Here is a 71,126-nt window from a genome sequence, read left to right as displayed (position 1 = left end):
TGCTACATAGGTTATTTTGGGTCCTGATAAGTAGATCAAAATGGTGATTTTTGTGTTTTATTTTAGGCAAGGCTTTTTGTGTAAAACAACAAGCAAATGTAACACCCCTAAAATTCATCCTGAGAAATAAGCATTACATTTCATGGAGCCTCAGGTTGGGGGACAACCCTGGGCTTGACTGTGAGGCAGGCAGAGGCCACGGCCAACATTCTTCCCGCCTCTCCTGTCCTTGCCCTGGCCTGGTTACTCAGGCCTGCCTTTCCCCCAGCCCGCTCTCTCACCTCAGCTCCTGGGTATCACTTCCACAGGCCACTGCTCCACTGACTCCCCAGGACCACGAAATGCAATCCAGATCCCTTAAGCTGACCCACCACAGCCTCTGTGGTCTGACCACTGACCACCTTCCCACCCCCCTCTGGCCACTCTCCCCCACAATGTGCTCAGCGCGCCAACCACTCTGGGATTCTCACAACCCTGAACACCCACTCACTCCCTCAGCCCTGCCTCCTCGCCTACTGTTCTTTGTCCTTTTCCTGCCCTTCCCTCTGTCCACTCAGCCCCATCTGCCTGGCAAAGCACTGCTCAGCCCCAGGCCCCATTACCCCCTCTGTTGTTTTCTCTGACACCCACCACCCACTCCGGGTTCCCTTTGTCTTCTGGCTATTCCTCCATCGTAACAGATTTGCGCATTAGAGCCTATTGATTTTTCATTCTGGACACTTCCGCCAATTGTGAGTTCCTGAAGAGTAGGAACTGTATCTAGTTCACCTTTGTGTCACCAGCCCTGTCTCAGTGCCTGACATATAGTCAGCATGTAGGAAGTTGAATAAATGGATTCCCTGCCCCACCCCCATGCACATGCTCCAACTCTACTAAAAGAACTGGTTATGTCCTATTTTGTTTACTTACTTTGATGTCTTTCCTTCTGGTCAAAGCATCCCCAACAAATGGGAGAAGTCCAAAGAGTGCTTTCCAGACAAATCATGCCAACCACAACGCTCAGCATCTGTAAGTAAGTAGTACGACCTCACTGAAATAAGGAATAGAGCCCTACTAACTGGCAATACTCTGCCTTTCCTTTCTAACCCATTAGCAGCAATTTCAAGAGAGTGAGAAGAGACATGGGGGAGGGAAAAATGGGTCTCTCAATGCCCGCAAGTCACAGCATGTGGGGAGGGGGCAGTCTAAATGTCGGTACCCCACCCCCCAAATTCCTATGTTGAAATCTAACAGGCAAAAGTGATGGTATTCGGAGGTGGGGCCTTTAGGAGGTGCTCAAGTCATGAGAGTGGAATCCTCAGACACAGGAGTAGTGCCTTATAAAAGAGCCTCCAGAGAGCCTCCTAGCATCTTCCGTCATGTGGGGATACAACCAGAAGTCTGCAACCCAGAAGATGGCCCTCACCCAACCATGCTATCACCCTGATCTGACTTCCAGCTCAGACAGTGAGCAATAATGTCTACTGTTTGTCAGTCACCCAGTCTGTGGTATGTTGTTATAGCAGCCTGAACGGACCAAATCAGGGGGCCTCCTGCTTATAGACCTGGCTAAGTATGACTCCCAGAGGATAAAAAAGGGATGATCTCAGCTCTTTGCCCAGCTAAAGCATGTCCAAGGGTATCCATATAGGACACTAAAAGGTAGAAGGAAACCCTGGGAAGGCGGGGTCGAGTGCTGGTATGAGCTGAAGTTGGTAGAGTTTCCCTCACCTGCAGGTTTCACAGGTATGATTGATGTCTGAATTGTCCAGGGGGGCTGCAGGGCGGGCCCAAGGGGAAGCCTTCCACTAGGACTGGGAAACACAAGAGGTGTGGGAAAATGTGTCTGAGAAGCTCATCAGGCACAAATGTATTCGCTGCCAGCCTAGGAAATTGTTAAATTCATACCGCAAGCGCCTGTTATTGAAAACATCCTGGTGAAATTGCCTGCTGAAGCAGAAAAACGAGCTTGGCGCAGCTCTTGAGGAAGACCATGTACTCATGTGTGAGCCACCGCCACCCCCTCTCCTCAGCATTTAGCATCTGTGCTTCCCGAGGCCCTGTGCCACTCTGCTCTGCCTGCTGGGTTTCAGCTAGGGTATGAGCTCCTGACAACAAGGTCTTCACTGTCGCCTCCATCTCTTGTGTTGGGCACATAGGCGCTGCTCATTAGATGAGTGTCTAGTTGGATGGGAAGACTGAAGCTGATGCCCCCCCATGCAGCAGCATGGGGAGTCCGGCAAGAGCCAGACATACATGTTACCTCTTCTTACCCTCAACACAACCCTCTAGGGTGAGTGCTCTTATTATCCCCAGTTTACGGATGTGCACACTGAGGCTTGGGGAAGTGAAAGAAGCTAGTCTGAGGTCACAGAGCTAGAAATTGGTGAAGCTGAAACTTAAACTCAAGAATTTGCACTTCTGGTATTGCCTGAGAAAGACTCTACCAGACCACCCCCCGCCCTTGCAGATGGTAACTGAAAACTCTGAACAGAATACAAACGACTCCAAACTAAAGTAAAATACAACTATCTGAAGGCACTGGTGAGTGATCAGAAGCAGGCAGATCATGGTGAGGAGGCCATGCCTGTGGGAGGGGAGTTGTGTGGAAAGAGGGTCCATTTCCACAGCTTCCTGGCCCTCGACTGGCATGGGGCGCTGGGGGTGCTGGGGTCCCTCAGCATGGCATATGGGGTGCTGGTAGATGAAGTGCTGTCTTTCCGGGATGTGGAAGCCTGGGGAAGCACACATGCTGGGGGAGGATCCTCAGATTCTGCCTGCCTCCCTCTCTACCGACCCCTGCATCACACATGTGTGGAGCAAAGCCAAGCAGCCCTGCAGAGGACAGAGGAGCTCAACTGATCTCAGAAGTGCTGGCCAGGAAAGAGTCGGTTGCAGCTGGAGTCCAACAAAGATACGTGTCCGCTTTAAAAGAGAAAAAGAAGAAAGGAAGGAAAAAAAATTTTTAAAGAAAAAAGACTCATCAGGATAAAATAACATAATCCAGAATCCAGAGTCTCTATACTTTACCCTTGATAATGTCCAGGAATCTAAAAGTACCCAATGTACCAAGAACCAAGAATATGGAACACATTCTCAAGAGAAACGAATATTAATAGCAAAAAAACAAAAAACAAAAAACCCTGAGCTGAACTGGATGTGGAATTAGCAGACAAGAACTTTAAAGCAGTTATCATTGTAACTATCCTCAAAGAAGTAAAAGAAAATATGCTCACAATGAATCAAGACAGGAAATTTCAGCAGGTAAATAGAAACAAAAATAGATACTCCTCGATCTACTGGATAGAAAAATCTACTGGATAAATTTAACAGCAGAATGGAGACAGAGAGAAAAGTAAGAGAACCTGAAGATAGATCAATAGAAATTTCCAATAGGAAACAGTTTTGTTTTTTTTTAAAGATTGACAACATAAATGGAGCCTCAGAGATCTCTCAGATAATATCAGCCTAAAATACATGTTGTTGAAATTCCAAAAGGAAAGGAGAGAGAAAATAGGACAGAAAAAAAATACTTGAAGAACTAATGACTGGAAATTTCCCAAATTTGATGAAAGCATAAATTTATAGCTTCAAAGTATTCAGAGAACATCAAGCAGGCTGTGCTAAAGCATATTAGGGTCAAACTATCGGAAGCCAAACATAAAGGACAAACCTTGCAGAGGTAGCAAGAAAAGAACAACATTTTACGTACAGGGAACAACACTTCAATAAGGAGCTGACTTCTCATTAGAAACTATGAAGGCCAGGAGAGAGGAGAACAAGAGTTCCGAAGAGCTAAAAGGAAATCTATCAGCCCAAACATTTATAGTGGGCCAAAATATCCCTCATGAATGTAGGCAACATTAAGGACATTTTCGATGAAAGAAAACTAAGAGATTTTGACACCAGCACAAAGAAATGCTAAAGGCAGTTGGTTTTTTTTTGTTTTGTTTGTGTTTTTTGTTTTTTTTTTTTCCCAGACAGAAGGAAATGATATCAGAATGAAACTCAAATCACCAGAAAGGAATGAAGCAGAAAGAGTAGCTAAGCGGCCTGAGAGCCCGCTTCCTCTGGGGGCCCAAGTTGGCCTCAGAAGTCAGAGACAAGACTGCTAGCTTCCCAAACGGCCAACGTCTATCTGTTAAAACTAAATGCCGCTTACAATAGAATTTTAAAAAGCATCAGGTACCTAGGAATAAATCTAACCAAAACTGCTCAAGGAAAACTGAAACCACTGCTAGGGAGAAGAAAAGGAAAGAGTGGACGAGGCCATTGGAGCGAGTTTGGAGGACCCCCTTGGCAGAGCCTGCGTGGGCTCTGTGCCCCAGGGTCGGGTCCAGGACGGGGTAGAAAACGTTGGCCCCTCTTGCCACTCTCCAGCTCTTGAGTTTATGTTACCCGTCCAGCCACCTAGAGACAGTCCAACTGCTCTCTTGCTAAGTTCATACTCTAAATTTCTAGGTGGTTAGCCCACCCCTGAAACAATTAACCATAACCATAACCACAACTGTGAGTTATTGCACAGAGTAGCTACCAGGGCTGATTGCTGTTACCAAATGAGTTGGTGGGAGGCAGTTTCCACAAAGTGAGGGGGAAGGCATCTCATTTGGTATCTAGTACAACAAAAGGAGAAAGGAGATCCTGCTAGACTTTTTTGCAGGCAAATGCTGTGGGTAATAAAATATGGCCTCCAGGTTAAATATCTTTCCAGTAGGTGCTACCATTACATTTTTTCAGTGCCTGGCTATTTGCACAGCTCTTCCGTTTTGCATTGATCTAATAGTCTGGTGCAGTGAGCAAGGCAAGGGGGGGGGGGTCGTATTCCCATTTCTGAGATGCTGGCTCATGTGCCCGAGGTGACCCAACTGTAGGAGGCAGCACCCTACCAGAGTGGATGGGGAGCTCCCCCAGAGGCTGGCATGTGGCTTCGCTCAGCATTCCTACGGCATGCTGGAATCTGGGAGGTCTGCCGGACCCCATGCATGTGGCCCCTCAGCTGGGGCCAGTCTGAACTATTTCAACAGTGGACAGTGCTGTCCCCCCGGGGTGCAGCGATCAAGCACCTAGATGCAGCAATCTGAGGCCCGAGGCAGTCCTGCCCACCCTGATTCCACGGCCCCCCACTACAGCTGGCCAGATTTCTACTGTCAAGCTCTCTTTACCAAGCTTATTTCCAAGTCCAAGTTCTTGCAAGTGGTTCTGGGGATGGCGACATTTGGATAGAACACTGGAACTTGCCTGGTGTCTTAGCAAGGACAACCACAGTGTCTGGCCTTGCTGAGACAGGACAACCTGGTGACGTGGGGCAGAGTTCAGGATCGAGTGCGACAGGTCCCAAGGCAATTTGAACATCTTAAAGCTCGGACCAAGTGGCCAACTCTGTAGGTTTTGTGTTTTTCTAGCCTGCTACAGCTTCCAAATATGTGATTTAGGATGTTGAAAACACTTGTTATTCCTGTGTTAATATGATGAAAGCAGGAATAAGAAAGTGTGGTCACTTGGAGGCTGTGTTGAGCAGGGCTGGGCTTCCTGCTCTCCCGACCCCGGGTTTGGTGGGCTGCTCTGGGGCCATGTCAGCTTCGGCTCTGGCAGAATTCTGTGACCTTTCCAGCAGTTCTGACGCCCTCCTCAGAGCTTATAGCCTGTTGGTTCCCAGGGGTGGTCCCAGGCCAGGGAGCAGCTCCAAGCCATCCTGGCAGGGCTGTCTGTGGTGCTGGAAGCAGGGGCCCTGCCCCAACTCCGCTGACTCCAGATCCCTCTGGGCCTGGCCCTGCTCCTCAGCCCCCAGGGGAGCAGGGCCTGCCCTATGGATGGGAGAACTCAGAGTCCCGGAGGTGGCCTGGGCCCTCCTCATTGGGGGTGGGGAGGTTGCTCAATGTTCTTTCTACTCGAACACCTGCCAGTTTGTCATGTCCAACACCTGCAGGGAATTGCAAGGAATCTTGACCAGCATTTCACTCTAAACTTCTGTCCCCTCCCCCCAGGAAGGTGAGGATTTAACCAAGCAAATTATAAGACTCCTCTGCTGGAATCAGACATGAAGGAGGATCTTGAATAAGAGAGTCAGTTATGGATGCTTTGCTGTTATGCCCAGTTCTCCAAGAGGGCAAGGAGGACAATGGGAACTGAGGTTCTTTTAGCTCCTGTTCAGGCCTTCAAGGTCTGAGTCTGGCTATTGCCACATGGAAACTTTTTTCTGTGAATTCTATAATATAAGGCCGATCTTATTCACTATCCAGTAGCCCACTCCCATGAGAATTTGCCCCTCCTCCCATTTCAGGTACAGTTACCTACCAGCATGGGCTTCTGACCTGAGGTTACCTCTCCTGAGCTGTGGCCTGATTAAAAAGATGATCCGGGCCATTCTAAGATTTCAGGATGTAAGTATGGGAAACTGAGAGGCCACTGACATTTGGAAATGGGAACCAAAGCAGAAGGTTGTGGTGCAGAAAGGGGAGAGAAGCACGTGCTTACCATGATGGTCACATGTGGGCTGAGGACCTGAAAGAGCCAGGGGAGCAGACACTCAGGCAACCACAACAGCTAGAGGCCCTAGTTCCTGGAAAAAATGGAGTATGGCCTTAGCTCGGGATAGATTGCCCGTCTCAGGTCCCAGCTCCCACAAGAGCCAGTTGAGTCAAGCCTCCCGTTCTAGTGGTCACCATCCCTTCTGCATAGATCCTTGCACTAAACCCCCTTTCCTGAGCCACCTCAAGGGGAGGGAGTCTGTTTCTGAAACCTATCTGCTCATCAAGAGAAAGTTTAGATCATTTACATTTAATGTAAGTATTGATAATCAGGTTTATATCTGCCATCTTGCTACTTATTTTCTATTTGTCCCATCTGTTCTTTGTTCCCTTTTTATTCTTTTTGTCTTCTTTTGCATTATTGTGCAATTTTTAGTATTCCACTTTATCTCCATTATTGACTTGCTAACTGTATCACTTTGTTTTATTTTTTTAGTAGTTTCTCTAGGGCTTAAAATAAATGTATCACAACCTACCTTCAAATAATATTATACTACTTCACGTATAATATCAGAACCTCCCAACCTCGCATACTTGCATTTTCCCTCTGTTCTTTGTACTATTGTTGTCATACATTTTACTGCTGCATGTGTTATTAACACCAGAGTACATTCTTTTGCTTTAAATCATTATTTTTTTTTGCAAAAATTTTAAATGAGGGGAAAAAAAGATCTTTTATTTTTATCCACATATTTACCATTTCCTGGTCTCTCCAGTCCTTTGTGTTGATCCAAGTTTCCATTTGGCACCATTTTCCTACTGCCTGAAGAACTGTAATATTTTTTAAGTTCAGGCCTACTGGCAACAAATGCCCTCATCTTTTCATCTGTCTGAAAAAGTCATCATTTCACCTTCATTTTTGAATTATATTTTTGCTAGATTTAAAATTCTGGGTTGACATTTTTTTTTCTTTCAACACTTTAAGATGCATTCCACTGTCTTCTGGAGTGCATAGTTTCTAATAATAAGTCTGTGCTTAATTTTCTCTGTTCCTTTGTACAAAATGTGTCTGTTTTCTCTGGGTGCTTTAAAGATGTTCTCTTTGTCACTGTTTTTCAGAAATTCAATCATATTGTATAACACATTTGGATTTGTACATTTATAGTTCTCATCAAATTTGGAGGGAAAATATGGCCATAATTTCTTCAAACATTTTTTTTTTCTGTTTCCTCCTCTCTTCTTTCTGGAATTCCAATTTCATGGACACAAACCTGTTTGATATTATTGCACAGGTCACTGAGGCTATGCTGTACACTTAAAATGTATGCATTTTCTTACACGTAAATTAAAACTAAATATAATTGACTTAAATAAATGAGCTAATACATATAAGCCCCCCAGCACAGTTCGTGGCACACAATCAGTGCCTAATACATCTAATTTCTCATCTCCCCAGTCCTACTGCTTTAATCCCCTTCTGTGCTGATGCCTTTTTACACACTCTCAGCCTCTTATACTTTTCACACCCTTCTCCCTCTCCCAAATTCCTCCTGTCCTTCAAGATGTGGCTTAAATCCCTCCACCTGGAATGCTTCCTACATTACTCTAGGTCACAGTTCGGAACTCTTAAAGCACTCACTTTAAGTGCTTCCCCCAAAAGCAGAGTGAAGCGTGGTTGTGTATTGAAATGTGCCATTCACAACATACAGATGCACCTGTGTCTTGCCTCACTGTTGGTTTTGAATTCCTCAGGGCTGACTTCTTTTTAACCCCTGTGTCCTTATCACTGCCTGCCCCAACACTGCCAGGCACTGTTGGATTTCCCATTGTCTGTTACCTGGGATGGAGCCTCCCCAGCTTGCTGGAGCCCTGCAGGTCTCCCACCCCTCGCCAGTGCACTCCTGGGGGCGAGAGACTGGTCTAGAGAGATGATGTGGTGGTCTGAGGAAAATGGACCTTGGAGTCCAGTCATCCTGCTGTGAATCTCAGCCCTGCCTGCTGCCTACCTATGTGACTCTGGCCAAGTTACTGAGCCAGACTGACCTGCATTTTCCTCATCAGTTTCATGGTTGTGTGCGTTGGATTGAGATGAGAGAGAACTGTGTCAGGCACCTGGCTATTATCTGCTATCACGGAGAGCTAGGTGGACGAATGCAGGACCAGGCCCCCTGCCTGGCCAGGGGTATGTACATGAAGCTGGTACTCATTTGGAGAGCACTCAGACCTGTGCATTTTTTGCCAGTCATGAACTCATTTCCCCAGAGACGAGACGAGAGAAACAGGCCACATCTAAGGGCTCTGCATACCTCACAAAAGTTTGCTGTGTTTCTTCAGCCCCATCCACACATCTGGTTGTACTTACTGATCTAAAAATGTATCCATCCTGCTTGCCATGTTCACATTTCAGAATATGGTGTGGCCCCGGGGGGAAAAAAACTCATAAATACCATGCATTAAAAAAAATTAATGCCATGCATTTATGTACTTCCAAAAGATGAAGGTCTAGGACAAGGAGCATAGCCCTCTGCAAGCAGCAGGCACCTGGACAGCTCTGCACACCAGGGGCTGACCCACCAGGGTCCCCAGGCCTTAAGCCTAGAGGTCCTGGGCAAGGGAAAGCCCTCCAAAGCATGGAGGAGGACTTCCCAGGCAAGGAATCCAAGAAATCAAAGGCCTTATGAGTGTCTGGTAAAAGTTCACTTCCAAAGATGGGGGAAATAGCAAGGAGAGGGCAAGAGTCAGGACACCTGGTTCTTCCTTTAGACATCCTAAGTGACCAAGAGCATGCCCCTCAGTGTCTTTGGGCCTCTCTCACTCATCTGTACCAATTAGTTATATCTCCATTGCAGCTGTGATTCTGTGAATGTCTCTGAAATGGGTGAGGCAGAGATATTTGTCTGTATTTGTATTTGTCCATGTTCTCAATGCCTACAACAGTGCCCGGCATGTAGTAGATACTCCACAAATGTTTTCTTTAATTCATGAATATTATAAGGTTGAAATCATAAGCCTTTACTTAGATACAAGCTTTGCCCTCGACTACTATGACATCAGGCAAGTGATTTCATCTCTGAGGCTCTAGTTTCCTCATTTGTAGGATAGCTAATGAAGCCTCCATGTGATGCTCAAATGGGATGGTTGTAAAGTCCATAAAAGGTGCCTACACAGAGGGAGTGCTCAATAAACAGTAGTGATCAGTTACTGTAGCATCTACCACAATTCCTCTTGTTTTGAAATGGCTGTAGGAATTTCCCCTCTTCTTTTGTTTCTTTTTCCTGGCCATCCCGCTCCCAGTATAATGGTGCAGAGCCTGGAGTTTCTTCCTCAATGGGCAGTCTCTGAGGATCAGACCAAAAGAACTGGCTTATATTGTAGAAGGAGATTAAATTCAGGTTAGAGCTGATCAAGGGATATCAAACCTTGAGAGAAGTTATGAAAAAGACAAGGCAACTTTCCCCAAGAAATCTGTTGGAATACAATAGATATTTTCATCAGTGACTGTCTCCTGTGTTGACCCATGAGGAGCAATGTGGGACTATCTGACTTTTCACTTGATGGCCTCTATAGGGCATGAACAACAACAGCTCAAGGACATTTTGATAAGGCCAGTGGGCTCAGCCAGAGATGCATGTGATCTGCTCCACAGCGACCCACAGGTCTTTGAGGTTAAAGAGTTGTTAAAATGCATTAGCGCTGCTCAAGAACAAAATGAAAGGATGTAGAGCCCTGCCTACTGCCCAACCAGCCCTGATGCCTGGCTCTGAGTGAAGGAATAGAGAAGTACCCCACCAAAACTGCTTTCCCATGCAACTCACATGTTGCATGGGAAAGCAGGAACCTTCTTATAACATTTAAAGCCAACCTAGGGACACTCTGGAGCCTCACTAGGGTTCCAGCACAACCTCAATGTGCTGGACCTCAGGTCAGGTGGGGTCACTATAAGCCAATGACTTTCTGTCCTCCTGCCCATTTCACCATGGGCTCCATTTGCAAGGGTAGAAGAGGAGTCACACTCTTAGCTGGACTGTGTCCTCCAGGGGCTTTCCATAATGGCTGGGCACTGCCAGCCACCCCCAGGGCCCACATTTACCAAAGGAGCTGGGCTCTTGCTTCTTATTAGGAGAGCTTGGGAGGGGAGAAGGGAGGGGTAAAAGGGCATGATGTGTCATGATTGAGGTTGGGACAGAAAAGAGAAAGAAATTTTCTCTATTTGTGTGTCTTACCCACATTACCAGTTTTGTCTGTGGCAGCTGAAGATAGAAAGTGCTGACCTATGACTGGCAAGTAATGTGAAGAGAGAGGTTAAACTGAACTGGGCTAAGCTGAGCTGAACTGAGTGGAGCTGAGTTGAGTGGAATTGAGCTGAGCTAAGCTGAGCTGAGTTGACCTGAGTTGAGCTGAACTGAGCTGAGTGGAGTTGAGTTGGGCTGAGTTGAGTGGAGCTGAGCTGAGTTGAGCTGAATTGAGTGGAGTTGAGCTGGGTTGAGCTGAATTAAGTGGAGCTGAGTTGAGTGGAGCTGAGCTGAGCTGAGTTGAGTTGAGCTGAGCTGAATTGAGTGGAGCTGAGTTAAGTGGAGTTGAGGTGAGTTGAGCTGAGTTGAGTTGAGCTGAGTTGAATTGAGTAGAGCTGAGTTGAGTAGAGTTGAACTGAGCTGAGCTGAGCTAAGTAGAATTAGAAGATAGATACTGCCCTCTTAGAATCCCCTGGAACAAGGCATCTATTCTGTGTAGAGATTGAGTTAGTTTTCCTTAAAACTGCTTCTGGCAACTGAAGCAGCGAAATGCTCGTGGAAAGGACATCCAGGAAAATCATCTCAAGATTCTCTTCTGGTTCCCAGAAGCAACACTCCCACAGGTGTCCCCATGAAGCTCCTCGTTCCAGCCAGTCCCTGGGCTGCCCTTATTTCCACTGTGCCTTTCTGTCCCTGCTCTTCATTCCACTCTTCCTCTCCACTCTCACTCCTCACCTCTCATGGGAATGACCTCCTAGAGCCTTCTCCAAGGGCCTTTCTGGAATAACCTGATGTTATCCAGAGATTCTGTACTTATCTGATTGTGTATCACCTTATACTGACTCCCATCCTCAATTTGTTGTGTCACTCTGGGTCCTTTCCCCTGAACAATTGTAAATGCTATGAAGGAGAGACTTGTAATTCCTTGGTGTCTCCCAGAGTACAGAGCCCAGTATACAATAGGTGCTCAATAAATGCTTCTTGCATGAATGCTTGAGAGGCTGTATTAGCTCATATCTTAAGATGCACTTTTTAAAAAGTTTGTATCATAACTGGGCTGCACTGTGTACATTCAACCAGTATTTCAATGTTTGTCATGAGAAATTTTCGGTTTCTCTGGCTCCAGGCTTTGGGTGCTCTGAGGCTGCTGAAGAGCTCTGGACTAGGGGTAAGGACATCAGGCCTGGGTCCCAGCCCTGCCACCAATTTGTGTGTGATCTAGAGTTAGTCAGATAACTTTTCTCCACTTCCCTACCTGTGCTGTGGGTCATCACCTGCTCTTATAGAGTGTTGTGAGCAGAGAATGGGACAGTTTTGAAAGAGCTTTGGTAAATGCTGAATAAATGAGGGAGGTTATTATTCTAAGGGCCTCATGAGGTATTCATTCAACAGACCTTTATTGATAATCTCCTCCGCATCAGGTATTAGGAATGGGCAAGTGTTATAGTGAAGCACCAAGAACATAGGGGGAGGAGGGAGAAAGGCATCTGGGGGTGGGGGTGGGGTGGAAGGGAGTGGCATTTGAAGAGACCTTGAAGAAACGATCAGATGTCTCCAGGAGGAAAGGCCCATGGGTAGTAGCGTCCTCCTGGCAGTGCGCAGAAGGCTGAAGGTTTGGACAGGAGCATTGAATGGTGTTCTGTGGCCACAGCAAAAGCAAAGCAGGGTGATGAGGCTGTAGGGGAGGGATTGGAGACTCAAGAAGAGGGTAGGGCCCTCCAGCTGGTGGCTGCGGTGGGGCGGGGTGGAGCAGGGCAGGATACAAGCCCGTGTTGGGGAGAAGAGGTTTCAGATCTCCTCTGGGCCTCTGGCTAGGTGCAGGCACAGCAGTGCCTGGACCCACAGGGTAAGCAGGGAGGCCAGGCCCCCCAAGGTGCTCTGCGGGAATGACAGAAGCACAGCGTCTGGTCCTTCCCACTCCTGAGGAGCTCCGAAGACAGAGATGGCCGGGAGGAGATCCAACGTCTTGAGTTTAGGGCGTGGGAAGGAGCCCCAGGGCCAGATTATTCTCCTGCCCTTCAAATATGTCAGGCTTTTTGTACCTTGGTGACTCTGGGCCCACTTTCCCTCTGTGAGCAGGACTGTTCCTGCCTCCCATCCTCTGGGTCCCAGCTCCCACATCACTAGGGGCTCTCCTTGCCCAGAGGTCCTTCTCACTCTTCTTTCTCTATTTGGTCCCATTTGTTTCTTTTACAGCACTGACCCCAGTTGTCCTTACTGGGTTTTCTGGTCTGTCTCTCCCCCACTGAAGTGTCAGTTCCATGAAAATAGGGACTTCGTCTCTCACCCCAAGATAGCGCTGATGCCTGGCACCCAGTGTCTGGTATGCAGTCGGTGCTGAATAACTGAATCATGGCCTGGCTGTGCCGCATGACTTGAAGAGCATTGAATTTAAACATGCAGTGTCATCCCTGGGTTAAAGTAGCGATCCACAACCCCTATGGTAGGGATCAAGAAACCCAGGGCTCATTGTTAGTCTTAAGGTCGTGTCCCATTAAATTTCACAGTAAGGGACCAGGAGAGTCCGCACAAAGCCCCAAGGCTGTAATTCTGGCTCTGCGTGCCCCTCCCCCAACTCAAGTACAGAGCACCGTGTCCTAAATCCCGAATCTTAAATCCAGCCTGGTCAGAGGACAGGCAGGCTTGCACATGAGGGTCTCCCATGGGGCCACAGCCGGCCACAGAGAATGGAAAGAACAGGCTTCAATGGACAAAACCTGCCATCACCTTACTTAGCAATACATGTTTTTTTAAATAACAGATTTAAATAAGTAATGCAAACTGTGAAAATCTGTGGTTAAAAATGAAAGGGGAGGGGTGGGGATAAAGAATCTAACAGATGGTTGCCAGGCCTCCCTCATTGACAGGTGGGATAGAATCATCTGCATGAGCACATCTCTGAAGGGCTTCTTTTTATTGGCCCGTTTATTGGTCATACCGCAGCGTGAGCCCTGCACGGTCAAACTGCAGTGTCAGCCCAACCCAGAGCAGCCCCGGGAAGGAGGCCCTCCTGCTTGCCTGTGCCTCACCTATGGCCACAGTGTTGCCCCTTACAAAAAGAAGAAAGAAAATTATACATGCTGGTCAAAAGCGTGGACATCGGCCAAAGCCCTTGGGGTAGCCAAGTCGTATCTCTCTCTCTCTCTTTCTCTCTCTCTCTATGTCACACACACACACGTCACTTTGTGCTGCCCCGTGGCCTTCTCCCTCTCTGCTCTGTTCACACCTGCTCTCTGAGTTCAGGACTTGTGGGGCACTGGGGAAATCCTGCCTGGTCCACTAATTGGTTCTTGTGGGAAAGCCTCAGAGGTAGGAACCAGCCAGTGTCCTCCAGCATCCCCGTGGCCTGTCACAGGCCATCCATGTCTGAGGTGCAGTCATCCCCATTTCCCAACATGGCCATGGGTTTGGGGCCAGGCTCCACGGGCAGGGCTGCTCATCATCAGTCCTTTGTCTCTCTGTGGTCCCACTGTGAGTTGTGGCAGAGCTGTGTGAGTGAGGAAGGCTGGCCTCTGGATACTGGTGCTGAGTGACCAGGAGTCCGCAGCGGGTCCACAAAGCCCAATGGGATGGTGGGAGCTCTCCTAGGAAGTGAAGTGTAGTCTCGGGGACGCCTGCCATTCACCGAGCACTCGGGCCAGGCACTGTGCTAAACTCCTTTTGTGCGGAATCTCACTCAACCATCTCAACCACCCTATGAAGTGTGCCACCACCACATCATCACTGATCTTCATTTAATGTACCAGGAACCGGAGACACGAAAAGGGCGAGGAGCTCGCCCAAGGCCACAGGGTCAGCAGCGGTGAGCCAGGGTGCGGTCCCACTCCCCACTTTCTGCTCTAAACCCTTCTGGGCCGGGGCACTAACACACAGCCCTCCCAGACCTCACCTGTCCCACAGTCCCACAGGAACCTGTGCAGAGGCCCTGGATGCGGTGCAGGCTCAGGTGGGAGGCCGCCTCTTGGTGGCATGACTCACTCAAGTCACTGGCCCTCTCCGGCTTCTCATCAGTAATATGGGGTTTGCGATAGAAGCTACCTCCCAAAGTAATTGGGAAGACGACGTGTGCTAATATGTGTAAAAGGCTTAGAAGGGTGCCTGGCAGTGTGGATGCATTCAGGAAATGTGAGACTTTGTCACCATTATTAAGAACATGATGTTCCAACTGGATCATTCCAGGTGTCTGTCTGACCCCCAGTCTCTTCTCTGGGAGATCTGTGTATTGACTTCCAATATCCGCTCTTTTTTTAACTTGTCCCTTCACATCTCATTCTTCCACCTTCTTTTCTCCGCCTCCCAGCTCCATCATGCCACTGAATCTATTTAATTCATTCTAATGCTCGGAGCCCTAGATCCCTGAATGTGACAGATTGGGGGTGGGGGTGGAGGCAGAGAATGGGGGAGCTTGTGTAATAAGACATAAATAAACTTTCACACGCCTCGCTTTTTTTTAATTACAGATTTTATCCTGTCATGGGGCAAATTTTGCCTTGTCTTCTCTTGAATCAGTGGGAAGACGTTTTATTCACGTGTCTCTCCCCAGCACGCAGCACAGTAGGTGCTCAATGTGTGGCGGCGCGTTGGGTTCTGTTGGGCCAACATTCATGCCAGGTGCTGCTTGTTCTAAGGCCTCCCGCCCGCTCGCTCACTGGATGCACTGATACCATCTTAAAGTCTCCATGCCGGGAGAGGAAAAGCACTCAAATGTCTAGCTTCTGAAGGAAATGTGTTCAGTCCTCTTGATGGACACCACGTTTTAAGTCCCCAGCTTGATCTCCATGGCTCCTTATTGTTCCCCCTTACTTCCGGCATCCCTGGCCTCTAACATTCAGGAAGGGGGTTTCAGCACAGACTTTCAGCTTGATGAATGGCAGGGCGCGGGTGATGTGATAGAGCCCAGCACACACCTGAGGGGACTTAGACGTTTGATCTGAGCAGCGTGAAGAAATCCCCACAAAGCGTCTACAGACACCTCCCCCACCACTGGAAAGGCGTTTTTCGGGTTACCTCCCCAAGTAGTCCTCTGTAAAAACTGTGAATCGTGGAGGCTTCACCCATCACGCCATGTCACAGACAGAGAAGCCAGGGTTCAAACCCTCGTCCCAGCATCCGTTGAGTGAGTTCCTTACTTTCTGTGCCACGGCTTCCTCGTTGACAGAGCAGGGCTGTGAGGAGATCAGCCGGTTCAATGGAGCCTTCCTCACTCTCATGGCCTGCTGAGCACAGGCCACTGAGGAAAGGAGAATTTTGAGAGAGAGAGAAGAGGAAAAAGAAAGGGAGGAAGGTTGCTTTTGGATTATGTCAGGGCCTGAGTGGGACAGGGTGGTGGGTGGAGGCTGGGAAGGGAGAGAGCCATTTACTGGCATCGTCAATAAACAAGGATTGAGGATATAAAGCAAGGCATTGTGCTAAGTGCTGAGGAAGTAAAAAGGAATTTTTATTTGTAAGTTATACCCCCTCTACTTCCAAAGAGAATTTGAAGGTGACTCACAATGCAAACCACATATGCAGCAAGATCACTAAAATAGAACATCAAGTCCAGGGAAATGAAGAAAAGAAATCAGTGTTACCACCATGCACCAAGGTCTTGCGTGCATTCCATCATGTAATCCAGCAACCCCATTTTACAGATAAGAAAGACAAGAACAAAGAGGCATGCCCAGGGCAAGTGCAGGTGTGACAGGCATGGCACCCGGAGTCCATGATACTTTCAGGAGCCCATGAAAATGTTTTAGAATCAGAAGAAGAAGAAGAAGAAAGCCTGGCTCGAAAAAAATGTTTGAATATGTAATATCAATGTATTCTTTATACCAGCATCAGTTTTTACTTTTTTAATGGAGGAAGGGGCCCACAAATGTAAAAGTGCCGAGGACCCTGAAAAGTTATGCAGCCCTGGGCCACAAACTCCAGACTGCCTGACTCCAAACTTGTGCTCTTGCCAAGCCTAATTGAGAATATTTGCCGTCTTTGAGCATAACGTGCAACTCAGCTCTAAAACCAAAAAGAGACCACGAGAAGATAAATAATTCTCAGTTTCATAAAAAAGATGTGTAGTGAGACACGTGCTCACTTTACAATGTGATCGTAAGGGGGAAAATGTAGTTTTCTTATTTTCTTTAGAACTAATCCACACTTTCTTATCAGTTCCACTAGGGATCTGGCCCAGGGCTGGGGGTAGGGAGGTAGAAACTAAATTTTGTCTAAATTGGTAAACTTCCAATCTGACTCAGTAACTAAACTGATCTTTTTTAAGTAACTTGGATGACTCGGGTGAATCTCAACCTTTGGGAGATGGCTTTCTCTGCTTCCTGAACCCAGTGTGGCCAATGGTTCTGACCAGATCCTCGTGGCAGCCGGGAGAGGGTCCTTGAGTCCCTGTGGCTCCTCACTGCTCTCCTCCACAAGAAGCTGGACTAGCCTGCTCCGTGCACTGATGACCACCACAGTGGGATGGACCCCATCTGGCTCTCTGGGGTGCTATGCCAGGATGCAACACTGGAACCCATGGTCCAGGGCCCGAGTGGCCAGGCCTGTCCCCTGCCACTCTGCTGGTTCTCTCTCGGCACCTGGTGCTGTCTCAGGCTTCCCTACCTGTACTTCCTGCTGTACTTCCATGCCATCACGGGGCTGCTTCTCCTGGACTTGTGGTCTTCCCCCACATGCATGGATCAGGGCACCCCTGGCCCTGACACTAACTGTCTCCTTCATACTTTTCTGGATGCTTCAGAAACTCCCCGAGTGCCAGGTTGTGTGTGGGGAAGGTGGTGGGGGCAAGAATGGTAGCAGCAGAGAAAAACCTTGGTGCCTGATCTACCTGTTCTCTCTCTAGCCTCTTGTCCTTCTCACAGTCTATCAGAATAGAAGGAGCAGGTGTTCCTGCTTCATTTTCTCAGAACTAGTCAGGCAGACCCAACTCTTAGATGAGAGTTAAAGGAATTTAGAAAAACCTTTCTCTTAATGATGACTACATTCCATCCAAGAATCTTGCTATAGATGCAGACAAAAATCTCATCTGAATGAGTTGAGCTGGTATTTTATATGCCTCCCTCTTACCTTGTGCCCCAAACATTGCTTCAGTGGACAAGAAACCGCAGAACAACAAGATTTCCAGGATATGAAAACTCATCTAAAAGTGTTAACCCCATTGCAGAAACCTAACAGTTCAAGAGGAGAAACCAACTATCCTGATATTAAATTTCAAAAGAAATGCACAGTTGACCCTTGAACAACAGGGGTTGAACTGCATGGGTCCACTTATATGTGGACTTTTTATAATATGGTACTGTAAATGTATTTTCTCTTATGATTTTATTTTATTTTATTTACTTATTTGAGAGAGAGAGTGAGCAGGAGTGAGGGGAGAGGCAGAGGGAGAAGCAGACTCCCCACTGAGCAGGGACCTGGGATCATGACCCGAGCCAAAGGCAGGCACCTAACTGACTGAGCCACCCAGGTACCCCATCTTATGATTTTCTTAATAACATTTTCTTTTCTCTAGCTTACTTTATTGTAAAAATGCAGTGCATATTACATATAGCATACAAAATATGTGTTAATTGACTGTTTGTGTTACCAGTAAGGCTAACAGTCAATAGTAAGCTATTGGTAGTTAAGTTTTGAGTCGTCAAAAGTTGTTTTTGAATTTTTGACTGCATGGGGGATTGGCACCCCTAACCCCCACATTGTTTAAAGGTCTACTATATTCTGTGCCTCCTTCCTGTACAAGGAAGATAGAACAACATACTGAACACGAGCCTCAATGTTTATTTTGCAAACCTTCTTCCAATAGCTATTTGTTTTATCACCTTTGTAAAAGTAGAATATGAGGCATTTCTGGTGAAAGAGGGCTAATCAGGTGAGTCCAGTAGTGTTGTACCTGGTGTTCTCACCACTGGATGCAGCTCAGACATCCCAGAGAAGACAGCACAGCACAGCATGACTGGTCTTTCAGGCGGGGTTTAGACTGGGGAGCAAAGTCACTATCCTCCTCTCCCTCCTTGAAGGAGAACAGGTTGAGTTTTAAAAAAGGAAGAACACACAGCCAACCTCTCATCCGTAACAGCTTTTTTTTTTTTTTTTAATAGTAATCATGATTCAAAATGTGCCAGAAATGGTTGAGAGTTTGGGGAGGAACTGACTTTTGGGAGGAAATGACTTCAATAAGTATGACATGTTGAAGAATAAGAGATCAAACTCTAGGATCTTCTAGATTCAGGCTGGACATATGCAACTGTTAAAGGTCTGGATACAAATCATGACTCTTACTCTGGACCAGGAGAAAGACTCCAGAAGGCTGAGTAGTTGCCTTATCCAGAAAGAACGTGATCATGAGGAAAATCAAGATCTTTGGGTTGGAAGGCACTCAAGAGATCATCTTGGGGCACCCGGGTGGCTCAGTTGGTTAAGCATCTGCCTTCAGCTCAGATCATGATCCCAGAGTCCTGGGATCGAGCCCCATATTGGGCTCCCTGCTCAGAGGGAAGCCTGCTTCTCCCTCTCCCATTCCCCCTGCTTGTGTTCCTCCTCTCTCCCTCTCTCTCCATCAAACAAATAAGTAAAATCTTAAAAAAAAAACCAAAACAACATTTTAAAGAGATCATCTTGTCCAACCACTGCCTCCACTGAGATGGAGAACAAGACAAGGATGGTCACTGTCACCACTTCTATCAACATTGTACTGAAAGTCCTACCCATTTCAATAAAGGAAAAAAAACAAACAAACAATGTAAGAGCTAAGATTGAAAAAAGGACAAACAAAACTTAAATTTGTACTAATAACATCATAATAATGTTTTATTGTCAAATTATTATCATAATTATGTGGATCATGATCCAAGGGTCTACTAATATTATTAGACGAGTAAGAGAGTTTTGCAAGATGGCTGGGTATAAAATTAACATACCTAAAATGAGTTTTTTTCAACATATGGACAATAAACAAGAGAAAATGAAATTTTAAAAAGTGATCATTTACATTCACAACAAAATGAGATATTTATGAATGAGTCTAACAAAATGTTACTTTTTTTTTAGAAAATGATGAATTAAGCAGAAATTTTATTTCCAAACTCATCAAAGATTATTACAAACACAAATAAAGTATCCTTTTAAAAGTGTCCCAAATTAAATCAAAGGCACATCATCAAAGTAAAATACTTGTGACATTAAGAATTCATTTAGGTTGTAGTATTTTCCATTATTTTGTTTTTAATCATTTGCAGTGTTCTGAAGACCAAATTTAAACATCTTTTTTAAAGACATGAAATAATGTAGTTTGTTTTTTGTTTTTTTAAGTACAACCACATCTATAAAGTAGAGGAACTTAAGAAGACAAAAACCAAATCATCTTCATACACAGGATGGGGCAATCTAATACACAACACAACAGGAATCTTTCCAAACAAGTTTACTAAGAAACAGCTCCCATGCTTAGTGTTACAAATAAAACAATCTTCTCATTTAGAAAAATCAGAACATCATTTGATTAATAAAGCCTATTCTTCCCCCAATTTTATACTTGCTTGTTTTCATTTAGAAACTGTTAAATTCACAAGAAAAGAACAAGTTTTGTTATGGGATAAAAATCTTAGGAACAACAAATTAATGAAATACTCAATTTTTTTAAATAAAGATTTATTTATTTATTTGAGAGAGAGAGAGCACAAGTGGGGGTAGGAGCAGAGGGAGAGGGATAAGCAGACTCCCTGCTGAAGAGAGAGCCTGACTTAGAACCGGATCCCAGGACAATGAGATCATGACCTGAGCCAAAATCAAGTCAGACACTTAATGGACTGCACCACCCAGGTGCCCCGAAATACTCAAGTTTTTAACAAAAATGTTTCTCTTCCCAAAATGCAAGTGTCCAGTTAATAAAACAGACATAATATTCCAGGTCTAGAAACACTAGTAATTTGCTTATGAAAGAGGTGTATGTATTTGGTGGCAACATTTTTGTTGGTCTTAAATATAAAAGCACTTTACCAAAAGAATCGGGCCATTATTATTTAAAGTCTCCTCCTTCACCCAGTTTCCTTATCTGAATATGAAACTCATCAATTTCTGTAGAATTTCGGCCATAGGACCAGGCCACAGGAAATATCTAACTCATTTGGCTGGAGAAGTGTTTTCTTGAGACTTGGAGGCAGTCATTCATCACTTTAAGCTTAAAAGCATTCCTCAGCGAACTTCTTCCCAGCCTTTAGGATAAAGCACAGGATCTGGGCCCCTGGAAGGTGTTGCTTCCAGCCAGAACACCTACCAGCAGGCATTCTGCATACAGTACTGTTGAAGCTCTGCAGCTTCCTGCAAGACCTTGAATCTCTCCACTCCGGCCTCCAGTTGGAGCGGCTCCATCAGGCGCTGCAGGGCATTCACGTTGGCCCCAGAAGACTTGGCTGCAGCATGGGGCTCCAAGGGCCTGTTTGCTAGACTTCTATAAAAAATTATTAAACTTTATTGAGAGACATTAAAGGATGCTCTAAGAAACTCAGAGGTATACTATATTCATGAAGGGATGAGTCACACTGTAAAGATGTCCTTTTCCACAAATTTATATGTGGATTCACTGCATTCTAATCAAAATCCCAACACATTATTGCATGTAGGATTTGTTAAGCTTATTGTAAAATTCATATGAGAGTGCAATAAGAAGAAAAACAAAGTGACAGAACTGTCCTACCAGGGATTATGACTTACCGTAAAGTCATAGTAATTCAGACAGTGTGTCATGATCACAGGCATAGAGAAATAGATCAGTGAAACAGAATAGAGAGCCCATGAACAGATCCACGTGTATAGGGATACTTGATATATAATAGAAGTTGGATTACAGAGCAGTGGGGAAAAAGAAACAGACTTTAAAAAAATGATGCTGGAAAAAAAAAGTGGTGGGGGGCGCCTGGGTGGCTCAGTTGGTTAAGCGTCGGCCTCCAGCTCAGGTCATGATCCCAGGGTCCTGGGATCGAGCCCTGGGTTGGGCTCCTTGCTCAGCAGGGAGCCTGCTTCTCCCTCTCCCTCTGCCTGCCGCTCCCCCTGCTTGTGCTCTCTCTTTGTCAAATAAATAAATAAAATCTTAGAAAATAAATAAAATAAAATGAAAAGTTTAAGAATGAGTCATTAAAAAAAAAAACCAATGAATTTAAAAAAAAAAGAGTGGTGGGGAAATGTGTTAAAAGGAGTAAGACCCTTGTGGGGTCTTTACTGATCACTCCAACATGCACGGACATTGCACTTGGAGAGGCAAATAAAATGAAAGGATTTATTATGATTGCATCCTAGAAGAGGGCAGCACAGCGGGCTACACAAAGTCAATTATATCTCAATTAAAAAAAAAGAATGCATACAGTAAGTACTTACTTCCCAAGCCTAAAGATCAACTATACAACTAGCTTAAACTGTATGAAATTGCTATCACCCAACCACTTTGTCTCCTACATTTAACCCTAATATTTTCAGGGTGCGTACACAGAGGGTAAAACCATAAAGGAAAGAAGGTAACGATGACCAGAAAAGTCAGGATCATGTCACCTCTGTGGAAAAGGGAGGGAGATTTGATCGGGAGAGGTGTGGAGTGGGGGAGCACTTCACAGGTACTGGAGATGTTCTAGTCTATTTCTTGATCTCATGGGTGGTTACGTAGATATTTGCTTTACAGGTACTCTTTAAACTCTTAATAAGTTTTATGCATTTAAAAAAGAATATTTCCTTTTGAAAAGTAGAGGCCAGTTCTGAATCAGTGCGCTCTAGCCAAACAAGTCATCTATCTCCAGGTGGGGGCCAGAGAACAGGACACCTCCTGCCGGAAGCCGGGGGCCCACATTACAGATGACCTGTAACAGTCGCCTGGCACAGCTGATTTGTCTTGTTTTGTTTTTCCTAGCTAACAATTGCCAACATTCTTATTATTCCACTAATAATGATATATTCTAATAAATTATTTATGTGTGTTTACCCAACAGGAAGTGTGCCCCTTGAGGGCAAGGCCTGAGTTTTTATGGTTGACCCCATAAGAGCAGAGTGCCCGGCACACTGTAGATACCCAGTTAAAAGTCCTTGAAAGGGCAGATAGGGCTCCTAATACTTGCAGGTCTTTGAGGGGATTTTATTTTCAGAACGAGTGGAGAGATTTTTAAAGCCAAACATGGGGAATAGAGTGGGTTTTTACGTGCAAATGTGCTAGCATGGTAAAAACAGACAAAAGTGTATTTAGTGAGTGGGACAGTGCGTGCTGTATTTTGAATCCTCATTTATGTGCCCATCTAATTATGCTGCTAGGACTTGCCAGCCACACAGGGCCTTCTACTTCCTTGCAGGGCTCGGGGGCAATTACTCACTTTGTGTTTGGGGTAAATAGGACTCCCAGAGAGGTGCACTGAGGAAGCTCACAACTGGCCTTTGCAGGTGAGGTCATGAAGGGATGGGCACAGCAGGGCCCCAGGACGGGGATGGTGGGAAAGTTGCCCCCGAAAGGGGCTGGTTCCTCCACATGCCTGCTCCGCACCCTCAATCTTAGAAGGTGAGCACTCAGATGACACGGTTTGGGGAACATTTTCCTTTCTCGTTCTCTTTCCTTCCTTCTTGCCTGCTTTCCTCCCCCCTTCCCTTCTTTCTTTTCTCTCTTCCTCTTTCCCTTCTTTGCTTCTCTGTTGTCCCTTCCCCCTCTCTCTGGCTCTTCATCTCCCTCCCAACCCCTTCACCGGTCAATCTTTCTAGTCCTCTGTTTCTATCTCCCTCTGTCAGTCAGATGGACCCAGTGGCGAAGAAACCCAAACACGTTCGCTCTTCTCCTCTCTCCTCCCCAAGAGACCAGCTCAGACTGCAGTTCTTAGGAGGCTGAATTCCCTTTGGGCCCTTTGCCCTGTGTACTCTCCGCCCCACTCCCCTGCAGGCCACAGACCCCTCTGGGTGGCCTGGAACCTGCTCCACCAGGCAACCACAAAGCCCCCTGGGGCTGGCCCAGGACTCCTTCCCAAAACCAGAGCAGGGGCCATCTCTTACTTCTAAATGTATCCACCCTTAGCTCCAAGAGTGAATGCCCCCCCTTTCTGGACCCCATAATAGAAACGAATGCAGATTTTGGCTGCCCTTCTTTTCACCCCAAAGAAGGGCTGCTTTTGCAATAAGGGCATTAGAAGATTGTCGTCTGCCAGGAATGCATAGACGTTTTTCCTCCAGTGCCTGCTCTGGGCTGATCTGGTCTGATTGACAGGAGAGGTAGACAGGACAGGGTGAGGGGAGGAGGGCAGGAAGGGCGCTGGAGAGGTGGAGTCTGGGAGGGTAGAGGGAAGCAGAGGGAGAAGGAAAAGATCAAGTTCCCGGCATTTTAGAACTGGAGGAGGAGATAGAAGACCCTCTAGCAGGCTGCTCCAACACACACACCACCCATTTTTCAGAGGAGGAAACTGAGGCCTCAGAGACAAGAAGCGATTTGCTCCCATCCTGCATTGATCATCGGCAGAGGCCAGACCAGCAGGCAGGTCTCTTGACTCGGATCCCAGCCCAGCACCGCCCCTCGGCCTGACTCAAGGCAGAGAAAATTGACTGTCTTGGCAGCAAAATGAAACCTTTTGATTTATGAGGAATTCTGAGATATCTTCCAGTTGACAGTCTTTGGAGAATTGCACAAGCCCACACTTTTGTGGGGGCAGCATTTAATGAAATGAACACATGAGTTATTCGTTTTTCATTAAGGATGACATGCAGAGAGTCCATATCTAAGGAGGAAAAATAGGTCCTGGCCTGGGGCCCTACAGTCCCAGGGATCACCTGTCTCAAGACACAGGGAAAGGCAGGAGGTTGGGGGGCGGGGGTTAAACACCTTCCAGACACTTCCTGTCATGTTCATTGGCTCGTGTAATTCTCATAGGGACCCAGAGCCTGGTACCGTTGCAATAGCATTGCAGATGAGAAAACCGAAGTTCAGAGGGAGCAAGGAACAAGCCCAGCGTCACCCAGCTAGTGAGCAACAGAGCCAAAATGAAAATCCTAGGCTGCTTTGGCTCAGCCCCAACAAGCTGTCCGTGCAGGAATGGGAAGCCGGCTGTGCAGCCTGGACTCCAACTGTGCAGACACTCGCTTTGGATGGACGCTCCGAGGACAGAGGAGCCCTGCAGCCCGGCAAGGGTAACCCTGGGCTTTGGTGGTCAGCCAGGCCCGGCTGAATGGTGGCCGAGCCTATGAGGTCCAGGGAGCAGTTGGCCCATGACAGTGATGCCCGGCAGGCTTTGGTCTTATTCCTTTCCAGCGTCCAAGCCTCCGAGTAACCTGTATCAGGAAACCCAGTCAGCCCCCATCTCCGATGCAGGTGTGACAAATGTGGGCCTTGGAACCAGGCAGACCCGAGCTCGACTCCTGAGCTCACCACTCATTATCTGTCAGGCCCTGAAAGAGGGCCTCGATCCCTCTTAAGCCTCAGTTTCCACACTTGGAATAGTTACATACAGCACTTACCTCTCGGCATTGTCATGAAGTTTGAAAATAATACTATTAATAATAATAATGCTATTATAATTACTAACAGCAACTATCTAATAGTAATGACAACTAACATATTGAGTGCATTTTATGTGCCGTGCATGGTGCTAACTAAAAGTGAATCTTCAGGGCTCCTGGGTGGCTCAGTTGGTTAAGCGACTGCCTTCGGCTCAGGTCATGATCCTGGAGTCCCGGGATCGAGTCCCGTATCGGGCTCCCTGCTCGGCGGGGAGTCTGCTTCTCCCTCTGACCCTCCCCCCTCTCATGTGCTCTCTCTCATTCTCTCTCTCTCAAATAAATAAATAAAATCTTAAAAAAAAAAAAAAGTGAATCTTCAGCACGACGCTCTGAAGTGTAACGTCATGAGCTCCATTTTACCTAGGAAGAGACAAGCCCAGAGAAGCTGTTTCCTTGCCTGAACCACACAGTTAGCAAAACGACAGCGTCAGAATTTGAACCCAGGTCTGTCTGTACCCCCAGCCCATGAACATGACTATCTTTATAAGCAAAGTAAGTAGCACATGGCAAACATTCAACAAATGGGAGTTCCAGTCCCTTCTTTTTCCCCTAAAAGCCCAGATTCCCACAGTGCCCACCAGTATTTGCTTTAGGGCTTGCCTGCATGGAGTTTTCTGGGAGTCAAGAGAAAGCTAGGGAGGTGGGTGGGGGAGGGGACATCTCTCATTCCAGGCTCCCCTCCCTTCCCTGGCGTCCTTATAGGGTTTGGCAAAAGCTGCTTTGCTGAGGCCTCTTGTGTTGCTGGAAACATGGCAAGTTTATTTTGGCACCGCGAAGAGGGCCCGAGTCCACCCCCCTGGGCGCCTCTGTGGGAAGAGGACCTAGGGAATGTGGCCCAGGCCCTGTCAGTGCCTGCTGGCCTCCCAGCACATCCCCAGCACAGTTACAGCTGTCACGTGTGGCTCCGGAAGGAAACGAGGTCCGAGCTTTCTCCCTGCCCCCTCCAGAGTCCGCTTCCAGAAAAGGACGTCAGTCCAAGGCCCAGGTGCTGTGGTACCTACCAGCCAGCCCGGGGCCAAGCAGGGGGCTTCTACTTCCAAATCCTCACACCACCCTCGCTAAGGAAGGCCTCACTTCCCTGTTTCACAAACCCAGGGCCTGAGGCTCAGGGGGGCCACGAGGCAGTTGGGCCAAGCTGTGGAAGCAGGTTGTGGCCTTGCCACTCTGGTGCCGCTGGGCCTGTCCCAGCCCGGGAGGCGTCCCTTCCGCAGCACTCTTGATAGAAGTTTCGTCCAGGCGTTGTCTGAGCTCCGCTGGTGTTCCCTGTGAAAGCCTCGTCTCTAGGCTTTCCCGGGTTGAGTTAGAAACTGCTTCCCTGTCACTTTCTCCCACAGGCCCCAGAAATCCTCAGTCTGACTCCAGGCAGAGGGAGGAAATCCAGATCTCCACCCTGGGCCATACCTGTTCTTCAGAGATGGGAAGATGGCCCCGATGACCCTCGATCATCCCTGTTCTTGCCCTCGGACTGGCGTGGCTGTGGGTCTGGTATGGGTGCCCTCCCAAGGGTCCCGGCCGCCGGGACCCTGGCCCTATGAGGCTTCTCTTGCCCTCTCTTGTAACTGCTACACTCGGCTCAGGTGGAAATTAGGGGAGGCTTAGGGTGAAAGGTCCAGCCAGGTGAGGATGCCAGGCCGGCCCCAGGCAAGGGGGTGGGGTGCATGGGGACTCCTACGTTGGTCCAAAGAACTGGAAAGGCCCAGCAACCGTGAGAAAAGTCACCAAGGCACTGAGTCGGTGGTGCCCCATGGGTGGGAAGAGCCCTTGGGCCACAGGGGCAAACTGAGGTTCCCTCTCCCCACCTACATATCCGCATCTGACCACCCCACCCCAAGCTTGGCAGCCCAGGGCCAGACGGGGCGCAGGGGCTCGGATTCCCCAGCAGCACCAGCACAGATGACAGTTTTCAGGGCTCCTTTTCCACAGGAGCCCCTTGATCCCACAACAACTCCTAGCAGGAGGTGGCTGGGGCAAGCTTCATCTTAGGTTATAGATGAGGAAGCAGGCTCCAAGAGCTCAGAAGGGCAGAGGGAGGCCTGAATGCAGGCTCCCGGCTCCCAGGCACAGAGCCCCCCTCTCCCTCTGCGACTCTGGGAAGACAGGTCTGGGGACAGCTGCAAGGCACAGATGGAAATAAGCAGGCCCAGTCAAAGGGCCGTGAGAAAAGTGACTGATGGGTTGTTTGATCGAATCATCAAGACTTTGTCTCCCAGAGCCCCCGTCAGGCTCTTTTGGGGTTTCTCTGCTGGAATAATAAACCCCTGGCGAACAGGGGAAGCAGCCCAGGCCAGCCCAGCTCAGTGCACTGAGCTGAAGAGGAGAGCAGATCTGCGCTCACAGTTCCTGCCCAGGGCGAGGCTGAAACGCACGTTCCTATTTAAAGCCACACCTCGTTCATCACTTCAGCACCAACCAACAATTAAACCTGATTCAATCAGACACTGACAACTAATTTAAACCAGGCCTCACAAATGGGCTTGTCACTGGCTATTTAAAACCCTCTCCTGGCCTCCGGGGCTCTTCAGAACCCGGGTTGTTGGTGCTGCGAGAGCGAAGATCCGCGTGCGGTGTCGGGGCGGTCTAGGGCTCCTCCCGCTCTAGGCCTTGCCCCGGCCTGGGCTGGCTCTCTGGGGGGGCTGAGGGTCGACTTCTGGGAGGAATGCTAGAAGGAGGGAGCGGGGGGAAGCAAAGAAAAAGCAAAAGCCCACTCCAGAGGTCATATGAGCTGCAAATATACTTCTGGTGCCTGGTTTGGCTTGATTCAGGCCCCGAGCAACTGGTGCCTAGGGGGTATAGGAAGCATCAGAACTCGGGTTTGAACCCTGACTCTGCAATCAACCACCCAATCCTGTGACCTCGGCTGGCTCTTGGGCTTTTTTGGCCTCACTGCCCTTACCAGGATAGGGAGGATAACAAAAATCTCTCCCCAGAACCGCCCCCCACTGCCCACACGGGGTTAAGAGAACCTCAAATCTGGCCACCCTGATAAAAACAGTCGGAAGATGAGAAGTCCTAAGACACAGAAGTTCTGCAGTAGAGCAAGCTCGAGCTTGCGCTGGGTCTGGCTCTGTGCCGGAGTCGGGGCGGGCAGCATGGCGGATTCCAACACGTGGTCCTGCCGTTCACGTGTCTTTCTAGAGCTGCAGGAACACGCAGTAGATCACCAAGTATGGATGATGACCCCTTCAGGCCAAAGACTCGGGCCAGACTGGCGTACTTAGGGAGGTCTTCCTGGAGGTGGGGGGCTTGAGCCGAGATTTGAAGGGTGGGCAAGATGGGAGTAAGCCGAGAGCTGGAGGGGAAGCCCAAGAGCTGGCAGCGAGCTCCCACAGCGCTTTCCCATTTAATCCTCCCAAGCACCCTGATTTTCTAGGGTGAGGATGCTGAGAGTGGAAGTGACTGGCCGCTGGGAGATTAAGGCAGCCAGACACTAGCTTGGACCTCCTGACACCAGCTGCTGTGGTCCCACTCTGCCCCGCACTGCCCCTCGCCTCTCCACAGAGCGGAGGTTACCAGGGAGGGAAGGCAGAAAGCCTCCCGGGGGGGCTCTTCCCCTGGGATTCCTCCTGCATATCCTTCTCAAAAGCAAGAAAGTACAAAAGATACGGCTTGAAGGCAAAGAGCTTATGGGAGAAATTGGGGAGGGGCTGAGGAGCACGGGGGTACTGAGAGCCGCCCATCCCTGCACTGCAGGGAACTGGGGCTGCCCTAAAGGGGAGAGGGGCCTTGTGGGTCTCCAAGTTCTCGTGTGTGGGAGGAAACAATAGTCTCTTTTCTGGGGCCTCTAGGGGTGAGAAGGAGTGAGATCATGTCTGGGGAGGGAGGGGGCAAGGACACAGGATATGATTGTGCTCCCAGGGGAGCACGAGGGAGTTGAGGAGCAGGGCCTTAAGAATGGCTGTTTCCCTCGCCAAAGTCCCCCATGGCCTCCACCCCACCATCCCTCCCTCCCTTGGCCATAAGTCAGGACTGTCTGACTCTGCTAGGATTCTTCAGGGGTCTCACAGACCCCACTAGACGGCAAGCCCCCCTCCCCAGGGCAGGTCCACGGCATCAAACTGAAGAGCCCAGGGCCAAGACAAGGGCAGCCTTGACGCAACCCCCAAACCTGCCGCTTATTAGCTGTGTGATTTTAAGCCTGTCCCTTAACCTACTTGAGATTCTCCTGTGTGATGAAGGTAAAAATAGGACCTCTCCCATGTGGTTGTTGTGAAAATTAAATGAGTTCATCAGAGTAAGTGCTTACCAAAAATATCTTCATTTGGTATCCCTAGAGCAAAGTCCCCATCTCAGCATGCAGCGGGGGCTTGGCAATTAGCTGAAGGCAAGCTCAGGACAGTGGCTACAGCAGCGGGACTGGGGTGGATTGGAGGGAAAGCTCCCACGATGGCAAATGAAGGGCAAATGCTTATCTGGGCAATTTCCTTCCTGTGACGCCCTGGGAACATGGCAACCCCCTGTGTCAGCCCACCCTAAGGGAATGCCCCCATCTCCTGCGGACACTGGGGAACCCCCAGACTCTCTGTGGGGTCTTCTTCAGGAGTCTTGGCCCTGCCTTGTGGCTGGGGTGGGACAGGAGATCGGGAACAGCTGAAGCTCAGCTGGCAAACGCTGGGATGCGTTTGGCTCGCTGCAGGGGACACAGGGAGGAGAAAGGACCCCCTAATTCAAGACCCTGCGGAGGCTGTTTGAGGAATAAAGAGGATACCATATATCGGTCTCGAGACCAGACCAATTTTGTAAACATTCAATTGGCCACAGACCAATGCTTTTGTAATATACAGCACAAAGGAATTACTAGAACAGATGATCGCACACTTGGATATTGTAGCAACATCAAATTGCCATAAAAATGCATGTTTATTCTCCAGCTCTGGGCTTCTCTCATCAGCGACCAGTGGCTGTTTGCACAAGCGACAGCCACACTGCCCGTGGAGCGGACACCCCATAAAGGACAGCTGCCCTCGTTTCCTTCCTGTAGCCTCACCTCCTCCTGGCCTGGATGGGAGGCGGCGTCCTGACAGCCCCGCACCAGGTGTTTAGAATCCTCCCCACCTCCGCCACCCGCAGGCCTTCCCAGGTCACCTGTGGCCACACACCTCCGGCGGGTGTAGACACAGTGTCCGTCTACTGGGGAACAGCGTAACAGCCGCTACCATATTTTTGAGCACGTACCATCTGCCAGAGCCCGAGCTCCAAGAGCGGTATGTTTTTTTCCTGACAATTCCACAAGGTAGACATAATTGTGTCTGATTTAAAATGAGACCTCTCAACTCGGTGAGTTCCTAGGAGCTCTGTAGCGCAGAGGGCTTACGCGCAGCACCGGAGTGGCCGCAGGGCACCTGGAGGGCTTGCTAAACGCGCAGATTCTCCAGCCTCACGCGCTGGATTCTGATACGCGAAGCCTGGCTGGTCCCCAGGGACCCCAGGTGCTAATAATGATCGGCCGGCTCGGGCACCACTTTTCTCAAAGATGCTGAGGCCTGGGGTCCGCTGAGAAACGGGAGAGACACCACCTGATGCGCTCTTACAAATGAAGCATTTTTTAACAAGGGAACATACTTCTGTCTTATCAAGGGTATGAAGCAGATAAGGAAATTCATATTTAGTTTTACCTCAACTATGTAACCAAAAAAGCTACATGTTTAAAAAAAGACTGGAAGGAAAAATGCAAAATGTTGATGATCTCCCATGAAGGGATTATATGTGATCTTTATACTTTTCTACATCGAGCACGCATTACCTTTATAAATAGAAAAGCAATAAGCACTGTTTTTAAAAGTGAAAACTCCCATCTATGCTACCCTAAGCATGAGTCAACTTTTGCCATTCTGGGGCTAAGCAGAAATTACCGGGGTTTTCTTTTCTTTTTTTTTTTTTAAAGATTTTATTTATTTATTCATGAGAGACAGAGAGAGAGAGAAGCAGGCTCCCAAGGAGCAGGGAGCCCGATGCGGGACTCGATCCCAGGACCCTGAGATCATGACCTGAGCCGAAGGCAGACGCCTAACCATCTGAGCCACCCAGGCGCCCTACCGGGGTTTTCTTCTCTGGGAGGGCAGGAAGTCCTTATTTCCCACTGGGTTTCCTGCTGGAGTTGGAGGCTGAGAAAAATTCTGGCTGAAGATTCAAGAAAGGTATAAAAACTTAAGACAGGCAAGGTCCTTTGTGAGTGGCCTCTGCTTATCTCTACAGCCCCCTCCTCCTCCACCCCCTGCTCTGGGAGTCGCTTCTGGAAAATACTATCATTCCTCTCACCTTTGCCCCCACTGTGCCCTCAACCTGGAAAGCTCATCCCTATCCCCACCTCCCACCCCCGCCACTCACTTTAATATCTTCAGGCATCAGCTTAGGTGTCCATGTTCCATGAAGAACTTCCTTGACCCCCAAATCTGAGTGAGGTTCCCAGACACCCTAACCTCCCCTATCAGTGTATGCGTCACATTGGACTGTGATCATGGCTTACTTCTGTGCTTCCCCACCTGCCTCCAAAAGCGCCATGTGGGGGCGCCTGGGTGGCTCAGTCGTTGAGCGTCTGCCTTCGGCTCAGGTCATGATCCCAGGGTCCTGGGATCGCCTGAATCCGGCTCCCTGCTCAGTGGGGAGCCTGCTTCTGCCTCTGCCCTTCCTCCCTGCTCATGCTCTCTCTCTCAAATAAATAAAAATCTTTAAAAAAAAAAAACGCCATGTGGGTGGGGATCCTATATCCCCAGCCTGGCACCAAGTAGGCACTCTCAGGAGTACATGAAGGAACTAATGACTGGGGGGGGTCCCTCCAGGCAGCTCTAGGTACTTGCCTTTCCCAGAGCCCCCTGGAGGATAATGGCCACAAATAGTTCCTTCCACATGAAGTTCAGCAAAGCCCTTTCCTCAACCTGCTGCACAGACTGGACCAGGGATGGGGCCCGCAGCCCAGGCTGGTGGGAGGGAGGCTGGCCTCTGCTCTGATGGCTCGCCCAGAGAGTCCCCCAATCCGGGGACCCAATCCCGGGACTCGATACAGGATGGTGGCTAGCGGGCCAATCACATAGCTTTGGGGGAAGAGGGTCCTGAAGGCTGCTGAGTCTCACGAGGCTTCCCGGGAAAGTGGCTCTCCAACCCAGTCCCGAAGCTGCTGGAAGCAGAGGCCCTCCCGCCTTCCCACACCTCAGGACTGAGGGCATCTCCATCCGTCTCTTCCGAGCAAACTAAAGAGGCTGCGTCACAGGAGAGGGCAGCCATCCATGCTGCCTCTCTCCTCCTCTGGTGGCTCGCTGCCCCCCCGCCAGGCCACTCCGCTGGGGGGCCCTCTCCCCCTCGAGCGGGGGCGGGTGTGGCTCCCTGGCCCCGGCCTGACCCAGCTGGTCGCGGGCAGGAGGCGACCCCATCCGCTGCACCAAACCCAGACAGGCACATTGGTTGATGAGTTTAGAGCCCTGCTGTCTGTCCTGTGTCCCTGGCCTCCCCTGCCTAGGGCATGGGGGACCAGGGAAATGTGACAGACAGAGGGGAAGCATTTGGCACACTGGCTCACGCTGGTGGGGTGGAAGGAGCGGCACCAGGGAGACTGGGAAAACACAGAAACATGCTGCTGATTATGCAGGAAATGTGCTGGGAGCAGGGGTCCCAAGGGGGGGGGTGGGGCTGCTTCCAGGGTCTAGAGGGACCGACCCACGCTTGTCCGCAGACAGCCTCCTTCCCAGCCCACACTTGGCAGGTTGGAGTTGTGCGAGGTCAGTCGGTTCCCCCCACAGCCCTCCTGCCCTTTGGACACTTTCCCCTCACTTCCCTTCCCCCTCTTCAGGGAACCAGTGCCCTCGGACTTCTGGAAACCACATGTTCCCGGCTCCGAAGGATAACTCAGATTTAAAATATTCCCATCCCACATCAAACCATGTGTCATGGTGCTGTCGCTGCCCCAAAGCCTCCGACCTAGCACAGTGGCTGACACACATACCCACACTGAGGAACTGAGGACCAGGAAGGGGGCATAGATTTAAAAGAGGAGCCCCAGGAACAGAAGGCTTCACCAAACAAACCAGTCCCTTAGACTGGGATGGACCAGTCTAGTCAGGGCCACAGAATGAGCGCTCCACTCAGGGGACCACCTTCTCTGCCAAAACAGGATGCGCTTGCTTGGGTGGGAAGGTGGGGAGGGTGGCCTAATGGTCAGTGTGGCGCAGGCCATCCTCCCCGCCACCCCCCCTTGCGGAAGATGAGCTGCCTTGTCACAGCAGAGGAGGACAGCCCCGAGCTGGGGGCCCAGGCCCCTCTCAGTTCTAGCCTGGGACAGGCCTTGTGGCAACTCACCCACAGGACCTCAGTTTCCCTACTGGTAAAATGGGAATAATCCTACCTACAAAGCAGGGCTGTTGTTAGCCTCACTGAGATAAGACCTGAATGATGCAGGCAAGTTAGACGTAGGACACTGGAGGGGTTGTGAACAGAACATCAAAAGATGGCTAAAGAAAATGTGGTATGGGGCGCCTGGGTGGCTCAGTCGATTAAGCACCTGACTCTTGGTTTCGGCTCAGGTCATGATCTCAGGGTTGTGAGATGGAGCCCCGAGTTGGGCTTCATGCTGGGCGTGGAGTCTGCTTAAGATTCTCTCTCTCTGTCTCCCTCTGCCCCTCTCCACCTTCTCTGTCTCAATCTCTCAAATAATAATAATAATAATAACATGGTATATGTATACAATCAAATGCTAGCCCTTAAAAAATGAAATTTTGCCATTCATGACAATATGGATGGACCTAGAGGGTATTATGCTCAGTGAAGTAAGTCGGAGAGAGAAAGACAGATACCATATGATCTCACTTATATGTGGAATCCAAAAAACAAAACAAACGAAAGAACCAGAAACAGACTCCTAAATACAGAGAACAAACTGGTGGTTGCCCAAGAGGATGGGGGTAGGGAATAGGTGAAGGAGGTGAAGGGGATTAAGAAGTACAAACTTCCAGGGGCGCCTGGCTGGCTCAGTTGGTAGAGCATGCGACTCTTGATCTCAGAGTCCTGAGTTCAAGCCCCACGTTGGGCATGCAGCCTGCTTTAAAAAAAGACAAACTTCCAGTTATAAAATAAGTCATGAGATGAAAAGTACAACATAGGGAATGTAGTCAACAGTAATGTTATATTGCATGGTGACCGTGAGTAGTCACGATGTTGGACACCCGAAGCTAATATAACCTTGCACATCAACTATACTTTAATAACAAGCAGACACGCAAACACGATGGTCTGGCTGGGCGGCCTTGGGCAAGCTCCTGCCCCCTTCCATGTCCTGAGGCGGGGGACCAGCCAATCTTGAATGCCTTTTGCAGCTGGAGTCTCTCTCAGCGCCGTTTTTGAAGAACGACACTGCTGTCTTCACCCTTCCTAAGGGATTCTTTCTGGGGGAGGTGCTGCCAATTGCTTCTACATTGTTCCTCATGACAACTCAGAGCCCCTGCCAAGGGTCTTTGTCTGGACACTGCGGGGAGCCCTGGGCAGAGGGAATGAGGCAGGTCCTGCCCTTCTGCTGCCCCCCAGGCCTGAGCGTGCTCTGTTGCCTCCTCTCCTGCCACACCCTGTCCCTAGGTGGGTTTTCCTGCCCTGGTCTCTGAGATCCCTGACAGCCAGCTCTTCGTACCCAACACACACACACACACACACACACACACACACAGGCTGTCTGTCCCCTGCCCTGCTGGCCACTCGGGCCGAGCCTGGTCTTGGGTCTTGAACCAAACTCCTAGGGTCTGGAGCTCCCCCATGGGTGCTGGGAGAGGTCCATGGAATTCTTTTCTAGGAAAGCTGCCTCCTCACTTCCTGCTGGGATCAGACAGGGCCCTAGCTTTCTGGGATTTGCTGTCAGGGAAAGGTCTTGCTGTGCTTTGGGGTTGGGCATGATTCACAACCATCTGGTTCGGGAAGACCACACTCTCCAGAAGGGAAGACAACTCGCAGCTAATGACCTGAATGTGTGATGTTCTTCTCTCTTCACCTCCCCCTTCAGCGCTGGAGTTTGATTTCCTCTCCCTCCTAGCACCTCCACAGCCTGCTGCTGTCCAGTGGGCCCTGGGACTAAGAGGGGCCCCTGGAGGTCACCATTCCCACCCCCAGCCTACAGGCCTGGCTGCACTGGACCCATCCAATCAGCCCCCCTGTCACTCGGCTCCTCTGTATCTTCTAACACACCCCATCTCCCATGCATCTCTCAGGACCTTGGCCACTTAGTCCTCTGACTTCTCTCTCGCTCTGGCTCCCTCTCGTCCTGTGTCTTCCTTTGCAGGTCCCCATCTCCGTGTCTTCGCATCGTCCCCTCCTCCTCTCTCCCCTCTGTCTCTGACCTGGTTGGTGCTTCTCCCTGGCAGTTCTCCGACTCTCCTTCCCCTCCAGTCCTGCCCTCTGCACTCATCACTACGGGCTTTGTAACCTACTTTGCAGAAATCTCATGAAGGGGAAAAAAAAAAAAGAAAGAAAGAAAAGGCAGAGTTTGGTTTTCATCAGGGTAATGAAACCCTGGTGGCCTCGGAATGTGGCTGCAGGCCTGCCCACCTCCCTGCTGTGGCCCCCCTGCGTCCAGGACATCTGTGCCCTCCCTGCACGTCAGCAGGAGGAAGCGGCTCCCGAGCTCCCACCTGACTCCTCCATCAGGCCAGACAGAAACAAGGCAGCTGGGATGCGTGCCCCAGAGACACGGCCAAGCATGGGGGCAGAGCAGAATCCCATAGGGCCCAGGGCAGGTTTCCGACAGCGGTTAGGTATTTATTATGGATCCAGTGTTTGTGTTCCTTCACATAGGTTTGTATTCCTTCTTACACTGAAGCCCTAACCCCCCATGCAACAGGATTTGGAGGTGGGGCCTTTGGGAATTTATTGGGTTCAGGTGCGGTCATGAAGGTGGGCCCCCCATAATAGGATTAGTGTTCTTGTCAGAAGAGGGAGAGACAAGAGCTCTCTCTCTCTTTGCCATGTGAGGACACAGCAAGAAGGTGGCCACCTGCAAGCCAGGAGGAGGCTCTCACCAAGAACGAATCAGCCAGCATCTAGATCTTAGACTTCCCCACCTCCAGAGCTCTGAGGGATCAGTGTCTGTTGTTCAAGCCGCCCAGTCTAGGGGATTCTGTGATGGCAGCCCTAGCTGACGAAGCCACTCTTCCACCCCGGTGGCCCCTCTGTGGAGAGGCAGCGGCCTGGTCAGACCTCCAGGCCCAAGCTGGACCAAGGCCAGCCCCACGCGGCACTCTCCACCCTCACCTTCAGCTTTGGTCACCTCTGGCTTCTGCCACAGGGGCTCCCACAGGGATGGGAAGGAGGCTACCTGCCCCCACGGCTGGCCCGCCCGAGTGCTGGCCCCCAACCCAGGAGCCTGCGTGGGCCCAGGGGACCCAGACTGGACCCCTGGCTAGCACAGGACACTGATCCACTGGGCTCCTTGAGGGGGGAGAGTAGGGCAACAGGCGTGAGGACAGTCCAGGCCGACTCTCCCTGCATTCTCCCGCTCGCTGTCTTACATTCCAGGAGTCCCTATGTGCCCTTCTCTGCCCCACTAAAGGCTCCTGTCCACCCGGCTGCCTGCGTGCCCTCCACTCCCCACTCACGTCTTACGCCTGCACAGGGGCACTGCGAGTGGGGAGCTGCCCGGGGAGGGGACTGTGGGTGCAAATTCCTCCTGCATTCCAAGGCTGAACCTATACCATCATGACAGTGTCTGTTGGTTTGGGTTTTAAGATTTATTTATTTGTCAGAGAGAGAGAGAGCACAAGCAGGAGGAGCGGCAGGCAGAGGGAGAAGGAGGCTCTCTGCTGTGCAAGGAGCCTGATGCGGGGCTCGATCCCAGGACCCCGGGATCATGACCTGAGCCAAAGACAGATGCTTAACGACTGAGCCACCCAGGTGCCCCAATGACTATTGATTTTGAACATCTAAAGGGTATAGGAGCTTACAGTTTACAAAGGGCTTCCTCCTACCGCATTTCATTGAATCCTCACAACAGGATGGTCTCTGTCTGTTTTACAGAGGACACCAAGGCTCTGGGGCTTGTTACACTCAGCACAGCACTGGCCCCCTACTCCGGGGCTGTGAACCAGCTAGCTGTCTCCTGACACACGGCCCCTGCTTGGCCAAGGATACCCTACTAACCCACAGGGACACCTTGTGCCTTCTTGCCTTTGAGCTCTTGTGTGGCCATTCTCCTGCTAGAAATGCCCTTACCCCTCTTTTCTGCTCCTTTAAATCCTGCCGGTCGTTCACAGCCCAGCTCGTGCCCTTCTGCTACTGGAAAGCCTTCCAGCACTAGGAGGGAACAAGCCTACTTACCGTGTTGCATGCAGAAGCAACACCACGGAGCTTCACAGCTGTGGCAGAGCCTGCTATTTGTCCCTCAACATTCATTCTCCCCTTCTTCCTCAGGAATGGAACCCCTGGATTTTAGTGGGGTACTTGGCTGCCCAGGCTCTATGTGGTTAGATGTAGCCAAGTTGTAGCCGACCGAGTATAAGCAGAGTGGCATTTATTACTCTGGGGAAGTATTCATATTCATTTTTCTGACCTCCTTTCCTACTTCCTGCCAGCTGGAATGTGAACACGATGTCTGGAGCTCGAGCAGCCATCTTAGACCTTAAAGGTGGATACCACGTGTCAGGATGGCACCACATCACGACCAAAGTAACTTGAGAAACTGATGGTCCTGTTGCTGCGCCACCATCCCTGGGCCCTTAACTTCCACACTTGGCTTATCTGAGGCAGTAATCAGTTTCCATCCTGTTTAGGCCACTATTGTTTGGGATGTTGTACACTTTCGCCAAACACAGTCCTGCCTGGTACCAAAACCCCCGTCAAGTAAGTGCTTATGGAGCACTTACTTTGTGTCAAGCGCAGGACAAGTCAGGATTTTTTAAGCTGGTTTTCACTTAGTTTTCACAGCAACCTTAAAGCTGGGTGCTAATACTAATTAATTAATTTTAGCTACAGCTCCCAAATGAGTTTTGTTCATTCCACAACATTTGTTGGTTCCTGCTACACGCTAGACACTGGGCAAGGCCTTGAGGATTCAGCAGTGAGCAAGATAAACTTGTCTTCCAAACACTGACAGTCTAGTGGGGGAAACAAGCAAATGGAAATAACCGTACAACGTGATGGTAATAATACTGTATCATCATTTTAAGATGCCATCAATTGTAAGATACACTGTTTTTTATGTACCATCAAGAAAAATAATACTGCCATGAAACTGAGACATGATGTCTTAATAACAGTCCCATGTGACACATGAACCAGTCACACCAACCTCTCATTACTGTGAAATTGTTTATTATCTACCCTAAGGGATTTCACAATTTCTCTGGGCTCCAGTTGCCTTGCTTCCTATGTGACAGTCCATCTTCTAGACAGATCTCAGTAATAAAATATAGCCCAGCTTTAACCATTGGTAGCTTCCTTTCCTCTCCCATAAAGCATGTGGTTATTGTTTTGGAGGGAGCACAGACTGTGGTTATTCCTCTGATGAATATTTGCTTCATTAATATCAAATTTATGCCCTGCTGCTCTGTTTCGTATCTTTCTTCCTCCTCAACAACGTTTTCATCTCTCTGTTGAATCCTAGCATCCTTGAAGGCACTTTGGATGGCAGTTAAACTCCACAAATAAAACACCCAAGAACGCACAAAACTCCTACCAAAGAGCTACAGCCGAGTTTATGCTCATGTACCTGGTGACTCCGATGTGGGACTGTCACCTGAGAAGCAGTGATCCTAAGATCCTTGGCTGTAAGCACAGCTGGGTCTCAGGGCTGTGAAGACGTGAAGGAAAAAAGAAAAAAAACAATGTATGTCTTCCAGAGCCTGGAGGAGAGAGGAATGGGGGAACGACTGCTCAGTGTGCATGCGGCTTCCTTCCGGGGTGATGAAAATGTTCCAGCACTAGACAATGCGGATGGCTGCACAGTGTGGATGTATTAAATGCTGCTGGATTGTACGCTTGAAAATGATTAAAATGGTAAATTTTATTTTATGTGTATTTTACCACAATTTCTTTAAAGTATGTTTTAGGGGGGCCTGGGTGGCTCAGTCGTTAAGCGTCTGCCTTCGGCTCAGGTCATGATCCCGGGGTCCTGGGATCGAGCCCCACATCAGGCTCCCCGCTCAGCGAGGAGTCTGCTTCTCCCTTTGTCTGCCGCTCCCCCTGCTTGTGCTCGCTCTCTGACAAATAAATGAAATCTTAAAAAAATAATAAAGTAAAAATTAAAATAAAAGTATGCCTTAGGCTGCTACCATTTTCATCAAATCTTACTCAAAACTAACTTTCAAGCCCTGTTCTAAGTACATGATCTGCCGAATCCATTGCGATCCCAACAACAGCCTCTACCACAGCTCATCACAATCGCTACCATCTATTGACCATGGGCCCATCAATGGCTCAGTAAGGACTTTACAGGCCCCAGTCTGCTCACCCCTCCTTACAAGCCCCATCGTTCAGACTGTTCTGCCTTAACGCTCGTTCTGAAGATACACACGTGTTCCCATAGGACGGCCATGAGGCTTCACTTTTGCTCATGTGTGATTTCACCCTGGCCAGCGGTCTGTTTCTGCACATAGAGGTTACTGGACACAAGGACACCCACTCGTCCATGTCGGCTCTGTGGCTGCTTTCGCACCAGGATGGCAGAGTTGGATTGCTGCAGCAGGGGCCGTGTGGCTCAGCAAAGCTGAAAGCATTATGTGGCCTTTGAAGAAAAAGTTTGCTGAGCCCTGTGTTGTGTGAACCCAGAAAACTGTGCCCCGCTGAGCTGTGCAGACAGAACACGTGCACTCTCCCGGAAGAGGGATGGTCCGTAGGCAGTGACGATGCAGTGCTAGAGAGGGGACTGCTGTGCACAGAGTCCCCAGGAGGGCTGATGGGATCAAGAAAGGCTTCCCCAGGTGCAGAACCACCCTCGCTGCCGGGCTCCACAGTTAGGCGAGAGGACAGAGGCCCAGAGGCAGGGCAAGCCCCAGAGTCCATTCCTTGCCCCCTGTGCCCACCTTGGGGCTGCATTTCCCTGTGGCTCTGTCCCTGATTCAGGGGCACCAGCCATCACTTCTGGGTCCTGGGTTCAGGACTCAACCCACAACAGACCCTTTCTACTCTGTTCCGTGGGACACATCCATGCGTCCTTTCTCCCAGAAGATTCAGGAACATCAGACTAATCTCAGCAGGGCAAACTCTCCTTTGGTTCATCCACTGGGCAGCGGGCCAACCATCTCTAGCCCTTTGGGTTTCTCAAGTGGGAGTCAAGCACCAGTCCATCACCCCATAGTGCATAGTGCCGGGATCCCATCCTCATCTCCCTGAGAAGCTCCGATGAAGCCCCCACTTGAGCTTGATGTGAGAGGCAGGTACCTTCCACACCTCTTCCTCACAGAGGAGGAATCTGGCCTTCAATAAATCAACCCTTTCCCCAGATTCTCCAACAAACTGACCCTCCACCCCAAAAAAGGGCTGAAAGATTTGTAAAACAAGCTTAAAATTGTTTCCTTATAAAATTGGCCATTTGTTTCCAGTGACTCTGGGAACTGATACCTATCATCTTAAGCTCTCAGCAGAAACTTCCACCCTGTTTCACCACCTCCTCAGACCTGAGGAGCTGGAGACCAAACAGCTCTTCCCAGACAGCCTCCCCGACTGCCCGGTCAGAGAGAGGTCTCCAAGAGAAAGAGGCCTCCTGGCTTGGCCCCCAACAAGGTCCTGCCTGCTCTGGGGACACGTCTACTGTTAGCAGATAGTTGTGTGGTGCAGAAGGAAGCCCGACAGGCCTGGCGTATTGCCACTTCCTTGATCTGTGTGACCTTACACAAACTTTTGAGCTGAGCTTTATTTTCATCATAAAATGAAGATACAAAGTAATAATAATACAGTCCCAATTTCCCAGAGTCATTGTCAGAATTAAATGTGTGGAGTATAACCCAAGTGGATCCAATGACTTCATTCAGCTCCTGGACAACAAGTCTCAACTGAAGGCTCCTGGGCAGCCCCAGGCCTCTGGGAATGGAAAGGATGGGGGTCTTGCCCTCAGAGGGTTTACCATCTGGTTGGGCAGAGAATATGCACGTGGCTGAAAACAGAAACGACAACCCACATCGGGTAAAGCCACAGGGAAGATTCACATGTTGGTCATGGGCTCCTAGTCAAGTCAGAGGCACAGTATAACTCAGTAGAAGAAGAATGCTGATTTGGGACCGCCTCTTAGAGGAGGTGGGCCTGGGGCAGGGCCCCAACAGTAAGATTGAACTGGGGGGCTGGGTGGGATGGGGGAAGAGGAGTGAAATTTCTCCTGGTGGTGTTCCTAAGAAGGCCCGAAAAAGTGTGCATGGTGAGGGCGCCTGGGTGGCTCAGTCGGTTAAGCGTCTGCCTTCGGCTCAGGTTATGATCCCAAGTGTCCTGCGATCGAGCCCCGCATCGGGCTCCCTGCTCAGCGGGGAGCCTGCTTCTCCCTCTCCCATTCCCCCTGCTTGTGTTCCCTCTCTCGCTGTCTCTCTCTGTCAAATAAATAAAATCTTAAAAAAAAAAAAAAAATGCGTGGTGAACAGAATTACACCTTTGCCCCACGTGTTTATGTATTTAGAGTCACAAAACAGATGGCAAAGTAATGCAGGGACTGGTGGTCCTCTGAGCAACTTTGATGGCTCATTAGAATTACCTGAGCAGCTTTAAGCACGACTGAGGCCTGGGTCCTCCCCCAAGAGACTCCCGCATGCTTGCTTTGGGGTTTGACCTGGGCATTGGGATTTTGAAAGCACCCAGGGGATTCTAATGTGCAGCCAGGGTTCAGGACCATTGCTAGCCTCTCAAACTTCAATGGGAGCAGTCTGGCTTCTGTTTAAAAAAAAAAAAAAGTGCTAAAAGCGAAAACAACTTTATTTTTAAATGCCAAAATGCCAGGGTGGGGTGGTGGTGTGAAATGCCCGCACTACCTTTGCCTGCCTCCAGCCACTGCCCCCACATTCTTCCAGCTGCTTCAATAAATCCAAGCTCCGGCTCAAAAGGCTTCTTTCCCTTTCTGGAAAATTCTATTCCCAGGAAACTCCCTCCTAACTGTGGATGCATCTTGTTCTTAGCGCTTTGCTATGCGTGTCAAAGCGCTCTGATCCTCCAGCATCATGCAGTTTTGTTCAAATGCCATCAAATTGCAAAGAATTTTCCAGAAGGGCCAGAGGAGCCCTTCCCAAGGAGGCCACTGCAGCAGCAGAGGCCAAGGGGAACGTGCACTGGACTCGGGAGCCAAGATCCCCCCCGGCCCAAGTTCTGACATGACCACTAACTGGCTGCCCCTCTGAGCCTGAGTTTCCACATCTGTGAAATGGGGGAGGCCTGGGTGACCCCATGTTCCTCCTCACCCTGGCTCTCTGACACTTCACAAGCCGCTCCAAGCTGAACACAGCGGGGTCTGAGTGCGGCTCACCTCCAGGCTCTGCCTCCTGGGGCTTCCGCCAAGCCCTGGGCCTCTTGCCCAGCGAGCAGCGGGCACAAGGGGCCTTCACAGAGTCTCTGCGTGGTTCTCCTGAGGAGCAGGGGCGGGGAGGCAGGGAGCCTCGCAGACCTAACACAAGGCCTCGTCTGTGTCCAGGCTGAGGGAGGAGTGGACTTGAGCCGCCCATGGGGACGCTACCTTGCCTCTGGATTTTTCCGTGGCCTTTTTTAGAGCCTTTCATTTGATCATTCAATAACCCCTCAGCGGTGGAGACCGATGAGGACAATTAGCTCCATTTCCCATTGAGGAAGCTGAGGAGCTGAGGCTCGATGAGGCAAAGTGGGGCTGGAGGATGCCATGTGTCAGAGCAATCAAGAGCATCTGCTGCTCGGACGTTTAAACTGCTTTTTAAAAAAAAAAAAAATGGAATACTTCACGAATTGGCATGTCCTCTTTGCACAGGGGCCATGCTAACTTTCTCTGTATGGGTCCAATTATAGTCTGCGTGCTGCCAAAGCGAGCAGCCATTTAAACTTTCTAACCCTCAGTTTTCGCACCTAAAAAAGTAAATACTCTTAACTGCTCTGGTAGGCCTGCCCACACTCTGTGGGGTGGGAGGCTCGGGGACACCTTTGGTCATGAGGTGGGTCCCAGGAGTCAAGTCAGTGCAAAGGCAGGGCCCTGAGAGATCCATGAGAGGCCAAGCGGTGTTCTACAACTTTCTGTCTTTCGTCTCCTATCATCCTCACAACAGCCCTGTCTGTCAGGCACTCTTGGCCCCATTTCGCAGAGGGAGAATCAGAGGCTGAGAGTCCACACCCAGGGGCCAAACTCAGTTCCAAGTTACGTTCTTCCACTACGCTGTGCTGCCCCTTGGATGTGGGTGTAGCTCAAGAGGCAAGTTCTCATTCTGTTATCCCCTCTGTCCAGACAGATAGATGGACAGACAGCCTGCAGGACGTGGTCAGGCTCAGCCCTAGGTACCGTCACAGGCAAAGAAACCAGGGAAGGAAACTGCTGAATTTGAGAAATTTATACTTTGAAATCATCCCCTTCCTCAGACCAGAGGGAGTCTTCACAGAGAAATTTTATAGGGATTAAAGAGTTCCATACTTTTTAATAACCTAGGAAAACTAGAAGAGACTTAAACATTCATCAGATCTCTAGAGGAAGAATGTCTTTTATTAAACTTGGAAATCACTGATAAAAATCACAAAGGAGCGATTAGCGGGTCTGACTACAGAAAAGTATAAATTTTCTGCATTAAAAAAATGACTGAAAAGGGACAAGTGGGGAGAAATATTGGCAGCAAATAAGGGAGATAAAACTATCTGGTTTTATGTATTTATGTATTTATACTCTGCCTCCTTCCTAAACAGGTGTGAGGAGGGTATATTACATAAAGAGCTCATAAAAACTGAAAGTTTAAAAACCAACAAAGAGCCTTATAGATAGATGGGCAGGGGCATGAAGAAGGCACTTACATAAAACAAATTATAACCAGTAAACAGATTTACAGAAAAATGTCCAGCCTAGCTAATCACCAGAGAAAGGCAACATCAAATAGAAAAAACAAAACATTTCTGTTGACACCCAGCTGGCACATGAGTGTGATCACAATTACACCCCATCATTCTTGAGGACAATCCTATGTTGATAGGTACCGAGAACTACAAAAATATTTCTTCTCTTCAACAGAGTAATCTTACCACTGGGGATTTTTGCCGAAGATTCTAAAATGGGGAAAGCGTGACGTGCACAAAGATGCCCACTGCAACATTAGGAAACAAGCTTAAAATTGAAAATGGCTGACTGAACTTTGCCCCACCCACTCAAGGAAATCCAACGCAGCTTTTATAAAAGAAGTTCACAGAGACTTATGGCGAATAAAATGCCTACAACAAAATGTTAAGTTTAAAAAGCTGGTAAAAATAAATATATAAATAAAATAAAAACCAGGATAAATATTTGGAGTATTCATAATATATAATTCATACTATGAATATAGCTATGTGAAAAAATACACCCATGCAAATAGGAGAAAGGCACATCTGTCCCCAACACGGTCAGACCCTGGGGTGAGGGTACAGACAGAGACCACATACCAAATGCCTAAATGCTAAAGAAATAATTATCTATGAAATAGTTATGAAGTTAATTTAATAACTAATAATTTGCATTAATATAAATTGAATGTAAATATGAAATATTTATTAAATATTAAATTATTGACTAATTCAAGCTAACAAACTGTCACATAAAATGTCAAATATCCTCTTACCTTGTGATGAGTTAAGAGGCCTATTGTCATCCCTAGAACAACCACTACGAAAATAACAAACACAGTTGAAAAACCAACAAAGAAAATGGTAGCTACTTAATACAAAAGGAGTCAGGAAAGGAGAAACAGGAACAAAACAGACATGAGACCTATCAAAAAGGTAAATGTAAATCCAATTATATCAGTAATTACTAGTACAGACTGAATGCTTGTGTCCCCCCGGAATCCACATGTTGAAACCCTACCTCCCAATGTGATGGTATTTGGAGGTGGCGCCTTCTGGAGGCAATTGGGTTTAGATGAGGTCATGAGGGTGGGGCCTCCATGATGGGATTAGTGTCTCCATAAATAGAGGGAAACCAAATCTCTCTCCCTGCCCGGTGAGAAGGGAGAGAAAAGGCAGCTATCTACCAGCCAGGAAGAGGAACTGAATGGGCCACCACCTGGATCTTGGACTTCCAGCCTCCAGAACTGTGAGCAATAACTGTTGTTTAAGCCACCCGGACTATAGTGTTTCCTTATAGCAGCCCGAGCTACTGAGACAATGGCGCTGAATCAGAGCGGCTCTGTTCATAATAGCACCAAACTAGAAATTACTCAAATGTCATCAACTAGTGAACAGATACACAATGGAATACTAACCAGCAATTAAAAAGAAACAAACTACTGACGCATGCTATAACACAGATAAACCTCAAATACATTACGCTAAGTGAAAGAAGTCAGGAGTGAAAGACTCCGTGTTGTAGGATTCCATCTATACGATGCGTCCCAAACAGGCACATCCAGAGGGGCCGGCTGGGGCGGACAGTGTAACAGGAGTGGACTGCAAATGGCCACAACAGTTCTTTGGAGGGGGTGATGGAAATGTCCTAACACTAGAGTATGATGATGGTTATGGTGATGCACAACTCTGTACACGTATTAAAAAATCACTGAATGCAGCATTTCAAATGGGTGAAATTTATGGTACACAAATTATCCCTCAATAAAGCAGTTTCTTTAATATGCTAAAATTTAAAATATTTGTACTGCAAATGATACTCTCAAGAAGGTGAAAAGATGACCCACTGAATGGAATAAAATATTTGCAAATCATCTATCTGCTCAGGGACCTGGATCCAGAGTATATAAAGAACACTTATAATTCAATAAAAAGATAACCCAATATAAAAATGAGCAAATGAGCAAAAGAGCAAAACAGACATTTCTCCAAAGAAGATCTGCAAATGGCCAAGGAGCACATGAAAAGATGTTCAATACAGCTATGAACAGGACAATGTTGCCGCCTTCCTGGAGCAGCTGGGAGGAGAGAGGACAAACAAATACATTTCAGAAAGCATGCATGTCTGTCTCCTCGAGGCCAGAAATATGCCTGGCTTCTTCTCCTTCTAAAGCTTTCTCTGCCTCATACAGGGAGGCACCTATAGATTATGAATAGACTCTGTGTTTTAATGGATCAGTCCTTGAAGAAATCCACCCAAATAACACTATGAGATTTGACTCCACAAGGAGCATTCCTGCAGTAGGAGGGGAGACACTTTTTTTTTTTTTAGTGGACACCGTTTATTGAGCATTTTCCAAGGGCTTGACCCTTCCCCTACTAATTCTCACTGTATCCTCATACCAGCCATCTAAAGAAAGTAGAACTGTTTTTACCATTTCACAGATGAGGAAACTGAGAAACAAAAGCTTGAAGGCTCCCACGTGACAGAGTCAGACGAGATCGGGCGCGTTCAGGGTGGTATGGCCAGTAGACCCATGTGACAGAGTCAGAATTCAAACCCAGGTTGGACCGACTCCATCACCTACTGGTCTAGTTACTCAGCCACACAGGTGGCTGAAAATGGTGGGAAGAACCAGATCAGAAGAATTTTAGTTAGCTGGGAGGTAGAAGGGAACAGCACATTGTTTTCTCATCCCTACAATGAGGAGTTGGTATACAAAACATCCTTGGTGAGTCTCTTTGTCCTTCGTAAAGATAACCATACAGGTTATTTCAGAATAGGAATTCCTTCAGGAGACAGCCTGACTCCTCTCAGAATCCTTAGCTGTGCTTGTGTGGGGTTCTGCTCCATTTTCTCTTATTAAGTAGGTATCGTGAGTTCAAGATAAATATTATCTCTTCCTGCTTACATGGCTTCATAACACGTGGTGATCATTTCATGCTGTACACATGTATCAACTCATTCTGTTGTACACCATCTCCTCCTTGGGGACCTTGCTCATTTCCACTGTGTTTTCCATGATTCATTCATAGTCCTCTTTATCCTGGAACACCTTTTCGTCTGTCTAGGAGTCTCAATTGTCTCCCAGAATCCTGGATTTAGAAGGAAGATCTAGTGTGCAAATACTGATGGACTTTTCCCTTTGAACTTCAAACATGTACATATAGCTTCCTGCTCTGTCGTTGTCCATTGGGACTGCTCTAACAAGATACTACAGACCGGGTGCTTATAAAAGCATCAGTTCTTACAGTTCTGGAGGCTAGAAGTTGAAGATCAAGGTGCCAACATGGTTGCTTTCTCCTGAGATCCCTCTTCCTAGTTCATAGCCGGTATATTCTTGCTGAATCCTCACATGGTGGAAGCGGAGGGGAGACACTTTTGGTCATACCCGTTCATGCATGCATGCATTCATTCATTCACTCAACAGGTTGTTTGAGCCTCCTGTATTAGTTAAACCATCTTTGTCTGCCAGTAATAGGAACCTAATTTAAACTGGCTCAAGCATAAAAAGGAATTTGTTGGCTAAAGTAACTAAAAATGGACAAGGGTGGCTTAATCCAGGTGTGCAAACAGCATCATCAGGAATTTCCGTCTCGGACCAGTCTTGCTCTGGTTAGCTCCTTTCTTGAGGGAGTGCTCCCTTTGTGAAGGCAAATGGCTGCTGATGGCCCCAGAATCTCATCTTCCAGTTCAACACCCCATGGACAGTGGGCTTTTCCTCCCCAGCCCTGACTCTCCCTTCCAAGGTTCCCTCTGCCCTTTTCCCCCAGAAGTCCTGCCTGGATTCCTACTGGGTTGATGAGTCCTGACTTAGCCCTGACTCATGACTGGGTTGGGGGTCAGCCCTGTCCAAAGCTCAAGGACCGAGAGCGGGGGAAAGGGTGGCTCCTAGAAGAAAACTGAGGTGCTGGTGCAGAGGCAGGAGAACAGATGCCTCATAAACCAACCAAAATAACCCGTGTCCCTACACCCTTTGGTACCAGGCCTATCAATCACTGTCTTATCTTACATATATAATGCATATAGAATATGACTGAGAAAATACTGTGGAAATTCAGAAGGGGGGATTATCTTTCTGTAGAGGGAATCAAGGACCAACTAATGGAGGAAGTAACATATGAGCTTGACTGATGGATGAGTGAAATTTTGTACATGTATCCATGAGAAGGGGGCACTCCAGGCTGACCCAAGGTATGAAGGCAGCAGACTATAAATGGGGAAATTTAGTGGTTCCGTGTGGCCAGAACAGAGGCCCAGGAAGAGGAGCTGTGGCCTATGTGGGAGGAGGAGGGTGGGCATCGGACCTCAGATGCCAGGATAAAGAGCTCTAACTGACGTCGAGAAAGCAGGAAAGCACTGAAGGTTGTGATCAGGGCAGTGCTATCATCTGGGACATTAATCTGGTTGGATTTAATTTCATTTAAAAAGGTGGGGTGGGGGGGAGAATGGAGAGCAACCAATTAAGAGACTCCAGAAGTGGTCTATGCAAAAAGCATCAATAATCTGAATGTCCCAATGGCACCTCCAACCCAGCATGTCCAAGACAGAAGCCAGCCGGCTTCACCTTCCCCACACCACTTCTCTGCCTGTGTCCCTTGTCCTAGTGGATAGCATCTGCACCCCCACAAGGCAGCCTGGAATCTTCCCTCTTCCATATCCCCCACAACAGACTTATCTACAAATCCAGTCGGTTTTTCCTCCTAAATATTTCTGAATGTACTTGTCTTGTTCCTCTGCACCACCTTTCTCCTCCATCTGTTGCTTGGAAGGCTTCTACAGCCTCCTAACTGGCCTCCCTGCCTCCAACTGGTCCCCTTTCAATGTTTCGGTGCTCTACACAGTAGCCAGAGTCCTCTACTTAAGTGACAGCCAGCTGGGGACTCCCCACCGACCAACCCCTTTCAGGACATGGTCTCAGCCTCACATCTTCCTGCCCCCCCACCCACATCCTCCCTCCCCTCCCCCCACCATTCCAAGCTGCTCTCTGTGCACCAAATGTAGCAGGACCTCTTTCCCCTCTGGACCTTTGCACATGCTGCTTCCTCTGCTCTCCCCCTTTTTTCTCTGTTCCTGCTCTAGGAGCTGGAGGGAACATGCTGAGGAGGCAGAGGAACAAGAGAAAGGGGTTGGGAGAGAGCTGGGAGCCTGGTGGACACACTCCTGTCTGCCCAGCGCTTGCCTTCACAGCAGCCCCCCTTTTGTGGGGGTCAGCCCTGTCACACTCAGCTGTGTGAGGCAACATCTTACGAGGTCCTGCCTCCCTCCCACAGTTGTCCACCCTCCTGGCCCCAGCTCTGCATTCCAGCTTGCAGGAAGGGGGGATGGAGGAAGTGTAGGGCAAGCAAATTCCTTTTAAAGAAGTAACACAGAAGTTGCACGCATCCCTTTCATTCCATTCCATCAGTAAAAATGTCATCGTACTTCGCTGCAAAATAGAGTCTCTAGTTGGTTGGACTTGTGCCGTTACTAAAAAGTTCCATTCCTAAAAAGAAAAAGGGGGAGGATGGCTCCTGGGGGAATCACGGTTTCTGCCACACACCCCTGAGAGCCACCAGAGTCTCCTTCCAGGGCCTGACTCTAAATCTGGGGGGGTTGGAGGCCCGCCTACGTGGGGACTGTATCAGGTACAGTAGCAAACCACCCCCAAAACCTACTGGCTCACAATAGAAGCACGGTCTCGGCTCATGGTTTGTAGGTCAGCAGTTTGGCTGGGCTCAGTTGCCAGTTCTTCCACTGGTCTTGCCTGGGGTCATGCATGCCGCCGTAGTCACCTGATGCTTTGATTAGGGCTGGGTGGTCCAGCACGTTCTCGCTCACGTGTCCAGCAGTCGGCAAGCTTAAGGCTGACAGACCTCTGCTCTCCATGTGGCCTCTTCAGCAGCCAGCTCAGGCCCACCCACATCATGGACTCTGCCTTCCCACCGTGGCCAAAGAGAGGGCAATCCTCAGGCACAAGTGAGTTTCAAGCCTCTGCTGACATTTGCTAAAGTCCCATTGGCCAAAATAAGTCACATTGCCAAGCTTGGATTCACGGGAGGAGAGACAACTTCACCTCTTGATGGGAAGAGCAATAAAGCGACATTGCTAAGGCACATGGGAGGGATTAGTCATAACATCTGCACGAAGAGTCTTCAGAGGTGACCTCAGGCTCCACCCAGAGAACAAGGAATGTCTTTCTTTGCTCATGCAGGCTCTCGGGGCCCCCCAAAAAAGGTTCTCCAGAGCCTCGGGGAACGGGTTCTTCTTTTTTCTCAGAGTACATATGACCTCGCCCTGTGTCTGAAGAGCTGCCAGGAGCCAAGGCAGTCTCCGGAAGTAGGAGTTCCTTCCCTGTCTCTAGTGAGCTGCGAGGTCTCCCTCGTGGCACCTCTTTCCCCTCTGTGCCTGCTCCATTTTCCTCTCTGTGGGTTGCTTTACTCCTGTCGGCCTCCAGGAGCAGCTCCCTCGCAATCTCTGCTCACCCTGGGCATCGCCCCCAGCACCCTTTCCCCTTCTGGCCCTGCTGTTAGCTGGGTCCCGCTCCCCGTTTCCCAATTCCAGAAAGTAGCCCTACCACTGGCCAGCTTGTATCTTCAGTCCACCCCATGGTGGGTGGCAGGCCAGCCTGTGGACTGGAGCTGGGCCTGTGTCTGGAGCTCAGATGCCCACAGCTCATCCAGTAACCTAGAGAGGTGGGGAGGGGGGCAGGGAGGGAGCACTCTAGTGGGTGGCATATGCCCCCCCTCCCCGGCAAAGATACGTCCATGTCCTGATCTTGGAACCTGTGAATGGGAACTTCTATGGAGGAAGGGACTCTGCAGATGTGACTGAGGATCTTGAAATGAAATCATCCTGAATTATTCAGGTGGGCACTAAATCCAATAACAAGCATCCTTACGAGAAACATATGGAGGAGAAGACAGACACAGAGGAAAGCCATGTGAAGATGGAGGCAGAGATTGGAATTATGCAGCCACAAGCCAAGGAACACTGGGAGCCACCAGCAGCTAGAGGGCATGAGGAACGACTCTCCCCCCGGAGCCTCTGGAGGGCGTGTGGCCCCGAAAACACCTTGATTTCACCTGAGTGTGGCCCTGACAATACCTTAAATTCTAGCCTCCCAAACCGTGAGAGAATAAAGTTCTGTTATTTTAGGTCACCAAATTGTGGTCAGTCGTTACAGCAGCTCTAGGGAATGAAAAGAGGCTCATTGCTCAAAACCCAGCCACGTGGGAGCAGAACCTGGAGTAAGACCATTTCCCTGAGAAGACCGTGCAATCGTACAGGGCGGACCTCCTTCCCCTACCAGTGTGTAGACCCTCTGCTCTTTCCCTCCAAGGCCTGAGAGGTGCAAGGCAAGCAGGCCTGCACCCCAGCGTACTACCCCTACATTAACACCCACACGCTTCCGATTGGCCTCGGGAGTAAAAGGAGGGAGCAAGGTGGAACAGTAGTTCACCAGAGGGTCATAGGATCCTGGGAAGTGTCGTGCTTGGTCAGCCGTGTCTGAGGAAACAGAGACCTGAGTGGCCTTTCACAGGCTGGGGGAAGGATCCAGGGACGGAGAGGAGGCCTGAAGAGTCCCATCCTTCATGCCAAGCACACCAGACTTCAGCTCACACAGATCAGAGAGTCATGGGAGGTTAGGACCAGAAGGGACCTTGGTGTTTAGTCCCTCACTGCGACAAAGAGGCAGAAGGCAGAGGGAGGAATGACTTACCAGCGCCCCCCACAGGGGTCTCTGCTCACCGAATCCAACCCTGTCCTCTTCCTATGTGTCCGGTACTCCACGCGGTGCCCTAGGCAGAGACAAATATTTTGCCTTTATTCACGTCTCAACACGTGGTAAAACGTCTCTTCTACTTTTCAGTTCCCGTGCCCCCTCCCTTCTTCCCAGGACATGGTGGCTTCTGAACCCTTGTTCCCACCAAGCGCAGCCGAGGAAATGGGGCGGCCGCTCTGCTGAGCAGACAGGAAGGATAACCCGAGGAGCACTGGTCGTCCAGCCTGGCCGGACCGCGGCACCCCGCCTACCTCTGTACGGCCTTGGCCTCTGGGGGTGCACGGGGGGCCCCTGGCAGCCTGGTTCCAAGTTCATTCGGGCAGGAAAACCAGAAGCCACAGGCAGTAAAGAGCCATCCATCTGAATATGGTCATTCTGTTTTCTAAGAGCAAGGAAGAAAAAAGTTTGAATTACCTGATTTTTATTAAGGATGGGAACAGATGTTAAGTATAACTAATCTTTTAAGATGAATTTCAGTTGATATTTTCGATAAATAATGCTGCCTTTTATCGATTTTTCTCTGTCCTGCCTAAAGTTTTGTATATATTATCCTACTTAATCAATTTTTTTATTTTATTTATTTATTTGAGAAAGAGAGCACACAAGCAGGGGGGGAGCGGCAGAGGGAGACGCAGCTTCCCGCTGAGAAAGGAGCCCGACACGGGGCTTGATCCCAGGATCCTGGGATCACGACTCCAGCAGAAGGCAGACACATAATGGAGTGAGCCACCCAGGCGCCTCTATCCTACTTAATCTTAACAACAATGCCGTGGTTAGGTTATCATTAACCCTGCCTGCCCTCGCATTTTGTAGACTAGAAGCCTGAGGCTCAGAGGTCAAAGCTGCCTGACCCCTAGACCATTCTCTTTCCACCACAGCATTCGGCTCCTCTGACTAGAAAGGAGGAAGGAAGAACAAAAAGGAATGAGAAAAGCTGTGGAGGAGGACATGAGAGACCAAGGAAGAAGTGGGGGGAGACACGCACAGGTGGAAAGCAGGGAGAGGGAGAAAAACCCGCAAGGGTTCTGCGAAGTTGCAGAAACTCTCCTCTCCGTCACCTCTACGCAGACCGTGTGCTGGAGAAGGTGACCCCTGCCCGCGGCCACACCCGTTAGCCAGCGAACCCCTGTTCACAGCTCTTCAACAGCTCCTCATCCTCCGGCCTTCTGAGATTCCAAAGTGAATGGGAAAAGCCACAACAATCCACCGGGTAAAGAACTCTTTGGGCTGCCGCCTCCATGCTCAGAATAATGTCACACTGGAAAAGAGATGGAATCAAGCGGAGGGGCAGCTCCCGCCCCTGGGCTAATGCACATGGGATCGCGTTCGCCCTAGTGCCACAGGGCAGCTGGGAAGGCTGTCGTGGACACTCTTCTGCCCCTCCTTCCAGACTCTTCCTAAGCACCCCCAATCCCACCCTGGTATCCTACACCTCCCCCTACCCCTGTGATAACGACAGTCTCGATACGCCCTGGCGCTGTGTCTTGCGAGAAAGCATCTAGATGGATGAAGCAGGGCAGGCTCAGGTCCCACTCTGTGTATGTGGAAGGCCAGGCCAGGGCTGGGAAGACCACAGGGGGTCGGTCCACATGAGAGCCGGTCCACGTCTGATGCTCTCTGGGACTTCCAGAGCATACAGAGGGCCCTCCCACAGCCTGTAAGCCAATCCCTTCATTTAATCAAGGAAACTGAGGGTCAGAGAGGTGAGGGCAGGAGCCCAAGGTCCCGCTGTCTGCACAGTTGCCCAGAGCCGGGAGCCCGGAGCCCAGCGCTCAGCCCAGGCCCTCCCCACTGGCAGCCAGACTCTCCCCCGGCCCCCCGCGCCCAGCGAGCCAGCGGGCGCCTCACATGTGATTATAATTACTGTGGGCTTGGCCTGAGCCCAGCCATACCGCGAGCACATCCAGGCCTGGTCGCTGGCCAAGTTTCCATCTGGGTAGAAAAATGAACAAGTTCAAGGGATGCATGTTAATCCCAAACACCCAAGCAGGAAGGACTGGGGAGAGGGGGAGAGGGCTGGTCAGGATCTCTCGGGGCACTGTCAGCCCACCAAGAGCTCCCAAGACGAGCCCGGGAGGCAGAATGCTCCCAGCCAGCAGAGACTCGGCTGTGTGCCCATGAGGGGACCAGGGCTGCCCGCCTGTTGAGCACTATGGTTCAAGAGCCATCTCAAGATCGCTTGCGGTTATAAAGCCTGCTGGCTCCCGGGCCCAAGATGGAACTGAGCTGGCAAGATGTGGCCGGTGGGCCCCACAGCAGCCACCCCTCCTCACTCGGCTCCTTCCTTGTACTAAGCATTTCCCACAGTCTTTGCGTCCCCATCCTCTCCTTCAGCAGCACCATCCCCTACCACAGATGGGGAAACTGAGGCACGAAGATGCAGGGACTGGCCTGAGGCCAGGTAGCCATTGAGGAGCCAGGATGGGTAGAAGATAGGCCTGTGGCAGCCAGTCTGGCTGGCAGCCAGCCTCCCTCCTGAGGCTCTTGAGCTTTGAGGACAGCCTGGGCTGTATCTAGGACTCCCCTGCTTTCAGCTGGGGCCCACTGCCATGCCTAGTGCCTGAAGACTTACTTCATGAGCTATTTAGCTTGAGTACGGCTCCCCTCACAGCTTGCCTCAGCTCCCAGGCACCACCATCTGCAAGCTGTGCTTGGTTCAGGCCTCCGGGAATGCAAGGCTTTCGAACTTTGACCTATGTTATATGTGCAACTCTCCCTTTAGGGGCTTATAACAGGTTAAATAGGTATTAAGAGAGCCACCACTCTCTGCCTCAGAAGCAAAGGAGTTACTTAGCTGGAATTTTACTAATACCATGTGATGTGCTAAAAACCCTATGAAGGACAACAGCCATCAATTAAATATCAACTGTCAGGTGGGAAAGAGCTATGGCTCCCAAAGGGAACAATGAACTTTCTGATTGCTGATGCCCCTGAGGGGATACAATTCCTCAGAAAAATGAGGTCTACCTCAGATAAATGTGCTTATTTACACCAGCTTCTAGACTGGCCGAGGATAGTCCAGGGCCTGCAGCCAGGCATCTGAGCAAAGAGGCAAGCTCCAGAGTGCAGTTTCTTGCCGACTTGGGGATTTACGGGCTTCCTGGACAGGCCAAGCAGCCTCAGTTTCAAGGCCAGCAGCTGGGCCAGGAGGTTGGCCAAGGTTTTTTCAGAGGCTTTGCAAACAGTTGGGCCCTTGGGGAAAATGGCTTTGAAACACGGGGCTGTTATCTGGTCTTCCATCTCCTCTAGAGTCAAAGCCACAGCAGGGGCATTTTCTTCACTGAGGCGGGGGTAGGAGCCATGGGGGAGAGATGGGGAGGCAGAACGAGGAAATGAAGCATTATTCTCAAAAGGTCATCTCTTTAGTTTTTCTACTTTCAAAAGGCCCCGATGATCACTTTGTGTTTAAGCCAATCTTGCTTTTTCAAAGAAACGAAGAAAGGAAAAGATGTTTTTCCAGGTCTAATTATAAAAGCCGTAAGGCTGGAAAGATCTGGAGAAAACATCTGTCTCCTGGTTGTACATCCACTAGGTGTACACCAAAGCCCATGGGCAGGGGTAGGTCTGTGAATAACCTGCCAGGGGCAGCTCTATCAGCAGTCTGGGGGCCCCCAATCTCAAGACGCCCCCCTCCCTCAGTTTATCCACATCCCCATCGCTGGAACTAATGTCCAATTCTTCTTTTCGGTCCTCATGGGAACTGGAAAATGGTCAAGAGACTAGAAGCACTAGTGATTGGAGTCCTTATAATCCGAAGGGAGACAGGTTGGGGGGCTCTGTCACCCCAGGATACTGAGTCCTGGAAGCCTGCACCGCCAGCATGAAAGGGCAAGGCCCAGAGGTGGGCTGCCCCGCCGGCCTTGCTGTCCCCCTGTCCCAGCAGGCCTGCCATCTGCACATGGCTGCTGGAAGGGCTTCTTCCTAAGCACACGGGCTCGGTCTTCTGGTCTTGTGCAGACCAAGAAAAACAGAGTGGGTGTCCCTGGATTTCCTGTTTAAAAAGTGCTGGTGGGGGGGTGGGGGAAGTTGGGGTCTAGAGAAACCATCTCATTCCCTCCCCCATCTATCAAAACCACAAATCTCAACCTTCCCAAGGTGAGGAGGGGTGGGCTGCTGGGGTCAGGGAGCGGGTGTCTGGCAGGAGTGGCCGGCCTCTGGCGGGCACCCCCCGCCCCCCGACCAGCTCTGACAAGCTCTGAGCGCTGAAACCAGGCCCCAGGGGACCCCCATCACCCTGCAGCAAATCTCTCCCTGCTCTCAGCAGCTCACAGCCCTGGCTACTCAGGAGGACGTTTTCGAAACACTGGCAATAGAGATAAGAAGCAGGTGGCAGGAGAGGCCTGAGAGCTGGAGTCGGGCCCAGGGAGGGAAGCAGGCTCCCTGTTGAGAGAGCCAGAGGCACCCAGACCCCCGCCGGAGCTCACCCTCACTTTGATACTGTGCCGAGTCAGGGTCCTTGGCCTGGCCAGTGATTCACTGGTCAGAATCCGTGCTCCCCTGAGCAGCCTGAGCTTAGGCACTGCCTGCACGCCCAGCGAACTCCTGCAGAGTGGCCCAGAGATTGGCCCAGTCACCCAGTGCTTGCAAGCGTCGGACATGTGGCCTGAGGGCACTCGGTAAATATCTGCAGAAAGAATGATATGCTGTATTGCTGCTCCTATTTGAGCTGTGACCAGTGCCCCAGGGATGGCATCTCAGAGGCAGAAAGGACAACCAGGCGTTGGGCTTGGAGGGGCTTGGGCGTCTGGGTGGCTCAGTCGTTAAGCGTCTGCCTTCAGCTCAGGTCATGATCCCAGGGTCCTGGGATCGAGCCCCGCATCGGGCTCCCTGCTCAGTGGGAAGCCTGCTTCTCCCTCTCCCACTCCCCCTGCTTGTGTTCCCTCTCTCGCTGTCTCTCTCTGTCAAATAAATAAAATCTTTAAAAAAAAAAAAAAATACACGGAGGGGTTTGGTTAGGTGCAGGTGGCCTGCACGGTAAAAATCGGATGACCTGAGCTCTTGACTGGTCTGAGTGTTTCTAGGAAAGTCATTCAACAATAACAAAAATAATACTAATAATACTAGGTATTACAGTGTGCAGAGGAGGGAGTCTCTTCTAACAGAGGCTCCAGACAGTGGTTTCAAGGTCACCTCTGGGATCCCTTGGAAACCTTAGGAATAACCAGAACAGTCCAGCCTGCTTCCCTGCGACTCAAGAAGCCCCCCAAAAGTGTGGGCTGTTTCAGGGTTCTGGGTCAGACCCTCTTTGAATCCCAGCCCCTTGAACTCCCGCCTCTAAAGACAAATCCCACAGCCCCCGCTAGCTCTTCATCCCTCACACATTCCATGGATGATCTTTGGTCCCTCTCTCAGCCTGGACAAACAGAATGAAACAGGGCATCCGGCCACTACCCAGTCCAGCCACGCTGCTCTCTGGGGGCAGGAACCTTAAGAGGAATCCCAGCTCCAGCCAAGGAAAACATGAGTCCGGGCTGTCTAAGCCAGGTGGCTTCTCCCCCCACCTTCCGTTCCCCTGCCCCCATCCTTGGGAGCCAATGAGTAGTTTGGGTAACCCTGAGACCCGGCCCCCCCCCCCCCCCCCCCGGCCTCCCGTACTGCCTGCAGCCAGCAGGGGCTTCTTTCTGTGTGTCTCTGTATCTTCGTGTGGCCTGACTGGACTGAGGGCCCTCCCTATTTCAACATAACTAATTACATCTGCAAAACCCTATTTCCAAATAAGGTCACCCTGTGAGGTTCTAGGTGGATGTGAATTTTAGGGGGACACTACTTGACCCAGGACACCAATGTTGAATTCAACTTTATCTGATCACTGAAGTCCATGACCCCTCACCCATCCGATTTTGGCTTCCAAGATTCTGTGGCTGTTGTCTGTTCTTCTGTTGTCTTTGTCCTTTTATTTTCATTTTGGAGGTGCTTGAGGTAGGAGCTACGGTAAAAAGAAACCAGAGAGATGAATCTTAATTCTTTAATTACACTTTAATTCTTTAATAACACTTTCTTTAATCCAATATATCTAAAATATTTCTACATGTAATCAATGTAGAAAATTATTATTTTTTTTTTAAAGATTTTCTATTTATTTGACAGAGAGATACAGCGAGAGAGGGAACACAAGCAGGGGGAGTGGGAGAAGGAGAAGCAGGCCTCCTGCCGAGCAGGGAGCCCGATGCGGGGCTCGATCCCAGGATCCTGGGATCATGACCTGAGCCGAAGGCAGAAGCTTAACGACTGAGCCACCCAGGCGCCCCTAGAAAATTATTTTTTTAAAAGATTTTATTTTCAAGTCATCTCTACACCCAACATGGGGCTCGAACTCACCACCCTGAGACCAAGAGTCGCACGCTCCACTGACTGAGCCAGCCGGGCGCCCCTAGAAAATTACAGCCACAGGAGGCTAGTGACTACCTCACTGAACAGCGCAGCTCAGGAGGAAGAGAAAGGGGTGAGGCACTGGGGACCCTCCTGGGGAGGCCAGCGGGTTCCGTTTGCTGTTGACTTGGCCACCTCCAGGGGCTCTCCTGGTGATCTTTCATCTGTGTCTCTTGGTGATGGAGGGAAGGAGTGACGTGGGGCAAGCTCACAGGACTGTTCTGCCAACCCCGAAGGGGGATTTGTTCATTCACAAGGAAGAGGATCACTACCTGGTCACTCTCTGGCCTCTAGATGTAATGCCACCCCTTTCCCGGGGCACACTTCTTGGAGAGCCAGTCCTGGGGAGCCTGGATGCAAAACCAGGGCCAGTCCTTACTGGGCATAGACTGGAAATCTCCAGCAGCACCAGTGTGAGCACCCCACCCCCACCCCCACCCCCAGCAGGCATGCCCATCCCTGGGAGGATGTAGCCAGACTCCCTCTCCCTCTGTGAGGCAGTGGGAGTTGGGTATGTCCATGTTCTGGGGCCTGGCTCTTTTCGACACCCCCATGGCAGACCTGGCCCCTTCAGACAGGCATCTTTACCTTTAACACCCAAATCAGTTTTGCCAGCCTGGGCCCATTCTCCCTCTTTTTGACTTTGCTTCTGTCTGCTCTGTGTCTGTGTATCAGTTTTATGGTCAAACTCTCAAAGAGCAACCTTATTCCGCAGGGAATGGGTTCCCTCATTTTGTTCCCTAAAATGGCTGCAATTCTTTTTTCTCCTGGATCTTGCTCCACACCCTCTGTGTTTTTCTGAGAAATCCAGAAATACAGGACCCAGACCCAGAACTGGGCCCAGACATGTCTTATCCACCTCTCAGTCTCTGGGGCCTGCACATAGTAGGGGTGTAGCCCCCGCCCCCCTCCCCCAGGATGAGCAGAACAGAGGCATCCCACCCACACCACTCTACCTGTCCTGGGGATCCAGGGACAGCCGTGCCTGAGCCCGAGTGGCTGGACGATGGGATCTGCACACCTTCACTTCTATGAAGGGGTAAAATTTGGAGGGAAAATGAAGTATAGGGAATGGAAACCAGTATAGGGGATGAGGAATCTCTGACGTTAATTCAGAGTTACCACCAGTGTCTGAAAGCTACAAATGACAAGACTCTTTTGCTCTCTGGCTCACTTTCTCTCTCTCTTGCTTCTCTCTGTTTCTCTCTCTCTCTCTCTCTCTCTCTCTCACACACACACACACACACACACACACATATCTTGAGAGGCTTCCCATTTTTTTCTGCTATGCATGGACTTCACAAAAAGTGACTCAACCTTACATAAGAATCTGAGGGGCCCAGGAGCACAATGACTCACTGCCCTGAAATTTCCAGTGGGTTACACATGTCTTCTTAGATGATTTTTAAAATTTTATCTTTAATGGTTGTCAAAAGGAAATTTGGTTTTTGAGGCAGATTGGGGTGGGGATCCTGCCTCAGGGCAGGAAAGAATAGTTACAAGGGACAGAAAGAGACAAGCGCTGAGGAGACAGCCCTCTTGGTGTCAGGCCTCAGGAGGTTCCACCGAGAATCGGACGTCTCCTCTCAGGACCTCAGGGCATTTCAAGAAATCTAGTGCTACAATCACCCTAGGGAGAGCCAGCCCCTGGGTGTCCAGACAGGACTTGGATTTGGGGGGGCCCGTGGCTTCAGTGTCCCTGCTGACTGAAGAGCCTCCGAATGCTGCAGGGCAGTGGTCCCCAGCTCTGGTCACAGGCTGGAATCCTCTGGGGAGCTTTAAAATCCTGACGCCCAGGTCACACCCCAGACCGACTAAATCAGAACCTCTGGGGCCCACAGATCAGTATTTTTTTAGGTTTCCCACGTGATTCCAACGTGTAGCCAAGGAGGAGACCCTGCTGGTTGGAGGGTCTGGTGCCATTTTACAACAGGCGGATAATTCCAGTCGTTGATGCCTTCCTGATTCTCACAGGCTTGTTAGCCATTTCCTTGAATTCCGGGTTCAATCAGATATGATTCTCCAGGGAGCCTGAGAATTTCCCCCTCTCACTCGGGTTGCAAAAAGCCCAAAAGACAGCAACTCCCTGAAGGGAAGATTGGCAGCTCCGAAGAGCTGACGGGTGGGCCTGTCAGAGGACAGGGCGGAAGACTCTCCTACAGGCAGCCCCCGGGGAAGCTCAGATGCCCCCACACCAAGCCTCTCTCCCATCCCAACACAGGCCTGCCCCGGCGCCCCTCTGCCACCACCCATGGCACCCTCAGCCACAGGGGAACTCACGGGCCTCATGCTGGCACCAAGAGTCACACCCGACCTTCCCCCAGCCTTTTCCTCCCTCTCCCTGATGCACACGGACCCTGCCCCACCAGCCTGCCCCCACCCGCCTACATGCCCCGCCCATGCCTACATCCAGACTCAAGCTCACACCCAAACATCCCCTGACCCACAAGATACACAAAGTCTTCATATCTCCCAGGGAATGCATATGTTCCTGCCAGGAAATCCCCTTGTCATCTCACCGCTCAGTGGGTATCCGCTGACCTGCACCTTTGCAGGTGCAGAGAGCAGGTCCTCAGCCCCCAGCTGGGGCAACGGGACCGAAAGCACCCTGGTCACATTTATCCCATCAGCCTCAGCCACAGAGGCCCAGTGCCTGGCATTCTGCATGCGGCCGCTTGACGCGTGGCCCTGCCGTACCATCATCCGCCTCACCTCCACAGGTATAATGTGCCCTCCTCACCTTTGTGTCAGACTCAGCCTCCCCTCCAAGAGCAAGAAAGGTGGTTGATCAGTCTGGGTCCCTCCCTGGCCGAGTTCAGGTTCATACTGCATGTCCAAAGGCATGGCACCTCACCTTTCTGAGCCTCCTTTTCTTCATCTGTAAAATGGGCTGATACAAGCACTAGCCACGTAGATTTGTTGCGAGGACTACAAGAGGTGAGACAGGTAAAGAGTGCGATGCTTCGTACCTGGGAAGCTCTCAAACGCTGCCGTGATCACGGTGGGACAAGGTACTGGGAAGCTCAGCTTGATTCCACGTTGGACTGGAAATGCCATGAGGGCCGGGGCCTTGTCTACTTAAGTCCATTCTGGGTGCCTGGCTGGGGCTGGCATCTAGGAGGGACTCAGTGAATACTAGTTACATGAATAAGGCATGAACTATTATCATCTCTGTTGTTGCTATTGCCCTCATTGTCGGTATTGTGCTCATTTTTGCCGTCGATATTATTATTCTTATGAGTTTCTTTCAGTCCCACCATCAGCTCTGAAGGTACTGCACTCCTGTCCCTGCCCCTCCCCATAAGGCACGTGGTCTTGGCAACCCTCTGCTTTGGGGCCACTGCTATCTGGTCCCTCACTGGGGAGCAGGAACCGGAGACAGCTGCATATCCCCGTGACCCCCAGCACCCTCGTGGACAGCTTTGCAAGGAACCCCAAATGCACACAGTCAGCCTCTCGGATGAGGAGCCCACCAGGTAACCTAAAAGCCTGTCCTCTGGCTGGAAACACAGAAGGGGGCGCCCAGACCAGCCACACAACGAATGACCTTTTGGACCCTTTCTCTTTGTGTTGCAGATCTCACCTCCTCCTCTCCCTTTTCTCTCCATCTCTCTGGGGCAGTTTTGTCCCTCTTGGCAAGCAGACAACCCCTCTCTTGCTGCAGCTCCAGGCCAGGGTTTGTGGAGAACTCAGTGGCTCCTGGGCCTGCACTCCCAGCAGTCTCTCTCCCTCCTGGACTCCAAGCTGATCTTGGGGTGGGGGGGTGGAGGCTGGACTGCCTTAGGGCATGGAAGTGGGGGGAAGGTAAGGTCACAGTTGATGGCTTCTCAAGACCCTAGGAAAACCCCTCAGGCAAGACTAAATGGCACTATAATGGCAGTTAGGACCCACCCCACTTCACAGGCAGTCTTCTAAAGAGGATGGGAAGATGGGTTTGAGCCCAAGTACCTGCCCTCTAGCTGTCCCTGTGTTGCCCAAACAGGACCACGCCAGGTTGCTGGGAAGTCTAAGAACAGAGCCCCCATCCCCCAGCTCAGAACCCAGTCTTCAAAAGAGTAGTTAAGAACGGTTTAGGACAAGAGTAGGATTTTTCTGTGTTGATTTTTCTTCAAAAGATTCACAATATGTCCCAAATATCCCTAACTTCTTCTTATGTTTGTGATGATGCTCCCTAGGACTCCAGACTGTCCCTGAACCTTCCTTGACCTAACTCATACCTTCTTCCGGGGCCACTCAACATACCCCAGGCCTGCCACTGGTTAGCCTGACCAAAGGATGTCCTCATCCCACACTCCCTTTAGCTGCCATGTCTGTATCAGCAATCTTCACAGGATTATAAAGCTGACCATCTTTGATCATTCTACCTTTTCTCTTTATTCAGAAGAGCCTTGCAGGTAATGTTTCTTTGGGCAATGTTTCCTGAAGTCTCTTCCATGAACCTCAAGTTTTGTGAGATGTTAACTGGTGTTATGTAAAAAAAAAAAAAAAAATGTCTAATAACTTTGGGAAATAATGGGTTTTAAAGATGAATGTTTTTTATTATTGCCTGATTCTGAGACTTTACTAAATGCATTAGAAGTGGAGAGAGTGCTTTCCAAACCTTCTTAACCACTCAACATTCTTCTCTTCTCAGAGGATGCCATGTGACCAGCGTTCCATGGCCTAGACTTTGGGAAATTCTGCAGTTGTTAGGCTCATCATAAAAAGCAACTGTTCTCATTGGCTCATTACACAGGTCTGTAGAACCAGTAGCAGCTATTAAAATGTTTGGTGGCAAAGCTCTTCATGCCATAATTCCTTCAACATGGGCTCTCCATTCAACAGGCTTGCCAAATGTTCCCTTTCAGATGAGCTCCAAGGTCTCCAACTTTTCTGGTCTTCATGAGTCCCTCTCGGTGGCGGTCCTGAGAACCACCAACCACCACCAGCTCAAGATAACTCAGGGGAAGTCAAGGCTTTCTGTGTGGCAAGGTGATGAAAACATGATCAGAGACCACTTCCACATCCCTGAGACTGGGAGAACGAAGAAGGAAGGAACTGGGTCTACGGATTTGTTTAACGACGTATAGATGCCATAACTATCCAACCACAGGGGATCAGTCAGGTAAATGGAGGCACGCCGCCTCTTTGGGACAGCATGAGTGTGCATAACACACGGAAAGATTGTCCTGCTATAGTATTAAGTGGAAAGAGGCTGTAATGCAGAAGAGGACATTGTTAGTTTACAAATGGTGGCAGAGTCTTCAGGGAGCATCTATAGTTGGCCCAGTACCAGGCGGTGTCCTTGGGTGTGAAATGTGGAGCCCCGAGGGAACGGCCTGGATGGGCTGAAAGTGTGGAGGGGGGCCCACTGAATTGGATAATGCAAAAGAAATAACAGTAATTTGAGAGTTGGGGCTGGCAGTTGGAGGAAAGAGAGGAGCTGCCAAGTGGAACATTCAGACATTCAATGCATATCTGTGTGAAGGAAGGGCCATGAGGATTCCTCAGGGCAGGGAGTCTTCGGGGGGGGGTGTAACATTCTCTGTAAGGCATTTGCTCTATTGCCACATGAGGTCATCTCCCTCTCTCCCCTCTTGTCTCTAATACGTGACCAAGGCAGCATATCCCAACACCAAGGAAAGACGGAACAGGCGAGCTGAAGCTGGGCGGCACCCCCAGGAATCCTCAGAGCTGCTGGGAGCCCTGTTGGGTCTGCCACCATCCCTGGCATAACCAGCAAAGGCCCAGCAGGGAACAGATGGCATGCTCACCAAGGATAATGGGAGAGAGTGGAATAAAAGGACCATTTACAAAGGTGCGGGCAGGGCATGTGTGTGGACACCCCAAGGGCTGGGAACAGTCCCACACTGTTAGCTGCACTAGGCCTGAGGGGGGACCGGAGAGAACCAGCTGGGGGCTGTCTGACAAGACTGACAAGAGCTGTGACCTTCTGTGGAGGACGCAGCCAGGCCCCCAGTGAGCCCATAGGGAGGGAGCAGGGGGAATGACATTATGGGCTGAATTGTAACTCCCCCAAACCGTGTTCGAGCCCTAACGCCCAGTACCTCAGAATGTGACTGTACTGGGGGACAGGGCCTTTACAGAGGTTATTAAGTAAAGAGGGAACTGAAATTTAAATACACTAAGAGATACCAGGGGTGTGCCCCTCCCCCAGGGCCAAAGCAGGCTGGGGACAGTGGAGAGTAGACCTAGAGGGGCAGATGGACAGACAAAGGGAACCCACATACCTGGAAGGGGCATTGAGCCAATTTAATGTATCATAAGAATGGGCAACTGAGGCTTCTGATGCCAGGTTTACAAGTAGGACATAGGATGGGGGGGGGGGCGGTGAAAACAGGCCAGTACTTGGGCCAAGATTGGAAAAAATAGGAAAAGTAACAGTGTTTGGCAGTTATGTGGCTGATCTTTTTTTTTAACTTTTCTTTATTGATATGGTCAGGTTGTTTTCAGACTAAAAAGAGACAATCCAGAGGCAGACTTCTCAGAAGAAACAGCTTAATCTAGCTTGGGGAACAGCTATAGGAGAGTGGGAGGGAGGCCACAGGGGCAGAAGTGTGGTGGATAAGGGAGGGCAGCCCCCTTGAAATATTTTTTATTTTAGGTAGGCTCCACACTCTGTGTGAAGCCCAACACAGGGCTTGAACTCATGACCCTCAGATCAAGACCTGAGCTGAGATCAAGAATTGGACACTTAAACCAACTGAGCCACTCAGGTGCTCCCCTCCTTAAAATATTTTAAATGCCACCAAAAGTGAGGTATCCAGGTCTCTTGTGCACATCAGCCCCCTACTTGCATATGACAGATCATTCCCTCAGCCCTGGACTCCATCTCCACATGGGACACACTCAGAACACAGCTCAGAGAGGAGCAAAAACACTTAGGGGAGCTGCCCTGAGTGCCCCTCAACCTCTTATTTCTGCCCCAAAGTCCTGGGGAGCTACCATTCTTGGCTTTGCCCAGGGTCCTACCTGAGGTCCGTCAGCTCCATGAGTGGCCTCCCAACTGGGTGAGACAGGACAGGCCACTAGCTGCCCACCTCAGCCCTTCCCCCCTCCACGACCGGAGTGCACAAGCCAGAGCACCAGGATCGCCACCTAGCCGGCCCTCCCAGCTGGCCCTTTTCTGTCTCAGCCGCAGGTCCTCTAATCCTTGGTTTTCTAGATTAGGAGATGCTGATTGTCTTCATTGTGACTCCTCGTGGAGACCTCTGGCTGGCCTAGATGGAGGGGCTCTGGAACCCTACCTGTCCCCCTTACACATGCCGACACATGTGTCCGCTCCGCTCCTCGGAGCTCCTTACCTTCTGGTGATTGATCAGATGGAACCAGTAACCCAGGACCACCTCGCTCACAGGGCCAACGTGCAGGCTGAATGAGAATTGGGACCATTTTCAGAACTGTGGCATACGAGCACGTCTGACAAACGGGGGGATTGCAATCAGATAACGAAGAACTCTGGCAGAGAACCCAGCTGGATGCCTCACTTACCGGATGACTCAAGGTCAGGATAGCGGCTCATATCTTTCAGACACCTACCATGTGCCTGCTCAGAGTGCTCTCCACGCGCCGACTCTCGTAACATGGCCGACCACTCCGTGAGAGGGATGCTGTGCTTCTCCCCACCATGTGGATGAGGACAGCAGGACACAGTGGTCACAAAACCAGCACAGTCAAACAGTAATGGCACAGCCGGGATTTGACCCTAGGGAGAGTCTAAGGCTGTGTTAGGAGTCACTGGTCTCAGTTTCCCCCTAACTGAAGGGAGCAGGGAAAGCACTCCCTGCCTCCAAGAGAACAAGCTCCATTCCCATGAGCAAAGAGAAGCCCCCGTGAGGACAATAGGATGGAGCACATGAAGTCTGAAGGTGCTCCCTGCCTTCTCTTGGCTGAGGTCCACCTCTGTCCCCAGGCTGATGAGGTTGTCCCTGGAGAGACCAGATCGTCCTGACCTCACTGGGACTTAGCTGGGCTCAGGACTCCTGCGCCCTGCCCTCCCCCGAGGATCCACTCACAGATTCCACCTGGGCCTTACAGAGCCCCAAAGCAGGGGTTAACTGTGAGTAAGAGCAGGGACAGTCCATGTCCAATCTCCCTTGTCCTCCCTGGGGTTGTTTGACTTGAGCACTTGACTCCCAGGATATTAAGCGGAGGCCTACTTGGTTAGGGTGCATTAGTCAAATATGGGACACAGGTTAGGAGTCTGCTCCAGCAGAAATGGACTCCTCCCTGACCACTGCCTGGTCCCCTAGCATCTCAAAAAAGGGACCAGCATCTCAGTGGTCCCAGCCGTCTGGCTTGGAGGTGTGTGTGGTGGGGGTGGAGGGAGAGGGAGGGATGTAGGCCTTTACTCTTTCTCTCTTGACAGAACGGACGGTCCCACATTAATAAGCTCCTCCCCCAGGCAAAGAGCTGAGGTGGGAAACTCCCAGATGGAATAGATCTTCCAGGATCCCTCATTAGAAAGCCAGAGATCTCCAGCAGGCATCATGGAGTTTCTAGTCCCCGACTTGCATACATTCAGGGAGCACAAGACATTCGGAGGCAAAACTAGACAGTGGGTACTTAATAATTCACCACATTGCATGTAAAAATATCTCATTCCAATTAATAGCACATACTGATGCAAGGCACCCATAATATAAGCAGTGAGGCTAAGATCATTTTCTGTCTGCCTGAGAGAACACACCTGCCGTGATGAGCCCTATCCAGCAAAATGGCCTGAATGTTGGAGGGTCAAAGTGTTTGTTATTTGAACCCACCTTAGGGATGTGTTTGCATCTGAGGGGGTGCCTTGTTATCCGAAAAGCTAAAAGAGAATGACACCACTGGGACCAAGCAACCCAGCTCTGGACCCTCTGACTTGGGGAAAAGAACATACTTCTAGAACCTACCCATTTTTCGGTGAAGCAAGAAGTGGTAGGAAAACGTAACTGCCATTAACAAAAAACCCAACTCAAAATGGCTTAGACAACAACAACACAAGGTAGGCTGGCCCCAGCAATGGTTAACATAGCAGCTCGAGGCCCCAGTTCCTTCCACCTCTCTGCTCTGTTATCCTCATCGCTGTTGCCAGCCTCTGGGAGCTAGATGCTCACGGTGGCCGTGGACACAGTATCCAGAAGTGTAAGAGACCATCTCCTCCTAGGAGTAAGAGATGAGAAACCTCCCCCTGGAGCACCCCCAGTGGACTTCCCCTTATATCTCATTGGCCAGGATGGGGTTACATAGCCATGCCTAAGCCCATCACAAACAAAAGGAATGGGACCACCATGACTGGCTGGAGCCAATCAGGACCCACCTTCTGAAGCTAAGGATGGGCCCAACCTGGGCTGAAGCAGGAGGCTGGGGGGTGGGGGTGGGGGTGGGGGTGGGGGTGGAGGGGGGCAGGGAGTGGATGCTTGAATTAAATCAAGTGTATTGGTGAGGAAGAAGCTACACTCCAGCTGAGAAGGCCAACCCCAGGAGCTGACATATGGCAGGCACCAGATGCTTACAGTCCTTTACTTTTAAGTGGCTTGCCAAAGGGCACAGGGCTCTAAGTCGCAGAGCCCGAACTCAAAACCCACAAAGAGGCAAGCAAGAGTGCTAAAGATACACTGGGCTTGTTCAGGTATCCGCCAGGACAGCCCCCAAGAGGAAGGGCCCTCCTTCTCTGGGAACGGGCTATTTTGTCATCCTGAAAGTGAGGGCCATTGCAATAGCTTTCTGGGGCAGGGGACCCCCCCCACTCCGTGGCGAACCCGCAAGTCCCACCTCTGCCAACATCCCGCCAGCCCAGCTCTCACACCACAGCTGTGTTTTTCCACCTCTTCTGTACAAAATAACTGCAAAAAGTCTGATGGTTTTTCCTCCATCCGCATTTAATTTATGGTGACAATTACAAGCTTTCCTTCACTCTGTCCGCATGCCAACAGATATCTTTTGCAAGTCAGCAATGCTGCCATCCCAGCTCCTCTGGAACCCCCGCATTCTGAGATACGAGGCCCTGCCCACCACTCCCCGCCTGCCACCCCCGCCCGCAACTGGCTGGGTCTGGGCTGCCTGGGACGCATCAGAGTTGGCTGAGAAGCTGAATCATCTCTTTCAACAGAGACTCTGAAAGATAGGAGAGGCTCCTCTCCCTACCCAGCGTCCACATGGGATGGCTCAGGCAGCCAAGCGGGGGTGGGGTGGGGGACACTAGCTCCCCAATGAGATCTTCACCAAATGCTTCAGATGGTTCCCATCTCTAAGATCAGACAAACCTCTGCGCCATGTGTGATTCGTACCCCTGCTTCACTTGTGCCCCCTTTTTGCCTCCCCTTCCTAAAATAGCCACTCTGGAGTCAGGGTCTCTGGGTTTGAATCCTGACTCTACTTCTTGAACAAGTGACTTGCCTCTCTGTGTCCCGGGTTCCTTCTGTAAAATGGGGCTAATGACAGTCCCTACCTTACAGAGGTCTTCTTGGATTGAGTAGGATTAAATGTAAACCCTTGGTTTAGTGTCTGACATATAGTTAGTGTTCTCTCCCTGTCAATTGTTATTATTACTATTATTTGCGTTTCTTTTCTAATCTAAAGTAACTGTTACCTCTCACTGACCATCTCATGCTGCTGGGCACAACCCAGGTTGTCCCCACACGGCATCACAGTGATTCTCACAACCACCAGGGAAGACAACGCCCCTGTCTTGCAAATGAGCAAACCCAGGCCTAAGGAGCTAGGAGCTTGTCCAAGCTCTCGTAGCCAGGAAGTGAGAAAACAGAGACTGCAGCCCAGAGCCGCCACTTTTCCACGACACCAACTGCTTCGCAACTCCATTTTATCTGAGTAATACACATATATATTTCCAGGGGTGGGGGGGGAGGGTGAATTTGGAGAGATTGGAGAAATCTGAGATGTGGGGAAAGAACATCACTCAATTAGGATACAATGCCACAGTTCCAGAGGTCACTGGGCATCCTGGACCTCCTCTAAGAAGGCAGGCACAGCAGAACCCTCTAGACCTCCCCCATCTGCCACCTGATTCTCCAGAATGAGCCTAAACAACTTGGTAAAAAGAAAATAGCCTCCAGGGCCTTCATGGAAGCAGTCTGCCAGACAAACAAAACAACAACAACAAAAAAACAAGCAAAAAAAAACCAAAAATGAAAGAAAGAAAAAAGAAAAAAACCTGGCAGGCATGTTAGGGCAGAGGGGATGTACAGATGTGGCCCTTGGCCCTGGGGAGGGAAAAAGTTCTCTCTGTCCCTTCCCACTGCCCTCTTAGGCCAATTCAAGGATGTCATTTGGGCCAATGTGCTAGTGGGTTGGGGTCACTGTGCCTATTTAAAAGACCTCGTGCCCTAGGGCCAGACCCCTTGCAGGCCAAGCCAGAGCGTGTTGAGCCTGGGGCTCAGACCAAAGAGGACAGGCCCATGGATAGTTCCCCCTTCAAAGAAGTGTTTCTCTGTGTGTGCCCTCACCCCACTTGTTCCAAGTAGCCCCAGACAGCTCTTTCTCGCACCCTCTTCTTCCCTCAGCCCCACCTGCTCCATTCAGATAAGGTGAGCCTGCCTTTGTTCCTGGAAGGCCCCCCCGCCGGGGCCCCCACTCCTTCTGGGCTGGCCTCTGCTCATCTGAGACTCGGCTGTGGCTTTAGGGGGAAAGGGCCCTTGGGTCCAAGGCTCTGGGGCCTGACTCCCTAAGGAAAAAGGTCATTTGGTCTTGCTGCCTGAGTCCAGGGCCAAAGCTCCAGCCAGCAACAAAGTATCCTATTACTTCCCTTCACCTTTTTTCTGTGAGTGGCCAGGAGGTTGGGAATGATTTGAGTACTTCCAGGTCCTCTGATCTAACACCCATCTTATGGCCATCTCCATCTCGCCATGCCATCTAGAGTGGGTGGTGGGAGCTATACTGCTAAAAGAAAAAAGAAAAGAAAGAAAAGGGAGGGTCCGCTGTGTCCTTGAACCTCTGGAGATAAAAAGGCTGTGTCTTTGGCCCTCGGGAGTTTGCAGCTAGAAAGCCCATGCACGTCCTGACACGTGACCCCCAACCCCAATGGCATTTAGCTCCGTAGGGAGACAAGGCCAAGAGAACTGGAGGCTGGAGGACAGAGGATGGGGCAGGGGAGGGGGGAGCTGCTGCAGTGGAGAGGCGGAGAGGGAGAGTGTGTCTTGGGCCCCGTGGAGCTAACAGGCACCTGGACTTAGATCAGACCTTCTCCTGCCCTAGAACACCAGCTCTCCCAACAACAAGGCCGCTCTGACAAACCACCTGGGGGACACACAGAAGAGCACAGCATGACTTCAGACCTTTGGTCTTTGGGGTAAGGATGTGATAGCCAAGGTCAAGGTCCAGTTGGCCAGTGGGAATGGGTCCCAGGAGGGAGGTTGTGGCTGGGGACGGAGAATTGGGAGCAGAGACTAGACCTGCAGTAATGGGTGCCTACGTGGAGGGGGCGTGGGGGTGGACGGCACTCTGGAGAGAGGAGGGGAGGCCTCAGGGAACAGTGTTCTCAGGAAACCGCAGTTCCTGTTATATAAACTGGCTCCTCGCCTCCGAGAAACTTCCTTATTCTGACCTGCACGGTCTAGGTGCTGGCACCTTCCCCGTGCAGAGCATGAGGGGGCCTCGCCTCTGTGAAGATCTACTGCGGGCCCAGTGCTGCAGGATACTCACCTTGACCCCCCTGGCGGCAGAGGCTATGTTCGCCTTGCACAGATGAGCACCCGGAGGTGACGGACAGAGGCCGAGCCCCGGGCCACTCCTCAGAGGGCCTGGCTTCCTTTTCAAGTGGCACAGTCCCCAAACTGGGATTGCAGGGACCTGTCTTCTTGTCCCACCTGAGTCATTCACTACCTGGATGTGTTGGGGGGGAGGTGCGTGTACTTCTTGGGCCTCAGTTTCCTTGCATGTAAACAAGAATATTAGATCTCAGGGCCCCTCTC

At 50.1% G+C, this 71,126-nt stretch overlaps 2 long non-coding RNA genes, 1 other non-coding gene and 1 pseudogene across 3 annotated transcripts in view; 1 reads left to right on the top strand and 3 right to left on the bottom strand.

Moving 5' to 3' along the window:
- The window catches only part of LOC118008169, a 10,237-nt gene extending 7,740 nt beyond the window's left edge, over positions 1 to 2,497 (top strand). Inside the window, exon 2 of the long non-coding RNA XR_004678601.1 lies at positions 936 to 2,497. This is a non-coding gene — a long non-coding RNA (uncharacterized LOC118008169). The remainder of the gene's footprint in view (positions 1 to 935) is intronic.
- An 18,379-nt stretch (positions 2,498 to 20,876) lies between these two features.
- Positions 20,877 to 21,384, bottom strand: LOC118007571 (annotated as a pseudogene).
- Positions 21,385 to 42,992: 21,608 nt separating this feature from the next.
- LOC118008315 lies at positions 42,993 to 43,099 on the bottom strand. The gene has a single exon (XR_004678637.1). It is a non-coding gene; the product is annotated as a U6 spliceosomal RNA (small nuclear RNA).
- Positions 43,100 to 51,802: 8,703 nt separating this feature from the next.
- On the bottom strand, positions 51,803 to 57,720 carry LOC118007469. Its single transcript, XR_004678421.1, has 3 exons — positions 57,677 to 57,720; positions 52,098 to 52,228; positions 51,803 to 51,862 (listed from the first exon to the last, which is right to left on the bottom strand). It is a non-coding gene; the product is annotated as an uncharacterized LOC118007469 (long non-coding RNA).
- Positions 57,721 to 71,126: the final 13,406 nt, after the last annotated feature.

This window comes from Mirounga leonina, unplaced genomic scaffold, assembly GCF_011800145.1.
Source record: "Mirounga leonina isolate KUSES-001 unplaced genomic scaffold, KU_Mleo_1.0 Mir_125, whole genome shotgun sequence".
Taxonomy (NCBI): domain Eukaryota; kingdom Metazoa; phylum Chordata; class Mammalia; order Carnivora; family Phocidae; genus Mirounga; species Mirounga leonina.
Note: the sequence above shows the minus strand (reverse complement) of the source record. Positions and strands in the feature narration are given on the sequence as shown.